General features: G+C 40.9%; 1 protein-coding gene across 2 annotated transcripts; it reads left to right on the top strand.

Annotated features, from left to right (window-relative positions):
* Positions 1-16,495: 16,495 nt before the first annotated feature.
* On the top strand, positions 16,496-70,125 carry RAMP3 (receptor activity modifying protein 3). Of its 2 annotated transcripts, none has more exons than XM_082499690.1 (4): positions 16,496-16,629; positions 34,698-34,727; positions 37,404-37,536; positions 68,674-70,125. In XM_082499690.1, the coding sequence occupies exons 1-4, from the start codon at positions 16,578-16,580 to the stop codon at positions 68,927-68,929; spliced, it is 471 nt and encodes a 156-aa protein (XP_082355816.1). In that variant the 5' UTR covers positions 16,496-16,577; the 3' UTR covers positions 68,930-70,125. The 2 variants fall into 2 exon arrangements, with proteins under 2 accessions (XP_082355816.1, XP_082355817.1); XM_082499691.1 differs by lacking the exon at positions 16,496-16,629 and adding an exon at positions 24,913-24,990.
* Positions 70,126-72,089: the final 1,964 nt, after the last annotated feature.

Genomic DNA, 72,089 nt, shown 5'->3' with positions numbered 1-72,089 from the left:
GTACAGTAACACTTAGAAAAATACATTAGAACAGAACATCATATAAAAGAATATAATTTTCACCTGGAGCAGATTGGCACCGGTCCCCAGGGTTTTTTGCCTTGTTCTGTAGCACTGAGCACAGCCCCTTGTCAGTGCTCCTCTGGGCCCTTTCAGCTCGGTTCTTGCCGGCTGCTTTTGCACCTCCAAGGCACCACTCCTGCCCTGGCTCTCTTGGGCTCTCTTGCCCATTGCAAGTTTGGAGCGGGAGCGAGCTCTGGTCTTCCCGTGGCTCCATGTCCCCAGGGGTTCTTGCTCGTGCAAAACAGCCTGTGCTTGGAAGGGCTCCAGGCTTGCTGTACCATCCAGAGATGCCACTTTTCATGTCTCCCTGCATGCAATACGAGCGTGGGGCAGGCATGAGGGCGCTTATCATGCATCGCTGGCCAAGAAGCACAGCGGTGGAGCAAATTTTGGAAGGCAAAAAGTATGCTTTTTATTGGTTATGTGTCATACCTTTAAAAATACTCCACCTTCTTCTTTTGTGTGTGTTTGCTATGGATGCTCATTCTTCAAGTTCTCACTCTTCTGCAAACAGGGACTGCTTGGCCTGTGTTCCTGCTGCTACTTTCTGTGGCTCTGTGGCTTCCCTTTGCCAGACTGCAAAGGGATGTTTTTTCAAGCTAAACTGAAGAATGCATCAGCCTGCTTCTGGCTACACATGCGCGTTGTGTTCATACATGTGAACATTGCCTCTTAAATGGATTCAGAAAAATAACATAAAAGAACATTAAAGAACATAAAAGAAGATCCTGTTTCCACTTATAACCTTTTTTGATTTGTGTCCCTGAAAGTGTTTTAGAGCTGAAAGCCCCCTGGCATTTCAGGCAAATAACGGTCTCATTATTTGACTCCTCGTGAGTGCAGGGAATAGCATAGAATAGCATGGAATAGCATAGAATAGCATGGAATAGCATAGCATAGCATAGCATAGCATGGAATAGCATAGCATAGCATAGCATAGCATAGCATAGCATAGAATAGAATAGAATAGAATAGAATAGAATAGAATAGAATAGAATAGAATAGAATAGAATAGAATAGAATAGCTGAATTGGAAGGGATGTGCATTGATCACCTAGCCCAACTGACTGTCCATTTCAGGGTTGACCAAAAGTTACAGCATGGCATTAATAGTGTTGTTCAAATGCTTGTTAAAGACTGACAGGCATGGGGTATTATCCACCTCTCCAGGAAGTCTGTTCCAGCGTTTGACCACCCTCTCATTAAAGAAATGTTTCCTCATGTCAAGTCTGAACCTCCCCTGACGGACACAGCTTTGAGCCATTCCCACGCATCCTGGCATGGGATCCCAGGGAGAAGGGATCAGCACCTCTCTCTCCACTTCCCCTCCTCAGGAAGCTGTGGAGAGCAATGAGGTCTCCCCTCAGCCTCCTTCTCTCCCAACTAGACAAACCCTGTGTCCTCAGCCACTTTTCAGAGGACATGCCTTCCAGCCCCTTCACCAGCTTTTTCGCCCTTCTTGGGATGCATTCAAGTAGCTTAACATCCTTTTTAGATGGCAGGGCCCGAACCGCACACAATACTCAAGGTGAGGCTGCAGCAGTGCTAAATACAGCGGGATAATCACTTCTTTGGACTGGCTGGTTATGCTGTGTTTGATGCACCCCCAGATGCGGTTTGCCCTCTTGGCTGCCAGGGCACACTGCTGACTCCTGATGAGCCTCCTGTCAACCAGCGCCTCCAGGCCCCTTTCTGCAGGGCTGCCCTCCAGCCACTCCTCTCCAAAGCTAGACTGGTGCCCAGTGTTACTCTGTCCCAGGTGCACAATCCAGAATTTGACTTGTTCAATTTCATGCCATTGAGGATTGCCCAATGGTCCATCTATCAAGATCCCTCTGCAAGGCCTCTTGTCCCTCGAGACAGTCAGCAGCACCTCCCAGTTTAGTATCATTAGCAAACTTGCTAAGGGTGCATTCAACTCCTTCATCCAGATCATCGATAAAAAGATTGAACAGAACTGGCCTTAGAATTGAGCCCTGAGGAACAGCACTGCTGACCAGTCACCAGCCAGATGTAGCCCCATTCACTGCAACAGTTTGAGCCCTGCTGTTCAGCCAGTTCTTCACCCAGTGCACTGCATACCTGCTCATCTCACAGCTGGACAATGTGTCCAAAAGGATGCTGTGAGAGACAGTAGCAAAAGCCTTACTAAACCCCATAAAAACTACATCCACCACCATCCCTTCACACACTAGGCAGGTGACCTTATTGTAGAAGGATATCAGATTAGTTAGACAGGACTTACTCTTTGTGACCCCATGTTGGCTGTGCCTGAAGATTGCATTGTTCTTTAAATGTCTTTCCATAGCACCCAGCATGATCTTCTCCATCATTCTTCCAGGTCCTGAGGTTAAAGACAGTTTGCTGTCTAAGGTACAACTGCGTTGATGCTGCTTAATTTTATCTAAGGAGTTTTTACAAAATAATCCTGGAGATAGTTCTAACCTCAAGAAAAGACGCGGAGGCTTCATGCAACATAGTATCACAAGATTGTAAGTGGAGCACCATTGCCCATGCAGAGCAAAGACGACTTATGTCTCTTTGGTTGGAAGGTGAGTAAATTTCCATCTTTTTTCCAACTTGAAGGTATTTTAAATTCCAGAACTGAGAATATTTGTTCGCACATCTAAAGGCCCATGTGTGCTCTAGTAATTCATAATGAAAAGAAGATGGAGGTATTTTTTTCCCCCCTTCTCAATCATTTCTATCTTAAATGCTTTCCATCAGAAATGGTCCCTTTCTGCTAATGCCTCTGCTGTGTACTGTGGCAAATCATGCACTGAGCCACTCTTTTTTCTTTTTGCATCATGTTCTTCATTGGGCTGAAGGTTTCTCTTGGGCCTGAGATCCAAGACTCAGAACTGGTTTAAATGGTTAGAGCTCTTTCTTTGTAGGAGTTTTTACAGACTGAAAGACACCCTTGGTTATGCTTCTCATTATGTTTATTTTTTTTTGAGTATCAGACAACCTTCCCCTAATGAAGCAGAACTATAAGCTTCATTGATGCTTAGTAAAAGATGTATTCCTTTTTTTGTTTGTTTTCTGCAGTGATTGGATATTTTTTGATTGTAATATATAGAGGCAGCTGTTCACAGACACAACACGTGTGTTGTGTCACCACAAGATGTGGTGGGATGGTTCCTATGACTGGAGTGTTGAAATGGAAGGATACAGGCCCTTCAGGAAAGACATGCAGGGGAGGCGAGGAGGGGGTGTTGCCCTCTATGTCAATGAACAGCTGCAGTGCATGGAGTGCCGCCTGGGGATGGATGAAGAGATGACTGAGACCTTATGGGTCAGGATTAAAGGGAACCCAGGGGCAGGTGACATTACAGTGGGGGTCTGCTACAGGCTACCTACCAGGATGACTGAGTGGATGAGGTCCTCTGTAGACAGATAGGAGCAGCTTCACATTCACAGGCCCTGGTCCTGTGGGGATTTCAACCACCCTGATATCTGTTGGAGGGACAACACAGCGGAGCACAAGCAATCCAGGAAGTTCTTGGAGTGTGTCGATGACAACTTCCTTCCCTAAGTGGTAGAGGAGCCCATGATGAGAGGAGCTATGCTGGACCTTGACCTTACCAACAAGGAGGGGCTGGTGTGGAATGTGAAGCTCAAGGGCAGCCTTGGCTGCAGTGATCATGAAATGGTAGAGTTCAGGATCCTTAGGGCAGCAAGAAGGGTGCGCAGCAAGCTCACTACCCTGGGCTTCAGGAGAGCAGACTTGAGCCTCGTGAGAGATCTGCTTGGTAGGGTTCCATGGGATAAAGCACGGGAGAGGAGAGGGGCCCAAGGAAGCTGGCTAGTATTCAAGGATCACCTCCTCCAAGCTCAGGAGTGATGTATCCCAACAAAGAAGTAGTCAGGCAAAAAAAAGCCCGCGTGGATGAACAAGGAGCTCCTGGACAAACTCAAAAGCAAAAACAAGGCCTACAGAGGATGGAAGCAAGGACAGGTAGCCTGGGAAGAATACAGAGAAACTGTCCGAGTGGCCAGGGATCAGGTTAGGAAAGCTAAAACACAGATAGAATTAAATCTGGCCAGGCACAGCAGGGGCAACAAGAAAAACATGTATAAGTACGTCAATGATAAAAGGAAGACGAGGGAAGAGGTGGGCCCTTTCTGTAACGAAACAGGAGACTTGGTCGCCGAGGATATGGAGAAGCCTGAGGTACTCAGTGACTCTTTTGCCTCAGTCTTCACCTGAAAGGGCTCCAACCACATTGCCAAAGTCACAGAAGGCAAAGATAGTGGGTGTGAGAATGAAGAACCACCCACTGTAGGTGAAGATCAAGTACGAGACCACCAGAGGAACCTGAAGGTGCACAAGTCCATGGGACCTGATTAAAACCATCCACAGGTCCTGAGGGAACTGGCAGATGAAGTGACTTTCCATTATATTTGAAAAGTCGTGGCAGTCTGGTGAAGTTCCCACTGACAGGAAAAGGGGAAACATAATCCCAATTTTTAAAAAGGGTAAAAAAGAAGGCCTGGGAACTACAGGACAGTCAGTCTCACCTCTGTGCCTGCCAAGATCATGGAGCAGATCCTCCTGGAAGCTTTGCTAAGGCACATGGAAAACAAGGAGGTGATTGGTGACAGCCAGCATGGCTTCACCAAGGGCAAGTCATGCCTGACAAATTTGGTGGCCTTCTACAATGGGGTTACAGCACTGGTGGATAAGGGGAGAGCAACAGATGTCATCTACCTGGACTTACGCAGAGCATTTAAACTGTCCTGCATGACATCCTTGTCTCTAAACTGGAGAGTCATGGATTTGACCAATAGACTACTCAGTGGATAAGGATGTGGCTGCATGGCCTCACTCAAAGGGTTGTGGTCGATGGCTCCATGTCCAAGTGGAAACTAGTGACGAGTGGCATTCCTCACTCAGTACTGGGACCAGTGCTGTTTAACATCTTTGTCAGAGACATGGACAGTGGAATTGAGTGCACCCTCAACAAGTTTGCTGATGACACCAAGCTGTGTGGTGCGGTTGACATGCTGGAGGGAAGGGATGCCATCCAGAGGGACCTGGACAGGCTTGAGAGGTGGGCCTGTGCAAACCTCATGAGATTCAAACAGGCCAAGTGCAAGGTCCTGCAAGTGGGTCAGGGTGATCCCAAGCACACATACAGGCCAGGCAGAGAATGGATTGAGAGCAGCCCTGAGGAGAAGGACTTGGGGGTGTTGGCAGATGAGAAGCTCAACACGAGCCGGCAATGTGCGCTCACAGCCCAGAAGGCCAACCATATCCTGGGCTGCATCAAGAGAGACGTGGCCATCAGTTCAAGGGAGGTGATTCTGCCCCTCTGTTCCTCTCTCGTGAGACCCCAGCTGGAGTACTGAGTCCAGCTCTGGAGTCCTCAGCACAAGAAGGACATGGACCTGTTTGAGCAGGTCCAGAGGAGGGCCACGAAGATAATCAGAGGGCTGGAGCACCTCTCCTATGAGGACAGGCTGAAAGAGTTGGGGTTATTCAGCCTAGAGAAGAGAAGACTCCGGAAAGACATTATAGCAGCCTTCCGTATCTGAAGGGGGCCTACAAGAAGGCTGGAGAGGAACTTTTTGCAAGGGCATGTAGTGATAGGATGAGGGGTAATGGCTTTAAACTGGAAGAGAGCAGATTTAGATTAGATATCAGGATATCACTATGAGGGTGTTGAGGCACTGAAACAGGTTGCCCAGGGAAGTTGTAGATGCCCCATCCCTGGAGGTGTTCAAGGCCAGGCTGGATGGGGCTTTGAGCAACCTGGTCTAGTGAGAGGTGTCCCTGCCCATGGCAGGGGGTGTGGAACTAGATGATCTTTAAGCTCCCTTCCAACCTAAACCATTCTATGATTCTATGTATACTGAAGCAAATTGATGGGGCTCCATCACTTCATGACTGCGCGGTGACTGCATTAAGAAGTTCTTTAAGTACTGATGTTCAGTGCATCTGACTGAGGTTTTAAAGGGGTATGTAGAAGCTGTAGTGAGGCTTGGTCAATTCCTCTATTGGGATGTCATGCTCCAGGGTAATATAACATTAGGTGTATGACGCTTTATTCCTAGATACCAGTACAAATTAGCTCAAAAGCTAGCTGCTCAACACAAGGGAAAACAAGAAAATAACTTTTAGTATTTTTTTACTTTTTTTTGTCTAAATCTTTTCTTTCCCACATTGTTTTAAATGAAAAAATACTAAGCTTCTTTTTCTAAAAAATATATTTGCACAGTAGAGGGAGCTGAAATTTTAAAAATATATATTGCCTGTAAAGATGAGAAATGTGGTTGGAATAATGCATGAGGTTTTAGCATTGCAATTCTGGAAGGTGATGGACATTTATCCCAAGCTATTAAGTGAAATGAGTCAAGGAATGTTAAGTCAATGGTGTTAATGTTCTTGCCTGGGAGTGCTACCATAAAGAACGTAAGACAGCAGAGTAGAGGCAACATACTGCTCAACTGTATGCTTTGCAGCTGATTTTATTAAACTACAGCTCACCTTGATGCTGTTCATGTTCAGAAATACAAATTTAATGGGAAAATTTAAATGGGACATATATGTATAAGTTTTTCATTTACTTTTTTATGCCTTGAGATTTAAATAACCTTTGCAGATTCTTTAAGTGTTTGGTTTCTTTCTTCATCTGTGCATTTTAATTGCTGTCACACTGGTTTCAGTCAAGCCTGAGAATCAGTCTATATCAGAGATGTCAGTATAAAGACACGCGTACTTGCCCCTGAACCCTTTTCTGTGAAAACAATCCAGGTTAACTTCTCATTCTCCCACCTCCATAGGATTAAACTATTTATGCTAAGTGCATTTTGATAAAACAGGGCAAAGGAGAGGCTGTATGTTTAGCTCATCTGGTAGATCTGGAAGAAAATATAAACCAGTCTTATCTCTTGCCTTCCCAGAGCTACAGGCACCACGCACTCTCTAATGAAAAGTCCCTCGAACAGTGTTTATTTCCAGCACACATGGGACTGATAAGGAAACCCTCCAAAGGACAAAATGCCCCGTTTTCTTTACTGTCCTTTGTTTATGTTAGAAAAATGGCCCACCTGGCAGCAGCCCTACCCCATCCTGCCATTTCGGAGGCATCTCTGAACATGTGCAGAGCAGCACATGGCAGCTTCTCTGCTCTGCTGAGGGCAGAACTTCTTTTGAGCAATTTGGCTGGGGCCTAGCTGGTTTCCTAATTGCAGAGAGGGGCTAGCTTAACCTGCCACCTTTTGGGGCGCATCTGCCACATAGCTTCCCCTGAATGGGAGCAGCAGAGTAGAGCAGAGGGCAGAGGAGGTGAGGAGACCTCATAGAATCACAGAATGGTTTAGGTTGGAAGGGACCTTGAAGATCATCGAGTTCTAACCCCCCTGCCATAGGCAGGGACACCTCCCTCGAGACCAGGTTGCCCAAGGCCATGTCCAGCCTGGCCTTGAACACCTCCAGGGATGGGGCCTCAACAACCTCTCTGGGCAACCTGTTCCAGTGCCTTACGACCCTCAAAGTGAAAAATTTCTTCCTAATGTTTAATCTGAACCTGCCCTCTTCCAGTTTGAAGCCATTCCCCCTCGTCCTATCGCTACATGCCCTAGTAAGAAGTCCTTCCCCAGCTCTCCCGTAGGCCCCCTTTAGGTACTGGAAGGCCGCAATAAGATCTCCCCGGAGCCTTCTCTTCTCCAGGCTGAACAGCCCCAACTCTCTCAGCCTTTCCTCATGATGCAGCTTGAGTACATCATGTTACCACATCTGACTAAAGCCGTGGTGATCTCTGTGGATGTGAGTCCCTATGGCTCTTACAGTTGGGGGAGCCTCATTTTCCTTCATATCCTTTTTTTTTATTATAGAGGTCTAGGGGTAATGTAAGCATACAAAGGTATTGGCAAAAGGCAAAGGAGGAGAGGGCTTTGAAAGATCTTGTAAATGAAGACAAGAAGTTTGAAAAAAACAATTTAAGCCATAGGATTTTCTTAATATATTGAGCTGGTGGGAGTGCATGAATTGATGGCAAAAGTGTTTATTGTGAATTGAATTAATAGGGGATGGGATAGACAGAACGAGAGCTCTAGCTGCATGGACTGTCACACCTCAGGCAGGGGGAGAAGAAGGCACAAAAAAGATCAACACTGATTTGTGAGCTTAAAGGTGGGCTTAAATTTGTGAGAAGCATTTTGGAAATTGCCACTTTTACATCAGATCCACGCTCTTTTTACATGCATTATTAAAAGAGATGGCTTTGTAATCTATTATTTAATCATTGTAAATCATTCATTCTTCTGCTGTTTCTTTGCAGGAGACTGCAAGAGTGACATTTTAGGCTGTTACCACCGGGTGTCTCTCACTGGTAGAGTTTCGCATCCTATCTGCTATGACCCATATCATCTCTGGGCCGATAATTACTTTCTCTTATTTGGTCAAGATAATTCACTTCAAAGGATTTCTTTGATTAAGCAAATCCATTAATATGGTCTCTAGATAATATTAATGCTTCTTTGCTTGATTCTTCTCAGTTACTGTTTGGACAGCACATTTTTCTATAATCTGTTAAGGAAGATCAGCGTCTTTTGAAGTTTACTTTAATGGAAGCCCTTCTATCAAATAGTTAATATTTGCTAGCTTCCAGAATGAATTAATTGAGAAAAGTAAATCAATAAGATATTATTGCATGAAACATCTGTGCCCTTCTCTTACACAGACCAATGTAATGTAAATCCATGGGAGTGTTCACCTGAGGAACAGTCTCATTCTCGGGCTTTCTGAGCCCATCCCACAAACTGTCACAATGCTACCCAAAATGCTACTCAGCAAAACACACAAATGAAAGAAATGTTGTTCAGGAAATCATGATCTTTTTGATCTTTTAATTAATTTCTCCCAGGAAAGGAAGACATGTTACAAGAAATCTGTTAAAAGAAATGTATTCCTTTAAGAGATGGAATTGCTATCTCACCCCATGAAAACAGCTTTCCTCACAAGCTCAATTGTAGACATGTATTTTATTCGGCATTAGAATAGCAATATTCTGAAGAGTAGACAAAAAAAAAAACCCAGAGGTATTTCCAGTAAAGGAACAGTTGGGACACATGTGCAGAAAACAGTGCAAATTAAAAATATTTGGAGGTAATACTGTCTTTTAAAATTAGTTGCCTAATTTATGGTGTGCACAGGTATATGGTTTTGGTTAAATATTTATGCTTTTCTTTCACCCCAACATGTGCTTTAAGCACTTTTGGGGAAGTATGTTTTTGTTTAGGGTTATTCGGTTTTGGGTTGACTTTGAAACTCCCATTTATTTGAACTTCTGATGGATGATTGAGAGAAACGACACACTTGCAACACCAGTGAAAAAAACCTCCTTGTGTGTGTTCAACACTGCTTGACTTCACTATGAACTTTAAATCTTGGCTTGGCTTTTTGGCCAGGGGAGATTTCATATTATCTGGTACCTCTCGTTTTTCCTAATGCAGCACTGTACTTTTTACACTGGGGTTTGCTTCAGGTATTCCTGTTAACCTTGCCAACAGCAAGCAGTAAATTCCACCTGAAATCACTGTGCTGCAACTAATTAATCAACCAGCTGATAGAGTAGATGGAGACAGTGCGTGTGCATGCGTGCCAGTGGAACACCACCTGCTGTGCCTGTCATCCACTTACTCATATCCTTCCTCTGATTTAGAAATCTCAGGAGACAATGGTAAAGATAGCTCGCCTTTGGAATATTTTGCATCTGTACCTACCAACAAAATAGCGGCCTATCTCAGTGAATCTGAGTTATTTAAAGTATTTGTGCTCATCTATATTAGTTGTTCACTTCCTTTCCATGGAACAATTTAATGTCCGGTCAATTTAACTTGTTATGTGGACTATTGCGATCTCATTTTGTTGTTTCTGATCTTTTCTAAGTTGGAAAAAAAAAAAAAAAAAGCGATGGTAAGAAGAGATCCTGCATAAGATTTCACTGATACTTCCATGAGATGCATGGAATATTGTACTACTAAAGTTAAAAACAGTGAGAGATTTTTACAGCAAATCAATTAAATATGAAGGGCTAGATACTCTGCTAAAGGTAGTTATGAAGAATAAAACCTTCATAAACAGTGAACATTTAAAAAGAGAATCTTCTTTCTTCTGTATTTTATACTTTTATTTGAGGATAGATATTATTTCATGTTAACTAATCCATAAACACACTTTACTTTTCTTAATAATAGCTGGAATTTCCTTAAAATGTAGTTTAATTCTCAGTGAATAAGAGATTGAGCATAGCCATTGAAGCAGCATATGCTGCTGTTTGATGTAGAGTGAAGATAGCAAGTACTACCAAGATAAATCTTCAGCTCACTGTTCCCACCCATGTCCTGTTCTTATTTTTGTGCCGCTCCAGATGTTTGAGACACGTCATTTTCTCAAATGAGAGTTACGGTCACTTGGCACACTGAGCTACACTCTGTTGTTTGGGGTCAGCAGAACCCGAGCAGATGCTGTCTTTTCTGTTAGTGCAATAAACTCGATTAAACCTTTAATTGGTGCACTCGTAAATGCAAACAGTAGTTTCATTGCCATGTCAGGGAAATAATTGGTCTCCTTTATTGAAGTCATTTGGAGGGAATCCCAAAGCTTATGAAAGTATGTGCTCAAAGGGTGAAAAAAGCCTTGCGCATGGATACATTTGAGAACCCTGGCAAGATCTTTGACAGTGATGGAGGACACAAGCAATGATGTGCTTCTGACTTTCTGTCCTCCCTTCCCCTTTTTCAATGGCAGTGATGATCCGTGATGTGCTTTAGGCACATTCTCCCAATTTCCCATTAAGAAGCAAAAATACTTACCGTGCATTGCTTCTCAATCAGGGGAAAAGGACGCAGTACTTGTAAAGAGAATGTATGACACTGGGGAAGCTCTCTGGGTCTTGTCCTCGAGTAATGGAAGCTGAAGCTCTCTGCACCATTGCACTGCAAGGGAAACTGGACAAGTAGAACACCGTGAGGCAATCTTTGTGCCTGGGTTCACATTTTATACAAGTCGCAGCAAATGCTGTGAGATGTGTCTGTGGAAAGAGGTGTAAGTGATTTGTGCATGAACTGGGGTTGCCTTGGGGCTGTAAAGATGGCAAGGTTAAAGTAGGATGATTTATTATGTTAGAAATCTAACGGTGTGAATGTACTAGCTAGTTGAACTCAGCCTTAATGAAACCATATTATTTTTTTAATTTTCTATTTTACCTTAGAAGGAGAACTAGAGTAGGAATTAGGACTGGTGAAAATAAGAAATGTTATATATTGCACTCATTTTGTGCCTGCAAATAACCTTTTATTCACTATGGCAATATTTTCCATTTTATAGAGCACCGTATTTTCCCATGGAATGGAAATTTATGGAATTTCCCACCTAAGAAGCACTCTAGGACCTAGCATGCTCAGCCCTAAAGCCAGTCTTTCATACACCTCAGAAGGACAATTAGTCTGTTTTCAAGCTAAGGGGATGCTGGCTGGTTCATAATTGCACTGACCAAAGTTCACGTGTGAAGTCAGAAATCCTGGGCTCAGACTGAGCTCGAATAGGCTTTGCTGCTTTCTGTTGCAGGTAGGTTTATGGTAGTACCGTGTGCTGCTTCACCAGTCTCTGCAGAGTCAGCTATATAACAAGGGTTATAAAATCATCCTTGAATATTCCCTCAGGTGGCTGCAAGAGTATTAATGACTCAATCCTGTAAGATTTCATACTTCAGCTCTCTGAGATTTTATATCAAGAGAAATCATAAAAACATTACCATTTCTAAAAAGAAAAATATAGATGTGTGTTTTTCCATCTCTCTTCTTGTACCTTTCTGCCTGATTTTCCAAGCTGAGTTATTTCTCAGAGACACAACCATGTATGGAGACAGTCTACATATTCCCTTGCTGGCATTTCCCAAGCTGCTCAGACAGCCAGTCATGAAAAAATAAATGCATTTTCAGCGTAAAAATTCAGGGCCTCTAGAACATAACTGACAGTGAAGTGTTTAAAAACCCATAAATTAATTTTGGCTTTATTTAGTCTAGAAGGAATAGACCGTTGTGCACATTTTGCTAATGTTTACATTAAAAATGAAGGCATGATTTGTTTCCCATGCCTGTGCCAAATTACAAAGACTTTCTGTTACGCTAAAGCTTCTGCCTGATGTGCAAAAAGAAGAATAGCTGTGCGCAACAGGAAGAGATCACAACGTGTATGACTTGCAGTCACCAGCAGCCTTGGGATGCTCCTTTTGATAAGAGAAAAGCAGCTGGGAATCAGTGAGACATCCATGCTTCCATCCCTTGTTAAGTTTTCCATCCTGGAAACTGCTATGGAAACAAAGTAATTGAATGTTCTGGTTCCTTCAAAGAAAGCCCACGTGTCGTGCCGGTGGAAAGGCTGGCATGTCATAGCTGGGTATGCAAAATAAAATGGTCTTTGAGGTGCTGAACACTCACAGCTCAGCACCTCTGAAATCCAGTGCAGTTTGAAAGATGTACACGCTGCTTAGATGCTTTGCTGTGATCACGGGAACCCTGCTGAGATCACAGAGCGCATTCACATGGGGCTTAAAAAAATGCAGTTTTAGAAGGCTGGCAAGATAGTTGTGTGCTCCCCTAATCCACGTCTGCTCTTATGTAAAAAAATTATCTTTACCTACAAAGATGTCCTTTTTTTCTCCCCCTTTGGTTCAGGTAATACATGCATAAAGAGTTTCAGGTCATCAAATGTGACTGACTTACAATCAATTTGGCTTTTATGTGCAGTCAATATACCACAGTGCGGCCTTTGAGTCACAGGAAGAAGCCATTTTTATAATGATATATTTTTTAGCATGTTTGTACATTTCCTATATTGATGGTAAAAAGACAGGAGAAAAAATTTGTGTGGAATTACACAAGCAGAATATAAAGGAGAAAATTATTTTAATGACCTGCAGATGCCTTTTAGTTTTTTAAGTTTCTGGAGCAGGAAAAACATGCTCCTAGGAGCACTGAATGGGAAAGATGACCTACTTTAGTTTAAAACCACAGATGATGAGCTGAACCTACTTTTTCAAACCTCACTCCAGCAAGCAATCCCATTAAAATGTGGTCTTAAAGTCTTCATGTATCTTTTATACACAATTGCTGTGCTAGGAAGAGGAGAAGAAAACTTTCTGTCCAACACTGGGCAAGGTCTCTCCATGCAGGCAAGCGGCTGCTCTATCCTGGCCGATACTTGAGGCGACAAGGAAAGGCAATGTTGCTTTCCATAGTGTAATGTCTTCAGCTTTTTAATTTTTTTTTTTAATTATTTTTTTAGTTTCTGTTGGATCAGTTTAACCTCAGGAGCAGGAGAGTTTATTACCTTATCTCACACCGCCCTGAATGCTCTAGCACTCATGATAATACCCGTCCTGGATGGCTTGACTCCTTCCATCTCTTCTCATCTCAGATTCCTTGGGAACTTTCCATCCTGAAACAACTACCTACCTGTCTATTTTCCAGTCAGTGGCTTATTAGCAGATTTAAGTATTCTAAAACAATGCCTGGAGTAATGTGATTGCAGCACTGTCTGCAGGGTCCCTGGAAAGGGCTTAGTGTGATCTCTGGAGGTTGTATGTTTGGAAATTACAACAGACTATCGTTTTGAGCTTATTGTCACAGCATCATGTCGGTGATGGGATTCAGAGCTTTGCAGAGCAAAGGGCATTTACAGCATTTTTTATTTGAAGGTGAATCAGATTTCTACTTCTGGTGTAGGGACATGATGCTACTAAGGCAGATCTGCAGAATAAAAAGGTTCACAGCATTTCTGAAGTAAATTTATTGGCATTACTGCAATGGAGAGTGAGAGGCAGTCATAATGAAAACCTCCAAACAGCCAAAGTTTGAACCATCCTGCTGATGGTTCTAACGCTGTGGCAGTTTTGTTCAGATACATCTGTGAATCAGACTTACTCATTTGAAATCATGTCCTGAAGATATCACCTAGCATACTTGGCTTGTGATTCAATACAACACTCTAAATTAGTGCATTTACCTATAAATTGTAGCTATTGTTCTACCTCAGAGATACTATTAGGACCTTCATACTACCTGCTGCAAGCATAAAATGGGAAGTGCTTGCTGAATCTTGATAGTTGGAAGCGGTAACATCCACTTGTAAGATTTGTCAGCTTGTCCTCTGAAACAGGGGAAGAAAGCAAATTTAAAAGATGCAAAGGAAAACTGTCAGCATTATTTCCATATCCTATGTGACAAAAATGTTGCCTGTATACTGTGTATTGTATAATGCTCTGTATATTGTTTAATGTATAATATTGCATTTAAAGCACAATTCATCCTAACCTTCATGTAGATCAGTTCAAATTCTTGAAAATACTAACTTCAGATATGCCAGTAAGAGATTTTATGAGGGAAATCAAGTTCTTACTGTTAGGAAGGATGCTGTAGCAAGTCTGCAGTGTACGCGCCTTCACGCTTGTCACTTCACTGTAGTTCCTTCTGGCAGGGGCAGCTTGCAAACACTCCTTACAAAGCAGAAGTGGCAGCTCCTCCGTGGAAGGATGATCTCCCTGAGCTATGGTTTATTTATGGTTTATGGTATTTTACAAGATGTGCTTTCATCTAGGAGGAAAAAGTGACACAAAAATGATAGCAGGTTCATTACAACTGACACACTGAAATGCCTGCAAAGCTATTTCAACACTGTGGCTTCCCAACCTTCTCTGGGTTTCCCAAGTTTTCCATTTCCTTCAGCCTAGATAACAGCATAAATCAGTCAGAGTTTGTGTATTGAGTAGTTTGCCATAGGAAGCATGTGCAATGTGTAATTCTGCTCCTGTGTTGGGGTCCCACTCTCCAAAAGTGTTTGAAAGCACCATGCTTATGCAAGTGTACAAAGTCAATGGGAACAACCTGACTGATACCCTTTGTTCTTGAGTATGGCATGAAAATCTTTTTGAATTTTAAAGTTTTACAGTACTTTTGACCTTTAACGATGGTGGTGATTTAATGTTCTACTGAGGTGGAGTGTCCGTGTACCTAGAAACACACTCTGGATCTTTATTACTGAGCAGTAAAATTATTTTTAGCTAAGAAAAGTCTTCTTTAGCAGCTTCTCAGTCTGGTGTTTCTTGCTGGAGATGCTAATTTCCTAGAGAGAGAGCTCCAGGAACACAGCCTTTAAATATTGATGAAAATGAGGAGCTGTATCATTCTCTGAACAAAGCCACGCAGAGATGAAATGGCAACATAAAAACACATTAAGCATTTTCTTAGAGCTCCTGGCTGCTCTGCTCTGGTTCTGTGTGGGATTAGGCTAGCTTGCTGCCCAAATTCAGCTCTAAATATTAAGCGTGCTAACACATCGGTGCTGTGCAAGCCAAACTGAAAGGGCTGCAGGTGGCCTAACACAGGTGACCCTCCAGCCCCTAATGCCTTCTCCCCTACTGCCGAGGCATTGTGGCAGGAGGAGAGAGGCCACTCTGGCTCCAAGGGCAGGGGATGAGGGGTCCCTGAACCCTTCAGACGCATGGGACCAGAAGCTTCCCTGTAGGTCCTTCACAGAATGGTAGGGGTTGGAAGGGACTTTCAGAGATCATCTAGCCCAACCCTCTGCCAGAGCAGGTTCACCTGGAGCAGGCTGCACAGGATGGCGTCCAAGCAGGTTTTGAATATCTCCAGAGAAGGAGACTCCACAGCCTCTCTGGGCAGCCTGTGCCAGTGCTCTGCCACCCTCAAAGTAAAGAAGTTTTTCCTCATGTTGAGATGGAACTTTCTGTGTTCCGGTTTCTGTCCATCGCCCCTTGTCCTGTTACCGGACTGAGGAGTCTGGCCCCATCCTCTTGACACCCGCCCTCTAGATATTTATACGCATTGGGGAGATCCCCTCTCGGTCTTCTCTTTCTCCAGGCTACACAGACCCAGGTCTCTCAGCCTTTCCTCCTCAGAGGGGTGCTCCATGCCCTTCATCATCCTCCATCCTCTTCAAACACACACCCTGCCGGCCCCGCGGGCTGGGGGAGACCTCCTTCTCGCCCTGGCTTTTGGAGAGCCCGCAGGCACGGCTGCCGCCCTTTGCGTGCGCGCACACGTGCGCGCGCATGCACTCAAGGGGCACGAGCCGGCATGCACGCTCACCCGCCCATTCACACGAACGCACGTGCGCACACACACACACACACACACTCACTCAAGCGCGCACACACCTCCCGCGCATACACCGCCCCCCTCCCCCCCCCGCCCCGGTGCGGCCCCCCCGCAGCCCCCCTCTCCGCCCGGCCGCAGGGTCCGCCCCCCCCCCCGGCACTGGGAGCACCCCGGGGGCGGAGGAGCCGCTCCCCTCCGCGCCCGCCCCCGCCGCCGCCGCAGCCCGGGGCTGGACGCCGAGGTATGAAGAGGAGCCACCCCGGCGGGGGGGCTGAGGCGGGCCCGGGGCCCTGCGCGGCTGCGGACCGGCCGCCCCATGCGGGCTCCGTCCTCCGCGGCCCCTCGTCGCCGCCGCCGCCGCCGCCGCCGCTGCCGCCGTCCGCGCCGGGATGGAGGCGCCCGCCTGCCGCCGGCAGCAGCTCCCCGTCCTGCTGCTGTGGGGTAAATGGCGGGGGGCTGGCCGGGACGGGAGGGGGGTGGCTCTCCGGGGGGCGGCGGGGACCGGCCGAGCATCCTCGCAGCGTGTGCGTGGCCCCCACGGGCAGCGGTTTCTTGCTGGGGTGCGGGGGTGAAGTTCGGGAGAGGTGTGAGCTCCACTCCCCTCCCTTTGCGAGAGCATCCCTCGGGGAGGGGGATTTTCTTCGGGGGTCCCTTGCGGGGCCGGCCGGGGAGCAGGCAGGCGGGGCCTTGCGGGTGGGTCTAGCCGCGCCGCCGGGGGCTACGGGGGGCTGCGTTTCCTTCCCCCGGGGCTCTCCGTCCCGAGCAGAGCGGCGGCGCCGCGGCGGGGAGCGTTTTTGGGCGGCGCGGGCCGATCGCAGCATCCGCGCCGCACCTCCAGCCCGGCATCCCGCCGCCGGCCACCCGCCCGCCGGGGTTGTGGGGTGGGGAGGAAGCCCCGAAACACGGCACAGGGCGCGCCCCGGGAAAAAAAACATCTCGCCAACTTCTAGCGTTAGTCAGGCTTTCCGTCTGGGATCCCAAATCCGATTCTGGGGGAGGCAGGTTTGGCCGCTGGGGAAGGTTTTCTGCTGCAGGGGAGGGGTTGGTTCCTGTTAGAGCAGTTGAGTTACAAACAGGCAGTTGTAAAAGTGCTGATATCCTTCAGATCTTTCACTTAATATAAGAGTAACTCTACTGCTAGAAAAACTATTTATTTTTTTTTTTCCTTGCCAGGTAGCTTGTTTTAGGACTCCCAGATTTAATATGTTGCAGTCAGGTCAAAAGTTGCAGGGAGAAGTCAGTTCTGATCTTCCCTCAACACTAAGCCCGGAGATGTGGTTAGTTCCCCACGAGTCACAAGCAGGGGAGAAGAAATGGGGCCTCATATGTTTAGAAGGTTTATCTGAGGACTTCGTAACTTTGTTTGCCAACTTTATGCCCCTTCCTACAAAGCTGATAAACACAAGGCATCTTTCTATTAAAAGACCCACAAATAAATGTATAGCTGTATTGACAGGGTTCAGTAGCATTGTCTGGACCTGGTCTGTCAAAAGAATGACATGTCAAGTGTATAAATTTTCTGATTGTCTGTGGCTTGAGGACTGCTAAAATCTTACCGTAATTGTTCAGATTTTTTGCTATTTCTCAGCTGAAAAGGAATAAAAAATGGCCAACACCTGTCTTGACACGTGAAAGATTTATGCAGTCTTGAACTTAGGGAACGAGGCAGTAATCTTTTTGTATAGGGAGACATCCTGATGTTACTGTGACTTTTACAAAACAAAATTGCTCACTGGAGATTTATTTTCAGAGAATGAGTGGAGTGAGGGACAATGTCCCTGTAGCTCAGAAAGCTACAGAAAAACATTTTTCACCAGAGAGACACAGGTAAATCAATTGTGCTGGACGTTTTTGACTGTGCTAGTTGCTTTCTTAATGGAATAACATAAAAAAATGATTTTAAGGATATCTGTTTACTAATAATGCATTACTTTTGGTTGAAGTTGGAAAGGATAGATATAATCAAGAACTAATGAAATTAGACTAATTTCCTGGTAGAAAATCCCTGAAAGTTTTATGATGTGAAATCGAGGTTTTTAATAAGGAAAGCCTTAAGTGGCAGAAAACTAAAGTTCTTCTTCGAGTAATACAAACACACTTTTAATATCAGTTATTTCAGAAGGATTTTTACTTGGATTGAATGTGCTTTCCGCCCTTTTTCCTAATGGCTTCTTTTGATTAACCAGAGACCCGTGACCTCTCTCATTAAGGTAAAACTCTTGCCAGGATTCCTCAGCATTAGCTCTCACTGCATCCAGTGAGAAGCCTGCCGGGGTGGGGACAGGGACCATATTTCTGTAACCTCAGACCACTGCTTTCTGCATATCTTTCTGTCTAGGGCTCTCAAAACATTATCACTATGTAGAACCATCTGCTGTGCTGTCCGTCCTTAGTAAGGATGGCAAAAAAGGTGGTGTGTTCACTTGCTGAAAGCTCAGTGATTATAAGAGAAGTTGGATTTTCTATGTACATGGTATGTGTGTGTGTGTGTATTGGGGGGAAAGAATGTGCGAACTGAGATACCTGGTACACAGCCATGTGATCGGTACTGTTTCCACTATGAAGTGCTGATAACATCCAGAATGGGGTGAGATGCAGAGCTGGAAATGCCAGCTGTCAGGTGAAATCCTCTGTACTTTGCTTAGTAGAGCTGTAGATACTTAGACAATATCTACTTACTGCAAGATCTAATTGCCTCAGAAATAATGATGTGTTTGCCATAATACCAGATTCTTTTATTCCACTTCTATGTATGGAAGCTGAGTCAAGGAGAAACTTAAGGGCTTGACCAAGACTTTTAACAGACCAAGCAGATTTTTCACACAAGTAGTTGCTGTTTCGGCATCCCTGTCCAAACATTTGCTCCTTCATCCTTTACGTAAAGCCTGCATTTCAGCGGTGGTTTATGTATATGAGTTAAAAGATGCTACCAGAGTAAAGCTGGATATTTTTTTTAAATCCTCACGGAATCTTTCTCAGTATATGTATGTATAGCATAGAGAGAGAGAGATATGGTTTGATTTTTAGCTGGAGCAGTTTTCCTACGCAGATTTCAAAGACTGTCTATAGTTGTTTGCATTTCATAATCTTGTTTCACAGCCATTAGAGAAGCTTAGTATTTTGGTCAGAGGTGAACAACCAGACAGTTGGAAGGCTGGGAACAGAGCCTGACTCCAGGCTCCTGTTCTTCCTTTGTATTTTAAAGGCCATATCTCATCCTTCAAACAATCATGAAAAATTTACGCATTAAAGGCTGGATTCTGTAAGGTCCTGAGCTCCCTTTGGTGGAACACAGTGTTCGTAACTCCTGGGGAGTTTGGACTCTAATGAGGAAAAGAACCAAACGGGGAAACAATTTTAGTGGCTTAAAGTTTGAAAACCAAATCAAAGTTTTTTTTCCATTATTTTCTTATGAATATATCATGCTGTTCTGCAGATGCAAAGGGTGGAATGGAGAAAGGGAAAACCATTGTGGGAGTCCTGAATTTAATAGACCCAGGCGAATGTGCGTGTAAAACAAATAAACCTTTGCAAGGCAGAACATCTGATTTTGAGGCAGACCAGAGAGTTTTGACAAAACCATTTCTCTACCGAAACAATGCTTCGTTTTCTAAAGACATGATTTTCAACACCAGGCAAACAAGACGACAGTCAGCAGACCCCCATCAATGCCCACCCTGAAAGCAAAGCGCCCAGTGTAAATGCAACCTCTGTTCCAACTTGCTGTTGGATCCAGACATCCTTCCCACCGTCCTTCACCCTTTCTGTGTCTCCTGATCCCTTTCTCGGGAAGGTGTTGCCCTTTCCTTGAGGTCTATACGGGCGACAGGAGACGGGTTCCTACTACGTGCACTTGACAGGGCGAACCGCAGCATTTTCCGTCCGAGTTCAGTTGTCTGTGGTGACTGCAAGTGGACTGCAGGTGGTAGCACAGAGCATCAAATGCCGTCTCCAGCTGGCTTGGTCCCAGCGGCCCGGAGGGAATAGCGCTCGGTGTTTGAAGGTAACTCCAGCTTGAAGGTGGGAAGGAAGAAAACGGGCTTTCTGAACCTGATTTACACCAATGAGACCCAATCCTGGAAACCATTTAGCTAGTAAACTCTTGGTCTTAAATTAGTAAGATTTTTCCTACCTACATAGTAGTTAGGTTGTTTTCTTTTAACGCCTTTGAGGTCTGAGGCCTTAGCTTTTAGGTTTGTTTTAGCCAAACGTGAAACAAAGTGTCAGAGGCTGCAAACTGAAGCTAGAAATACATACTGAGATAGACAGGTACAGATATAGGTACAGGTACACGCAAACCACCAGATATTAAGGAAAGGGTCTTGTGCATGACTGGGTCGGCTCAAGGGGAGCTCTGGGAGGTTTTGCCTATTAAATTATATTTAAACATTTGCAGCACCAGCGTTTTTTTGTACAGTTTGTTGTTTCAGTTTCTCCCACCTCTCTACTGATAACAGAAATGATTCATGGCTTGGATTGGGGGCAAACGAATGAAATTCCAGTTTCTCCTACCAAGGAAAGAAATACAGTGAGGGGGTCCTTTCCAAAACAACATTCACTACCATCTGTGTCTTTGCTATTGAAATTATTGGTAGAAAGGTATGAAGAAACATAACCATGTTGTCATTTAGGGCTCATAAAGAGATTAATTTTCGCAAACATAACGAAGCCTGTTTTAATTCACACCTTTTTATTTTAGTGAAAGCTGTTGCATGAACCATCTTATTTCAAAATAGAAGTGTAGAAGTGTATTATTTTGTGTTTCATGAAAACAGCCTGTGCTTTTTTCTAAAATAAGAGTCTCTTCACAGCCAGGCTTGCATTGAGATGAACTGTAAAATAATGTCTTTCTTTTTCATTTATATTTTAATGTGATTGTATATGTAGAACAATTTAAAAAGCTGCCTGAAGAACTTTTGGGTTGTTTGGGAGGAAGATGTATGGGTACGACGAAAGAAAGGAGAAGGAAAGCAGAATAGGAGAAAGCTTTTCCACAAGTTTTTAGGCTTGATCTCAGTTCATATGCTGGCTTCCCTGAAACTAGTCTGAAAAGAGAAGGCAGCTTTGTTCCTCTCTAAAGGCTTTGAAAGAAAGTGTGTTGGTGCTGTTAGAAAAGGTCTGAAGGCTAGAGAGCAACCCAGCCTTAGTCTTGAGAGCAGCTTGACATGACCTACCATATTAGCTTGAACAAGGGGCATGTCTGCATTACAGCTGGTGGCCTTAATTTATCCCCTGGAATACAGAATTTTGTCTGTGTGAAGCCTGATTTATGACCTTCTGCAGATGGGATGTCACTTGCTCCACCTATGCTCCGAGCCAGGGAGACTCTGATCTGAAGAGGACAATGTGATAGGCGCTGCTGGGGCCCTAGCACAGCACTGGGCTGAAGAAAACACATCTTGTTCGCATCTAACCAGATTAAACTGAGTAAGGAAAGGACTATGTAGAAGTACCACACCCTGCAATAAAGCATCTGTCTTATTACTTTCACACCCTAATAAATGTGACTAATTTGCCTATATTTTGGAGAGCATGATCTGGGGAAAAATTCTGCAGGCGGTGTGAGAGGAAATACTGTTATTCACATTGGCCAGTAATGACTGTCACTTCTTATGGGAATGCAGAGTTTTGTTTCTGAATGTTGGAAGCGGCGGATTTCTTTTGCTTCCCTTTGTGTGCAGAGATTTTGATGCTAAAGACTTTAATCTTTGGAAAATATTATTGCATTTTTGTTGTCTCAAAATACATAGTTCAGGATTTGGCGGGGTGTGCTGTTCTTGCTCTGTGTGGCCCTCCGTCCTTCAGTCGAAAGGAAAAGAGAGTTCACAGCCATAGGGTATTTGCGAAAAGACTGGGATATAGTGGGACAGAAATAGCATCTTGTAGAAGTCATTCAAGTGCTCATCGATAGTACACAAAGTCCAGGTTTCTTCAAAGACCTAAGTTCTTGGACTTTAGCTTTGGTCTGTAGTCCTCTCTCTTGCTTACCTTCTGCGCACTGAAGAATATCTTCAAGGTTTGAGGAAGATGTCCTCCTGATGTGGTGGTGCAAAGGCCACATGAGTACTTACAGTTAGTCTCATTGTCTGAAGAGGTTCGGCTGTCTCTGGGGTACCTGGACACATTCTGCAGCTTTGGAGTGGAGAGGGCCCTTTGCTAGATGGGTATCTCAGCCTTGGCATCAGAACTTTGCTGCCTGGTAATCACATGGGGCTGTGGAAAAGATTTTTCTCTTTGTGTTTGTTCTTCACAAGTTGCTCCAAGTGTTATGCTGTCCTTCAACTGCCTGTGAATTCACAAGTTATTCCAGCTTGACTCCTCAAGGATCTCCCATGTATCGAGAACATAACTTAGAATCAGAACGGTTTAGGTTGGAAGGGACCTTGAAGATCATCAAGTTCCAGCCCCCCTTACCATGGGCAGGGACACCTCCCATTAGACCAGGTTGCTCAAAGCCCCATCCAGCCTGGCCTTGAACACCTCCAGGGATGGGGCCTCCACAACTTCTCTGGGCAACCTGGGCCAGTGCCTCACCACCCTCAAAGTGAAAAACTTCTTCCTAATATCTAATCTAAATCTACCTTCTTCCAGTTTGAAGCCATTCCCCCTCATCCTATCACTACAGGTCCTTGTAAAAAAGTCCTTCCCCAGCTCTCCTGTAGGCCCCCTTTAGATACTGGAAGGCCGCAATGAGGTCTCCCCGGAGCCTTCTCTTCTCCAGGCTGAACAACCCCAACTCTCTCAGCCTGTCCTCATAGGAGAGGTGCTCCTCTGATCATCTTTGTGGCCCTCCTCTGGACCCACAACATGTGATGTACACTTACTGTGATACAGCGTTAAGCTTACATGTTCAAGTGAAATAGGAAAAGTAAATTTGTTTTGACTTTCAATTTGGGGACACTCAAATCTAGTATTTCCATAGAAACATTGATAGTCATACAGTATGTGTGAAATCTCCTCTATTCCTATTTTATTTTTAGAAAAGCAGATCGATATATAGTTTTATTATAAGCTAAATGCCTACTTCAAAATAACGCAAGGTTAGAACTTAATGCATCATAATAAAAAAATCATGGAAATCTCCTTCCTTATTTTTGATCAGTGGACCTATGCTGGATTTACATTCAGGCAAGACAACCTTTGCCATTAGTTAATGTTGCTGCAGAACATATTTCCAGGGGTACGTTTAGGGTGGGAAGTGTTCTGCCTTAAAATACTTTGTGATGCACAATGAAAATTAAGCTCCTCAAAATATTTGTGTTTTCATGTCTCTCTGCATTTTAAGATTTTGGAAAGAAATGTTAATTTTTTTTTCCTGCATTTAATTAAATATTTTTAATAAGGGGCGAGATGAGGGAGGGGAATCTCCCTCTGTGTAGTAACACAACATTTTAACCCTTGTATTTTCAGTGAGTTTTAATTAAAGTAGGTTCCAGCTCCTTATTTTCTTACCTTTTTGGTGGGGCAGTACAGAACAGGTAGAACATGCATTAGAACACCATAAGGATGTTTGATCTTATACTGGTCTGCTGAAGATTGTGGCTGTTGCATGCTCAGTATGCCTTAGACATATTTGTGTTTTCTTTTCCTCCCAGCTACTTCATACTTTATCATGCAATGAATTATAGAAAACCTTATCAAAGAAATAAAAAGTGTTTGCAAAAAGTAATCCAAAATAAACCTCCTGTAGGAAGTGGGGGATTCTCCATCACTTGCAATCTCGAAATCTACACTGGAAACGTTTATGAAGAATATCCTGTCATTTGAGTAGACGTTATTGGTTTGGTGCAGAGATTATTGGAATACTTTCTTTACCTTGTGTTACAAAAGGAGTACATCTGGATGATCCAAGGGATTCCTTCTGGCCTTGGAGCATATCGCTCCACAGCCTTCTAAAATAAAGATGTTTAAGTTTGTAAGGAAAAGAGTTGTTGACGTGCAAAATGAGAGGGAGGGGAAGTCCTCATTCTTCCCTACTCCCCTTTCTACTGATTTCTTGCATGACTCAAAAATCCTGAGGAGGACTTTCCTCAGACTTCAGAGTGAAAAAATGTTCACCCCAGTATGGGAGGAAAACCATGGAAAATTTCAGCTCAAGAAGAACGTCTCCGAGAGTGTGAAAGCAGTCAGGTTTAGATAAACTGTTTTGCAGCTTCACTGCTGGTGTTTGTGTTAAACCTTTATGTTCTATAGATCAATAGAGAATAACCAGTATTGGTCAGATTGTGTCTAGAATTGCATTTTAGTTCCTGTTTTTTTGGGCTGAAAGATCTGAATATGCAATGAAGTGGCTGGAAGTGTATGGAGTGCTCTTTTCTTTAAGCTAGGATGAGTTAAAGCAAGTCACTTACTCCTCAGGGCATCAGTAAGAGTTATAAAAAGGCTCCCATAGCAATGCAGGGAGGTTGGTTTTATGCAAAAGTAAGCAGCCAGCTCTAATGCCACTAATTAAAAGTCCTGGTTACAAAAAAGAAGTGTTAGCTGAGGAGACAGTCACACAGTAATACAGTCAGCTATGATGCTTTTTTTGAATAGCCAGACATAAATTTTTTTGCAGCTGGCTTTGTGCAGTTGTTTATTTGTGTAACCCCCAAAAGGAGCTTTCGTTTTTTTCTCAAGTTATTGAAGGCATTTTTATTATTTATAGGGTGAAAGCTTGAGGAAAAAGCCTCTGCGAAGAAGGTTTGGATAGTGACCACAATAGGGTGGCTGTGCAGCAGGGGACTCGAGGCTACGCATCAACCATCCCAGAGCTCAAAAATATGCAGTTCTGAAGACCTTCGTAGGAGCCTGCTCTTCAGGGTTGGTCATGTTCACTGTTTCAACCTGGCTCCACAAATAGCGATGACTGATTTCTTCTACACTCCCTAGCAATTCTCTTAGCTCAAGAAGAATTAAGGTTTAACATTTTTCCGTACAGTGTTTACCTTTTTTTTTGGTTTTCCATACTTGTTAACTGGCATATTCCTAGCACGGTCTTTGTCTTCCCGTTAAACGTAAGCAGTGCTGATCTGCTGTTGCTGAAATGTCTTTTTGGTCTTGGGCTGGTTGAGCTCAGACATACTACCCTCCTTTTACGTTTTCTTAATAAAATACTGTCGTGAAAGAAAAACAGGACAGAGATTACTAATGGCTGTAAAGAAAACTTTAATTCAAAGGTTTTACTGTTGTTACTTTATGTATGCCTTTGTTACTGTAAGTTTTTTTTTTTATGCAACACTTACTAATAAATGTTTTGTTTCTAGTATTTAAAAGATGTGTAGATGTGGTGCTTAGGGACATGGTTTAGTGGTGGACTTGGCAGTGCTAGGTTAACGGTTGGATCTTAAAGGTATTTTCCAACCCAAATGATTCTATGATTCTGTTATTCAGGAGCCGTAATTATAATCAACTTTCAGTACAGTGTTAATGTATGAAGATTATTGATGGTGGAAGGAAGAAAGAGAAGTTTAAACCTTTCACTGTCATATCTTCTTGCTCCTTCAGCGGCATACGCTATTTGAAAAACAAAGCGAAAGAACTGTGCTAAGGAATGTGAAATGAAAGAAAATACAGAAAGTGCAAACTGAGAAGCTCTGGGTTCTGTACAGGCAGCCAGACGTGCCGTGCCTTGCCAGCTAGGCAGCATGCCTTGAGAGGGGATACCTGGCAATTTGTGCTCCTCTGGGGTTCAGTTCTGCTCCTCAGATCCACTGAGAGTGATGGTTTACTCCAGCATTGGCCTAAGTAATTTTCTATGCCAGTCTGCTGCTGTGCAAAGTTTCCTATGTGGATATCCATCCAGGGGAAATTACGGTGTGCAGGGATCATGCTGCCATGGCGGGCTGGCAAGGATGTCTTTTCAGTGTTTGTTCCTTGGAGCAAGGATGCTATTGTGAAAAGCCATGCACACCTGCTATGTGCAGGTATCTATATAGTAGTATAAGTAGACGTGAAGCTCTGAGATTTTGTTAGTGTTTTATTGCTCTTGCGAGTTCTTCCTGGCAATATGTTATTTAAAATATTCTGTGATGGTGTTAGTTGAGTATCCAGAGCTCTGGAGCACTGGTGGGTGAGCTGGGCAAATGAAGAAAAACAACCCACGTTTGAACAGTCAGGCCAACTTATTATTTCATGGTAGACGTAGAGTTCACTGAAAGCATGACTCCACTGAAATTATATCGATGCAATGACTTGACATGATATGTAACAGCATTAGGAATCTGCAAGAGGAGTACACGTAGCATCAAGAGAAAATGGATGTGCAGAGTGGGGATTTTTTGTTGACTGGTCAGAAAAGGAAAAAAAAAAAAAAACCAAAACATTTTCCCAGGCCTTCTGTGATGACAGTATCTTGATTTAAATGTTCTACCTGTCAAGGGAAGAAGCAACTTTTAAAGTCTTCAAGTATCCCATGGTTTTAAACACTTCCTCAGGAGGGAGTGTGCCGTGACCCTTATCTGTGAAAACTTCACAGGTCATTTCCCCTTCCCAAGGTTATTTAAAAAAAAAAAAAAAAAAAAAAAGCTGCTTGCCTTCTCTTTCAGGCTACTCCAGAGGAGCAGATTAGAGTCCATATTTGCCTCAAGGGAATGGTTTTTTACACTTATTCACAGGTGGATAGGTATAGAGTAAAGTCAGTATTGTGCTGACCTTGTTTCCTTATTATAGGGAAACTTTATGTCACATCACATTTGCTTTTGTGTTTTCCTGCGTTTTTGACTGATGACAGGCAGCCGGGTTACAATAATGAGCACCCGTTAGGTCAAATATGTGCTTCCAGGTGATCAGGTGGAACAGTGTCAGACTGAGGTCCTGGGTGTGGATGACCAACTTCAGTGGCTATCACAATTTGGATGTGGACTGGGGGCTGTGTCTCTCCACAGTAATTGCAAGCTGTCTGGCCTTTTGAAGGGAATAAATCTGAACTATGTCGCCTCATTTGTTGATGACTTTCCTGTGACTTACACAACAGACACATTTCACAATCATCTTTTAGGGAGAGAGAGATTATCATATTCTTCAGTTGCTTTGGTAACATTTTCTGAGAGAAGGTGGTAGTGGTGAGACAGAGGTCCAGAGGTCAGGACCGCTACTGAGGTCACACTACTCAGTGTAATGCTGGTTCCTGCTTGTGATCTTAACCAAATTTCTTACTGCTTCTGTGATTATTTCTGTAGTTGATGTAAAATGGAGACTGCAGTAGCGGTACATGACTAGACTATAATGAACATGAAGAAGTGCAGATGTTTAGGGGGTGAAAAAAAAATGTTCACCTCCTCTTGCTAGCAGTGTATTTATCTGTAATCATAAACTATTAGGAGCTATAATCTGTTTGGTTTATAAATTATACATGTATATGATACCCACTGTATCCCAAGACCCAGAAGACCAGGTCTCACAGATGGAAGTTAAATGACAACGAGGAGCATGAAGCCTGTGGAAGGCCTGTAGATACATCCCGAGTAACAGTCTTTTCCTAGTGTCCTGGGGAACATGCACAGAAGTGAATTCAGACAGAGGTGGTTTGGTTTGGTTAGGAAAGCTGTTCTGCTTGTCTCTGCTGGCTGTAGGCTGTAGCAGCTCCTGAGCAGCATAGTCCTCTGGAACTCTCTTCCAGCCACATTAAATCGCATCATGGTCCCTGCTTTGTTGTTGAGTGTCATCTTTAAACAGTTGCTAATCCCACAAATTTCTTTCTACTCTAGAAACTAAGGGACTCCTGTTATTTTTCTTTAGTTTTACTCTCTGGAAGGATCTCGAGTTGGCATTTCCGTCAAGGTGCGCGTTTGTCTATACCGCTCTTCTAAAAGGATGTGAAGAGAGTTTACTTCAAGCAATTGATTCTGCTGTTGGGATACTTAGTTCATCCACTGTCTGAAAGTCAGTGGCTGTGAAAAATACAACTTTATATTTCAGTTACACAGTGCTTCATCAAAAACACAACGGGACAGAAAAGAGGTGAAGAAAACGTGACATTTCAGGTTGGGTCATGCAGCTTCTATTGGAATACAGATCTTAGCGTTTGGTCAATTGCTAAGTAATCCCCTCCCTAAGTATGTTGTTGAACTGGTACGGTTAATTTAAATATTTATTTAATAAATAACTAGTTAACATATAATAAATATTTAAATGGAACTTACTGGTTATATTTATTTAAATAAAACATACTGGTTTCAAACAAAGTAGTAGAAAACCCATCCAACACCTCTGGAAGTAGACACAGGCTGTTCAGAAATTGTGAAGTATTATTTATATGCTGCCAGGAGTGATTTAAGAACTTCCTAAAGGAATGTAAAGGACAATTATTTGTATTCCCTCTCTGAAATATTCCCAATTGAAGTATGAGTTCAGAATAATCGGCACATTTCTTTGCAGTCACTGGAAAGCTGGGGAACTCTGAACCAACATGAGACTGAACAGTTGACGCCCTCAATAATGTTCCCTGTTGATTTGCACTGATGAAATGAAAAAGCTTAAATTGCTTCCTTTCATGCTTTTCTTGCTCTGCAGGAAGAAGACTAATGTCCAAAATTGTTAACTGTCTGAAATTACCTTACCAATTCAAAAGCAATAATGTAATGCCTCAAACTGTGACAAAGTACAGCACTGAACTGCTTTTTTAGTTTTGAATATTACATTTCCACGGCTAATATGCATCTTCCATATAGTTGACACAAGAAAAGAAAAAAATATTAAAAAAGGATTAAAAAAATATTAAAAAGGATTCAGCATCAAAGCAGCAGATAATGCAAAGCTGACTTTTGTGTTACAGTAGCTTCTTGGACATAGGGACAGATCAGTCCACCCTGCCAACAGGTTTACCTTGCTCCCGCCACTCCATGTGCTGACGCATCTTTTTTCTGGGCCAATTTTGAATGCGAGTAGTATATTTATTGGCAGTTTCTGTTTATTCCCGGCATCCTTCCTTTGTGTTTGGTTCCTGTCATTGCCTGGCTCCGTGAACTTCAGTTGCCTCATTTCCTTGGCTGCTTTCACACCATGTGATGACGTTCTTGCGTCCTGTCCCCCCCCTACCCCCCCCCCCATCCTGCTCCTCTTTTAAAGAAAAGTGTCAAAGGGACAGTTAGTAGCTGAGAACAAAAGATGACCTTCTGAGCCATATATATTGTAGCGAGGGTTATTTAAAGATGGGCAGGTGGGGCTTTAGTTTTTGTACCAATAGCATTATTTTTCCTTTCTGTACTTTTGCAACAGCCTCTAGACTTGAAACAATATGGTTATTCATGTTTGCTTTCTCTCTGAGGGTGGGCCACCTGAGAAGGTATGTTTCTTTTTCCCTACAAATACATGCATGCATTTCACGGTGTAGCAGGGAGCTGGACCAGTTTTTGAATCATGTTCATTAACCCTGGGCAGAAGGCTGTGCTTTGCTCGCTGCTTGCTGATGTGCTGTCAGGACTCTCGGTGCATTAACAGTGCCCTGGACTGGGTCCCCCTTCGCTCCCATGTATGGGCCTGGGTGCACCATCGTGCCCTGTGCTATGCCGTAAGTGGTCCTGGCTTACTGGCTGTTTTCCTGTACGTGCTCTGGACCTATGTACTGGGTCACCTTGTCTCCCATCCTGTCTCTGGCCCTATCTGCTGCTGCCTGCACTCCCTGGTTCATCCCCTGCCACATCAGAGCCATTGATGGAGCCTGTTTCCTACTTGTGGCTCTGCCCATCCTGGGGGACAGTGCTGAGGTCACCCCAGCTCATCACCAGTCATCTCCAATTTTTTTTTTCCCCCAAGAGTGTTTCAGACTTTTTCATAGCAGAAGTTTAGGCTTTGCTCATCTATATAGCAATTTTGTGCTAAATTATCAGTTTGTTATCTCTGTTGAGGGTTTAATGTCCTGGTGTGGTTAGCTGGAATAAGAATTGGGCTCACAGAAGCAATTTACAATTTAAAAAATAACCCGGAGCTACAGTTTGTGGGGGTATGAAGTAGGGCTATAAGGACAGTAAGAATAAAAGCTTAGATCCTTAAGCACAGGCTGCAGCAGAGGGAGGACCAGCCAGCTCCCTATGGCACTTGAACAAGGTTTCTTGTGTGGCTGTTGAGAAATACATTGCTTCAAGCTTCCACAGCCCTGTAGGTAGCTGTCTGTGTCAAGACTCTTCTCTCTGAGTGGCAGGCAGTGGCACTGTGGGTGTTAAGCCAAATCATAGAATCATAGTATGGTTTAGGTGGAAGGGACCTAGAAGATCATTGAGTTCTAACCCCCCTGCCATGGGCAGGGACACCTCCCACTAGACCAGGATGCTCAAAGCCCCATCCAGCCTGGCCTTAAATACCTCCAGGGATGGAGCTTCCACAACTTCTCTGTTCCAGTGCCTTACCACCCGTAGAGTAAAAAATTTCTTCCTAATATCTAATCTGAATTTACTCTCTTCCAGTTTAAAGGCATAACCCCTCATCCTGTCACTACGTGCCTGAGTAAAAAGTCCCTCCCCGGCTCTCCTGTAGGCCCCCTTTAGATACTGGAAGGCCGCAATGAGGTCTCCCCGGAGCCTTCTCTTCTCCAGGCTGAACAACCCCAACTCTTTCAGCCTGTCCTCATAGGAGAGGTGCTCCTCTGATCATCTTTGTGGCCCTCCTCTGGACCCGCTCCAACAGGTGCATGTCTTTCCTATGTTGAGGGCCCCAGAGCTGGACACAGTATTCATACAAACCAAAGTGATATGAGGCTCTTGAGCTTGTAAATGCCCAGGAAGACAGGTAATAAAGAAACCCTTCCCCAGCTGTAACCGGTGTTTTTCTGATGCAGTAGGGTGCCTCTTGACGTTGTGTCAGAGCATAGGTGAAGTTATTTCCATAGGAGCTTCATATGCATTAGATAATCTGAAATGTCTGTGCGTTCCTGCCAGAAAACCTGCAATGGTATAACTTGGGGTCTACATAAAAGATCAGTGAATGTGACATGATCTTTAATAGCACCTATGCAACAGGTAACTTTATGTAACATTTATATATAACCTGGATTAGTACACTTCTGTAAGATTGATTTGTTCCATATTTAAAATAAGATTTATAAAAGAAATGTGGGTAATGAGATTTGATCAGTATGACAAAATGATATTAATAGAGTATTAATCTCTCTCCCGTGTTTCCAGCAAATCATAGGTACCTGACTGCAGACCAGCAGTTGCCATTTCAAACTGCGGTTTTAACTGCTTTCATGAACTGTATGTCAGAGCAGTTCTTGCACAGTAACCTGCTGCTATCAATAAAACTTAAGATTCTGCAGAGAGGCAGGTGTTTTAGTGTGCAACTTCCAACATAGATCTGATGTCCTAACACGTAGTTAAAGATTAGATGATGGTAATTGGCAGTATTGTCTTTAAAAAGAGGCATAAAAGTAGGGTCTTGACATGAGGTTTAACTTGAGGTCATTATATGTTCTTTTTTTCTTATGAAAATTACGTTTGATAAAAATACGGTTTGGAGTCAGACATCACAAATTTCAAAGAATATCCATAGGATTACAGTGCTGTAATTGCTGGTGAAAAGCTGCATACAGTGGTCGGGTAAAACAAGAAATATTTGGTACTGAGAAGGTATTGGAGCTGCTCAAAAAGCTTACTATCCTGTCAGTAATGGCAGCATCCTGAAGAAATGTTCACGCAAGGGCAAATAATGTTCTAACCTTTCCCTCATATACTTATACAAGGTTTTCAAAAAGTATTCTTACAAAATGTTTGGAGGAATGTGCAGTGGGAAGAGCACACAGCAATTCATATGCTGCTTCTGATTTATGAAGTATTTGCAGTACAAAGACTTTGGGTGCTACTTTTAAGCCCCTGGGAAAAAATACCAGTGAATAATAACAGTGTAAATAGAACAGAAAAATAAACATTGAGAAATATTTATCCATTTCACAGAAAAGCAGAAGTTTATATACTTGAAAATTATAGGCCAGTTACACTTTAATGTATTCCAACAGTGAATTTACATATTGCTGTGAATCCCATTCTGAATTCCCTTTTTAATGTCAGAAGAATGCTTACAAAAGGAGAGTAGAGAGTAGATAATAAGAGGCTGCAGTGAAGGTCTAGGATCAGATTTACTTTTTTTTCATATGCAAGATTTTGAAGTAGGTTGTTAATACAAACATGTTTTTTTCTTGGTTTTCTTATTTTCTATTACCTTACCCTATTTTGCTTATCTTTTCTTTTTCTTTCTCTTTCCAAAGGCTCTTCAAACCTATTTTTCCCCATCTTTTACTCAATGGTGCTTTCCTTCACCTCTTGCTCCGGCTCCAAGCTGGTTGGTCCCTTTCCATCTGATTGCACAAACGTGAGGGGCACACTGCTACAGTGTATGGAGAAGATAAAAGTTAAAGTCCGTTGCGGTGGTCCATTATTAACATGATTTAACCAGGCAACTGGTACAGTTAAACTGAACGTCCTTTTCCCTCCTTAAATGTTGGTTCAGGTAGGAGTGTATGGCAACTCTTTATTTTGGGGTCATGGCAACACCTTCCAACACTGTGACCCACTTTGCTTCCTCTGTGTATCTTCTAATGAGATGTGATGGCATCAGCCTTTCAAGAATTAGGCTGAACTTGCCCCTTCTTAAAAGAGCTGCTGGAAAGGTCCTACTTTTTGTGTAAACTGTCACGGCCAACAAGCTGTGGTCTCCTGATTAAATCTTTATTATGAGTTGAATATCTGGGAATAAAGAAAACAGAGGGGTGGGCCTGATAGCTCAGGTGGTGGTCTGGATTGTTGTTTTAACCTTCTCTGAAAGTATCTGGACTCCTTTGTTTGAGGATGGGTGCAAAACATCCTGTGTTACTTTGTTATGAGCAGATCAGAAAATGCAAAAAAGCACATTTTCCTGTGAGCTGGGGGATTTGTGAGCACAAACCTGTGAGCCTTCATTTGGCACTTGGCTTATCATAGCTTCCCAGCCTGACACTGGGGTGGTTACTCAACCTCTTGTCTGTAAAACATGGATGCGTTGTTTTCTCTTACAAGTCCTCTCTCAATTTAAGTCCCGTTTTGTTTGCCTCACTATGGTCTTGTGAGGATTACTGCAGTAATAACTATGAAGGACCTAGAGATCAGGGATAGGAATTGGTAGAATAAGACTTGGAGGTGCAGTCTGTGGTCCTCAACGGGAGCATCTAGGGCACCTATGTGCATCTAGACTGTTTCCTCAGAATGGGTGGGTTTGGCTTTCTCCTAAAGTGTGTACTTTTAATTTGATCTTCAGTTTTCTGCAGTTGATAAGGCACATATTCAAGTGAGGATTAAAGAAGAAACCTTCCCAGAGACTCAAGTATATTTACTAGTGTAACAGCTAATAGCCTGGAAAGAAAAGCGCTCTATTTGCAAAAGAGATACAGCCATCAGAGTGTATAATGGAGTTTCAGCTCTGTGAGTTTGGATGCAACAGAGTTTTCTGATACATGGATTCCTGTTCTTCACAGTTTCAGTACATTCTGACTCATTAGTAACTAAGACAGAGGTTAATGCTTGTCTGGAAGAAAAAATATGTTCCTTAGAAGGATTTAAATTATTCTCAGATGTATGTCTACACAACAATTTGCAGTTAACTCAGTTGAGAGCTTGGCATATCTCAGTGAATGCACAGTCTAGATCAATATGATCGGGACTGATGTTCTGCTACGTATATCTTGATTCATATTACTGCAGTGACACATAGGGTATAAACAAGGAGGCACCCATCTGTGTGAAATCAGTCATTTCATTTCTGATGCAAGGTTAACACTATAAAGACTTGTCAGCGTTTTTTTTTCAGTGGTACATTAAAAATAATTGAAGCCACATCCCTCTTAGCTATATTTGCAAAATCCTAAGTGTGGCTGGAGCTGTGCGAACACAGTGAGCTTCTGTTAATTTAATCCATCTGGAAGTACTGCAAATTGCTGATCAGAAGACTCCTGTTGGTATAGATGGTGTTTCCATTTGGATGCTCTTCTGACATACCTGTGTTAGAACATCTGCATGAGAAGCTTCTGGGTTCTGAACGTAATGTTTTTCAAAATGTATGACTTCACTGTGCAAAAGGTGGAGACCATGAAACACAGCATTACATTTCTAAATGAATACGGTACACGCTTATTTATGATTCTGTGCTTGCTTAATTTTAATAGCAAAAGGATTATTTTTTTTTTGCCCTGCACTTTAGAATGTGCAGTTCACCTACATTTTAAGTGAATGCGTTATCTTCTCCAACTTTTTCATCCTCAAGAAGCTTAAAGTAAAAATTTCCCTGTCTCTAATCCTTAACATTGGAAACTGCAGGAAAGAGTGGTCTGCATGACTCAGCCATTTTAAGGGTAGATAAAAAGAAACTTAAAACCATAATGTTCTCTAAATGTTTATTTTTCCATTCAGACACACTCTTTAATAAAACTGAAACTAATGTTTGAATGAACATTTTGAGTATTCTGTTGAAAGCTATATTATGCTCAAGTTTGCTTGTATCTGCACTAATTCTTTTATATAATAGCATGGAGATATCTAACTCATCTCTATTTTTTTTTTTCCCCCTAGTTAATGGTCTAATGATGCTTGGATTCGCAGGTGAGCTCTACTTCTAAAATTCAAACTTAAGTTTCTGTTTTGTTAATGACAGCCATTTGAGAAGCGCTTTCATCCTATCCCATTTCAATTACCAACTGTCATCCATTTTTTACAACTGGTCTTGTCCATTGACTGTATGAACAGAGTGTGTTGTAGTGTTTTGTAAAGGTCAGTCTCAATAGTGACAGTAAAATTGTTGAATTATGCATAAGTTTGAACCCCTTTGGCCAGGGCTTTAGAGGGAAACTCTTGTGTCATTGTTTTGTCAAATGACTTTATCAGAGCTTTTTCTATAACTCTACAAAATATTGAAGCTCTAAAGAGAGCCAACCAAAAATACCAATGGAAAATCCATTTAAAGACCTCGCTGTTAAGGGGCTGGAGTAAATTGTCAGAGCACATGACGTAATGCAGGAGAAACTTGTATTCTGTTGGATTTATAGGGTTATAAATCAAGCGATTGCTGGCTATTCAGAATACCCTGCCAGGGAAGGCAGCTCTGCCTAACTTTTTTCAAAGCGTCAGTGTAGGATTTAAGTTGCCAGCTATGTAATTTTCATATCTGGTTTTGAATTCTGCCCAGCTTTAATGTTCATGTGCAGATCTAGCTGTGGAAAGTATAAGTTCTAACTGCTGCAGCTGCCAGATGAATTGGCGGGGACACTTAAATAGGCACGGTCCATGCTATCATGTTAAATTCCCAAGGACGAAATTATGCTGCCCTTGTTTGGTAACTTTCATCATTTCTAGCGCTGGTGATTAATTGTAGTCGTGATTTTTTTCTGACATGGATGAAGGCTTAGTGTCAGCTCTAAGAGCTCTGACAATCAGACGTGATGAAGGAAGTAGGTAGGGTCAGGTCCCACTGAGTCAGCCGTACGCCTGGAGAGGTTTGTGGTCGGTATGAAATAGTAGGCTTGGGGTCTCAGGTGCGGTGTAGGCTGTCCAGTTATGGGCCTACTGCTGTTGGAAAGTATGTGAAAGCAAAGTAATTTCTTTGGTTGTTGTGACAGCTATCTCTCGTTTGGCACGTGGCATCACTGAGTCATTGACTTCCCCAACTAAAAAGTCAGCTGTGACAGCTGGAGTTACATTGCAAGGTGTTCCTGGTCAGGCTCCAGAGAAACCGTTTCCTTTGTGGGTGAGACACTTAATGTGCACTTTGAGCCTGTTTTACAATCATACACCCCATTTCGAATGGAGATGCTCAAGTTTCTGATTGAAAATTGGGTCATGATGCAAAGCCTGAAACCAGTCATCTTACATTAAGTTTTTTGGACTAAATAGTGAGAAACAGGGCCCTGTTAAGAGTGAGGGCTGCGCTTGACTTCACTTTAAGCGAAGGCTTGCACGCCTCTGACCTCACTCACCTGGCAGCGTGTTTGGTTGTCACCATGTAAAATTAGAACTGCCATTTCTTTCAGCAGTGATGGGATCCTGCCCTCAAAGTAGCTAATAGAAGGAAAAGAAATACCTCCTCTCCCTGGTGTAAACAGGGTCTGAGTGAAAATGTAGGTTCAGAAGAAAAAGGTGCAAGACCTGATTCTGCTTAGACTTTTTTCTATGATTAAAAAAGGACAAAGTGGTCTGTTCTTCTTGGCTTTGTTCTTAAAAAAAGCTGTTCCTCCAGAGTTCTCAGGAGGGTTGCCTTGACACCTCCTGAGAGGTTTGTTAGGGTTGCAGTTTTGTTCAGAGAAATCCTTTTCTCAGATTTGTGCTTCTGTAAAGAGAAGAAATCACACTGGGGCTTTTCTGACTAATTTAATTTAGGCATTTGTATTAAATATGTTGACATGCATATACTTATGGATAATTTTTAATGTTCTACAAAATGTATGCATTTTGTATATAGAAGAGCGATCAAAATGGGGCAATTATAAAGGCAAAGCAAGACATGTTTAACTACTTAGTCAAAACAAAGTGTTTCAGCCTTATTAAAATCAAATGCTTTAGTCTGAATAGAATTTTCCAGAAATGTCAAAATACTATCTTTGTGTTCCAATGCAGGCGTGGGATGGATGAGACAAACCTTTGACTCTAAATATTGTGGAGTTGCCATTAGAGATTGCAAAAGATAGATGCTTGCTCAAGTCAAGGTTAACTTTTTGTTTGCAAGTAGCTGTATGCTTGTAACATCAACATCAGATAATGGTAGATAATTCCTTTAATACATAATAAAGCTACGCTAAAAAAAAAGCTTAATTGTGACTGTGGAATTTTGAGCCCTTTAGCTGGTAAGATATACAAATGTTTCTGACATCCAAGTTCGTTTACAGTCATATGGTTAGTTCAATGTGACACATCTGTATAGGCTTGAGAAGTGTTTTCCACACTGATGTATATGATCAGTAAATCCAGTTAGCTTTTTACTATAAATGCAAATGGGCAGTAATAAGTTAGTATGAGTAGAAGCTAAGTAAGATTAGGAGAGTGACTATGTAGGTTCTTCTATGCTAGGTCTAAAAGATATTACTAGGTATGGTAACCTATAGTATATGTTTTTAATAAATTTATGCAAAGGTATATTTTATCTACAAAATTCTCTAGAAAGCTGAATGTTAGGTTTGCAACGGTGTAGGTGACAAGCAGAATTATATGAAGGAGTTTTTGAGTGATGTGTTAGTGCTGCTTCTGTTTCAGTGTTTGAGATTTAAGGTGCTTTCTGATTTTACCTAGGTGCACGTCAACAGACTAATCGCTGCAATGAGTCTCTCATGTTAGAAAAGTTGCCTGACTGCGGAAAATCATTTGAAGAGATGATGAAGAAGGTGGACTCTAAAAAATGGTGCAACCTGACAGAATTTATCATGTAAGAGTTAGTCTTGGTTTTGATCATTCTCACCTTATAATGGTATTCTTTAAAAAAAGGATCACCTCAAATACCAAAACCACTGTAATACCTACATCTCTAATGTACCCCTAATGTATGTAAAACATTTGTGTTCCAGATAAATTGATATTGTCCTGTATTTGGTTGCCAGTTGCAGAGGGCTAACCTGTAGTTCTTAAGTCTATGGCCACATGCACACAGAGAGACCCAGCTCTTAACTCAAAGAGTGCACAATATAGAGCACTTTAATGAAACCTAACCAGTGAGCTAATCGATACCAGCTGCTATTGTTTTTACCTCAGACGGTTGTGTTTATATTTAATCAATATTTCTGTGCATTTTAGGCAAATATTACATAAATTGATTTCTTTTTTTCTGCGAAACCACTAAAGGGATGGGCTTTTAGAATCACACTATTCTGTTTTCTCTCTTGGTAGTAATGCAGTTCCCTCCTCTGATTTCCTTTTTTCAGTAAGACAACAGGAACATTTCCTCATACACTGTTTCAGAAATCCACCTCTTGTGTGGAATTTCCCTGTCGAAATGTAAAATGATTTGTCCTATTGAAACTGCTGCAGTTTGTTTCTTTGCCTGCCAGATAACATGGAGAGAGTGAGCACCACCCGTTTTGTTTGGATGTCTAAAATACCGCAAGACTGACAGTAGTGAGGGTGGCATTATTATTTTTTTTGTCTCTGTTCCTGTTCTGTAGTTGCTGGAGGTATTTAAACATCTCTCTGTAAAGCTGCACACTTCAAACTCTGCTCTGGAGGAAGCTCATAGGGCTTGTGTAATTGGTGGCAGTTTTGGCTTTGTGGAGCATCTGCTTCTTCAGAGTGTGTTTGCTCATGCATAATGCTTGGTTTTCGGAAGCGCTGAGTACCCTCTGCACCAACTGAAATCAGAGGAAGCCGCAGGTGTTCAGCACTTCACAAAAGGAGACTCAAGTCAATTAGCTGCACTGTGGTACGAGCCAGCCTGAAGTGGATTCCTGGATTTGCAACTGCGCTGGTGCTGTTTTGGGGGCTGCCCCCAAGGCAGGGTAGCCGTAAGCTAGCTGTCACCACACCTATAACAGTGTCATTCAGCCCCAGATGTGTTCTTGTCTCATACGATCATTGGTCTTGTCTCCTATTAAGTGTCACCTCATGCGATGCAAGATCTTGCAGTCACCTTATGCAAGATTTTAACTAGCTGATCAACAGTAAACACAATCGATAATAAAATGTTGGACTGCTTTGCTATGCCACAGCAGTTCCCCGTGTTTCTCTTACTGCTGACACCCGTGTTGAGATGTCCCATCTGCTGATACTGTTTCATAATCTGACAGCATATTAACAACTTAGATGCTATTCCTTCATAGCATTCTGTTTGCACGCCGTAGATGACTTTACAACCTTGCAACCTTTAAAAAGATAGTTTCTTAGAACTCACGGCACTGGAGTGAAAGATGTGCTCATGTAGCTCGCTCCAGCCGTGGGGAAGAGCAAGAGGAGGTAAGACCTTCTTATCCAGCTTGAAGAAATTACATTAGAATCTGACAAAGAAATGTGTGTATATAAAGGAAAAGAAAATCCTTGCAGTGCAGGTGCTGCTGAATTTATTTAACAAATATCTGTATGTTATGGGGCAATAATTTTAATTTTGAAACTCATCTAGGAATAGGTTGTTTTACTTATTTTGAAGGAAGCACTGCAATTTTGCTCCATTTGGTCTTCATTACAGTGGTATTACAATCACAAAACAGAGTTCTTTGTTCTATCTTGTTCATATTGGTAAGCATCCTCAACTAATGGGACTACTTGCAGCAGAGAAAGGTACCTACAGGAGTCAAAATATTAAACTCTGCCTTTTTTTAATGCAGGTGAAGAAGCAGGCAGCTTTTTGCAAGCCTTGCGCTAAAATGTCTTCAAGAGTTTAAATATTTTGGTGCAAGATTTTTCCAAGGTTTGGAGATGACTGGAGTCTCTGAGTTCTCCTGACTTTCCATTAGAGTTGAATCTGCCTTTCTTCTGTCCTTTCCAATTGCACTTCTCCTTTGGTGTCATTTTCATTCCCTGTACAAGAAAAGTCCTGCCTATCTAGGACATTGTTTTATCTGAAGAAATTGGTCATTCTGAGGCTTTGCTCATTTTTGCCCATATGCAGTACCAGAAGAATTATTCCAGCCTCTTCCAAAAGAAAAATCTTTTACATTTTTGCATAACATAGTTTCCTATAACTTCTTTCTCTCAGTTGTATTTCAAACTCTAGCGTAGGAGAGAGTAGAGGGAAGAATTTGTTTTGGAATTTATTTCCTGAATCAAGTATTAATCAAGCATTATCAATCTGATTACAAACTTATCTCAAGGGTTCATTGTACTGAAGAAACAGCACATTTACATCTACCTTTAAGAATTTTACTCTTTAGAGAACTGACTTTGTGATTTGATGCCATGCTTTATATAAGAAGCATATAGGCTAATTTCTTCCAGCTCATAGGAGGAACCCTGACAGATGGGACTGAAACACTTCTTTATTTGGTGTATTCTGACAAATCAATGAAAAAACAGTATTTCTAGCCATGGTCACTTAAAATTCAGATTTTTAAATCTGGTAAAATTAGTTTACCCTGATTTTACATCTAGCCTCCAGCAGCAAAAACTAGTCAACCTGGATCAGATAGTGGCTTTAAACTGTGCGTTTTGTATGAAGGAAACAGTTTCTTCATACAATAATTTCTGCATGGTGATTTTCAGTTACAAAGATCTTGCAAAACTGGGCTTTGTCTCTTATATCAAAATGTAATAGTTTATGGAAATCTGCTTCTTTTCTAAACTCTTTGTTTTATGGAGGGGTTTTAGGTCTTCAGGGTAAGTGGCGATCCTTGGTTATGGGATTGTAAATAGCAATTACCTGCATTGCTTCACTGTTTGGCCAAACAGTCATGAGAGCGATTTCAGTGACTTCAATTTGCTGTAACTTAATTATAATGTAAGATTTTCTGACAGCTTCATTACTTGTTTCTTAACTTTATTCTTAACAAACTCGTTTTCTTTAAAAAGCAGCCTTTTGACTGCTTTTAAACAGACGAGGCTCTCGTGTGGTATCTGGCACTGGAAACCAATATAAGAGTTTTAGCCTCGACAGTCAATCTTGATCTGGCTGGAAATGTCTGACGATTTCATGTAAACCGTAACATTTCAGGTAAAGTTTTACAGAAGCACTATCAGGAGAAAATTTCCCTACTATTTGTCACATTTTTCTGTGAGGTTTCACAAAGAAATTAGGATACAAATTCTTGGGGTAATATTGTCCAAAGGTATTTGAAAGCTTAAATAAGATAAGGGATCAAAGTGGCATTTTAAAATATTTTAAGTCACTTAGACATGGTGGGTTTCAGTGGTTCTTGCTTGGACACCAGAATATGAAGGACAACCAGAAATACTTTACAAGAAAGGTAAAAACTTCAAAAAACAGCTGGAGACATTCATTGCCAAAAGAGGAGGGGTTCAGCTGTTCACAGTTTTGGTGATGCTTTTAGGCTATTCAGAGGAAGCCCTGGAGATGAAATGCAACTCGGTGGTTTAAATGACAGGAAATTATGATGTATGGCAAGTGAACAAGCAGAGACTGAAGTGTGGGTGAAAGCTATGGGGAGTTATCAAAAGCAAATATACTTTTCATTTGTCAGAAGATGGGAAATTACATAAAGTTTTTTATTCTTAATGTGTAATGTTTCTGTTATTTTATATATATTTATAATAACATATATTATGTATTTTTGTATTATATAACATATATAATAACATATATATTATGTTTCTGTATTTTTTTTTAATATTTAGCGACTGCAGCTAAATATATAAAATCTGCTACTGTCCACAAACCTAAGCCCATTATTAATGGTCAGATTTTTTTCACCATGCTCTTTACGTTAAATCCTGGTCTGGTTACATCGGGACTGTGGTTGAGAGGCCAGGTATGACTAATTCCTGAAGCAAGTGGCCAGAGGAAGATGGGAGTACCCAGAGCTGTCTTGCGTGAACCTGAAAAACTGTTGGTTATTGTAGTTGTGTAGATTACTTTCGATTCTTAGCTAATGAAAGGATTTTCTAAATGCTTCTAACTAGACCCTGGAAACAATTTAGCTAGAACAAACAGTCTCTAAACAAATCCCCGTGTCTTTCCCAGCCCTAACCCCTATGGAAATGTGGGACCGAAATGTGCTCATGCCGGTTCTCAGTAGCTCGTTAAGCTTTTGGCATACTCCCAGGCACTGGTATCTCCTCTGTCTTCTGTGTCCCCATTTTCCAAACATCTCTGAGAGTAGTTACTAACATTTCAGTAATTTTGAGGCCAGAGAGATGTCTGTGGCCACCTTGTCTGCACTGTTGACTAACACAGGCCCCGCAATCTGCCCACAAGTCACTATTTTAAACCCTGTAAGTATCTTATGGGAAGGCATCAGCTCTTCATTTAAAAGATATCAAATTAATATTAATCCATTACATCTGTAGACAGATTGATTCAAAGGGTTCACTGTTCAGTCAGAGGAAAATGTGTCTTATTTCATATCAGTTTGCCTGACTCCAGTTTCCAGTGATTATACCTTCTTATGTATTTCCCTGATACAGTAAAATTCCTTCTGTTGTCATAAATCCTTTTTTCCCATTTAAATACCCATTTCCCATTTAAATTTTCTGTCACCTCTCAATCACTTTTTTTTTTTTGTTTGATAAATTAAGATCAAAGTTTTACAGCCTGTCATGATAAGGCGTGTATTTCAGACTTCTTGAACCCTTTGCAAGTTTTGGAACCTTTTCTTTTGGAGAGTGAATTCCAGTCTAGAATTGAATATTTCACCCAGAAGTAGTTTGCATAGTATTACGTACAGACTCCTTTTTTTTTTGTCTAGTCCTACTGAGCGTTCAGCATTTTTCTTCTGCCAAAATATTTGTCTATTGCATTAACCCTCCTAGCTACCTAGTAATTCCAGGAGGACAGGCTCTACAAGCTGAACATGGTTTTCAGTCCTTCTCAGAGAGACTTGTAAGTGTGCCGTACATTGTTTGTTTCTGGGTCTATTATCTTGCATTCACCAGTATTAAAATGCGTATGATTTAGGTAAGCCCACATTTGTAAATCATCCAAAACAATCTGTGTAGCTACACCAACATCTTATACTTCTTGACCATTTACTATGCTATTTGCATACTTAAGCAAAAATTGTTTGCCTCAACTGATTGATTAAGATATTGGGCCAAAACTTTTGCAATTGCCTTCCATGAATGGCAATTACTTTTTTGTAGTTAGTTTTCAAGTTCCATTTATTTTTAATTCAAGGGCTACCATGATTATTATTTTTTTTTTTTATCAAAATGTTTTAAACAAAGTTTGATAAAGCATTCAGTCTTTAAACATGAATGAACAAAATATAGCAATTATAAGGAAGCATATGGTATCTGCTCACACCAAAGTCCCAAAAGATTAATTTGAAAAATCCATAAGAATGTCTTTTGGACTCCATATATGTGTTTCTAGTTGATTGGCTGCTGTGGGAGCAAACACTATAGAAGTAAGAAATACAGATCTATATGGCATGCCAATTATTATTACCAACGTATACCAAAAAAGAGACATGTGTAAAGACCTTTGATTAATTAGAAAGTTTTACTTAGTATGTGATATCAAGTCTTGTTAGGTTAACTTCAATCTTTGCTATTGGTTAATCCTGTGTTGCATTCTTTATAGACAGTTATACTACTTTTTTTCACAGTGGCATCCAGTAATTCAATTCAAAGACAGCACTTAAAAAAACCCTGTCCAAATTGAACTGTTACTGTAGCACAAGCAAGTCAGCTTTCCTGATTTTATTACATCATTATATCTAGAAATAAAGTATTTTCATTGGTAGCAATAGCGTTAACAACATTACTTTCTGATATTCACGTACTCTTTTTGTTGACATACCACCAACCACCTCCTCTGTTCAGAAGTATGTGGACCTTCTTAATGTTGATTTGGGCTTGCAGTTTTTCTGCAATAAAAATTCTTAGGCTGTAAGAATACAGAGAAATAATCAAGGGGTTACTACTGGAAGGGTGAAGATGACCATAAATAGATATATAGTCATAGGCCACCTCCTTTCTTTGATTGAAATGTTAAGAGTTGGTGCTTAATTTACTCAGCTGTCAGAAGGAACCTGTTTTGGGCAGAAGATGTACATTGTGCGTCTGGGGCACTGGGTGGCAGATGTCACTAAAGAATGTGATGCTATTGCCATCGCTAAGGCAAGTGTATCAGGAAATCAAAATGAGGGCAGGATGCTGCATGATTCGGGACAGGGAAAGATGCAGTGAAGAGAGCATCCTTCTGTCTCTGAGTAGAGCTGATCAGTTTCTCTCTGATGTCATCAGGGACAGTGATGTCAAATGAGCCCAGAAAGTGATGTTCCTTCAAAGACTTTCCTTTCACAAAAGAGAAAAGGATGCCCACGTCTTTTGTACGTGCCTTTTGCTGCACACTTACTCATTTGTATCCTTACTTGTCACTCCAACAGTCCTCTCTTAAACTGAGTCCCCACATAGGCGTGCCACCTTGGAGTTGTCTAAGGAGCATGTCCCCAAACTAATTTCTTATGAAAGTAAACTATGGAGTACTTTTCTTTAACTGAATCAATAAATGAAATAACAATTGATAACTTAATATCCAAAAGATAGTGCTGATATGTAATTTCCAGTGTTTGAGTCCTCTAAACATTTCCTGAAGGGACAGACCAGCCTCAGTAACGTTTATTTGCTATTGAACTGAAATGTAGGATTTGATTGTTAGCTTTGATTTAGTCGAGTGTCATCTATTTCAGGGTAAGGCATTCTGTTATTTCAAGCCAATGCTACTGTTGCAGCAGTCATTTCACAAGTGTATAAGGTTGCATACCTGCTACCTTGGGAGCTCCCAGCCAATGATTCTGTGTTTGCCAGACAAGGAATAGCTTTGGAATGAGAGACCGAGAGTGAAATAGCAATTTGTGTTTTGGAAGAGAATTTTAGCAAAGTAGCACATGTAACACATCTGGCTTTTCTGTTTCAGAAAAAGAATTGATTGTAACAGACTTCTTCATGCAATCCCTACATTTCTTTTTACCTCATCAAGCCTGTCTTCATGGCCCAGACAGCCTCTAATTTGCTGCGAGGCAGTGGCTGTGTGGCACTGCTGTATGGCACCTGGAAGACGTTACAATTCTGATTTTTCCAAAGTTTTAAATTTGAGTCCTTAGCAGAATAGGAGAGGGCGAAATTTTTATTTAACTGTACATCTGAAGCTGATTCATTGCAAGTGTGTGTGTACCTAGTGGAATTCCCTGCTTTGCTGTGAGCGTGGTCCAAGGTCTTTCCCTGTGCTCAACAACTGTTTTATTTTCTGTACAGCCTCAGTGTAGTTTTCCCAGAACCCTTTACATCAAAAATGAGTTCTATAAACAGAAGCAATAGGCTTCAGTCTCATTGAAGATGACGAAGGAGTCCGCCCATGTTCTGTACAGATGTTGAAGATTTGAAAAAGGAATTAAGGAAAAAAGATGTGTGTGACTAGAGCCAAATTTGATCTAATCTTCTGGAAAAATAATCCTAAAGCTGTTGCTCAATTTTAAACTCAATGGGAGTTTTGCCTATTACAATTTGGCTCAACTAAACTAAACTAAACTAATCATAGAAATGCCTAGTTTTCAAAGAAACGTAGTAAAATATTAAGGAAAAGAAAGCCAGACAACAGTAAAATCAATGGGAAAACAAACTGTGGAAGAAACATGTGCAATCCAAGATGAAATTATATGCCCTCAGCTCTTAAAGCTTGGAGCTAATAACCTCTGCTGGCTGAGCATGTATGTAAGAGCTCTCCAAACTGAGTCATTTTCTTGGTCGGTTGTATAAGTTTTTTTTCATCTTCCCCATTGACTGCTGCAGGAAGTCTGATCTAGATGCTGACTGGTGATTGCATCCAGCTGCTAATGTCAAAACATCTGTAGAACAGGAATGTACTGTGAAAATCTCAGACAAACCACTGGGTTTGTTTTGCAGCTAAGGTGAGGCACTGATTCGTGTGAGCTAATTCATTCCCACAGTAACGTGTCTCACAATTAGAAAGCAGACACCTTTGGCTCATTCTTTTCAACATTATGAGAAAAGCCTCAATTCTGGATTTTTGCATGTGATTTTCTCACGTGAAAGACAAACTGGGGCTGCCTGGAGCTGGACCTTTGGGTGGCCAGTACACATGTGATTTTAGATCCAGAACAGTACTCATTAAAGGAAGTCCCGCTCTTCCTGAGTTGTGCCACGTAGCAGGGTGTGTGTCTGTATTTGCGTTAGGATTTACATCCCGGTAGACAGACTAGTACATTGGTTATGCTTTATCTTGGACAAAGTAATGGCAAAATGCTGCAAGTAACAAATGTGCTTGCACAACAAAAGCTCATTGTATTGTTGCCTGGTCTCCAGGTTATCTTCTGCAATGTTTTTGCGTAAGGTTCTGTATGTGTCTGAAGAGTAATTCCCTTTTTTCCCTGAAGACTTACTGGGGAAGGGAACCAAAATTCCTTATTTAGCCCGCTGTAACCCCTCCCAGATTTGTCAGTCCAGATTTTGTGGAAGAAAATATTGTCAGCTTCCTCTGTGAAGGAAGGTTGGAGAAACCTGCACTTTATATGGCCTCATGTCAGTGTAATTTATTTACCATTAAGTGTTTGGTGCAGTATAGAAAAACAAGGACTGCTGTGGTAGATGCTAACATTTTCTTCTTCTTTAATAGGATGGTCTTCCTTTGGGCTTGCCATACAGATACAGTTGCTTTTTTTTTTTTAAGCTCTCAGTGAAATGCAGATAATGCTGATACTTCACCTTTTCTACCTGTGTATTTCTTTCACCTCTTCACATATCAAAACTTACAATAATTTTGTACTAAAAAATCCTTCTAAGATCTCCTAGAGGTCATAGCAGCAGTCGTAAAACCAGGCTGGTAATGATTACTCCCATAACCTACTATTTTCCTTCTGTGACTCATGCCTTTCTTTTCAAAAGCAAAGCAAAGGAGCTTATAAATCAGTTCGGTGCAAGCGAGTACAACAATGGAAAAGAATGTCATATTTGAGCAGTTGTGTTGCCATCATGCTGGTAGCTGAAAATAGCAATTTTTCATTGCAGGAATAATAATGTTTGCCATCTATTATTTTAAAAAATGGAAATAAAAGAACCCTAAAGTTTATAAAGTCTCACCAGATTGCCAGATGCAGGGCTGTGCTGAAAATGAGTACATTCACCTGCTGTTTGGGATCAGCTGTTCTAGCCACAAAGTTGCTGTGAAGATAATGCAAAGGCAGAGCTTTTCCCCGAACGAAGCTATATTAGAAAATCTTTAAGAGGAACTGCATTTCAGGTGAATCTCCATTACGTTCATATGAAATATATTAGCTTTGTTTTATATTGTGTAAAGTATGTCCTGATGAATGTGAATAAAGGGGTTAGTTTGAATTCAGAGACCAGGATTCCACATGAGGCAAGAATACTCCATTACCACATAACTGCTTTCCTTGTGACAGATGCAGAGGGTGAAATATGGTTACTTAATGCAGTTATTTTTCTTCTCTACAGGAGAGGGAAGGACATTTTATACAATTCATGGCTGTGAAAATGAAATCTATATTTGATAATTCCAGATGAGGGACTGAATAGGCTTATGGTTGGACACTTGTTTCTAATATTTTTTCTATCTTTAGTGCAAAGTTATGGGAATGCTCTCCTAAATCTGTGTCTGCTGTGACCATCTTAGATGATGCAGAAATCTGGTGAAAAATATTCATGAACATCTAATTTTTAATGAATTATTCTAAGTATGACTTCTGAATTTTAATGATGTAGTAAGGACACTGCCATTTATAAGTTCTGTGAAGACCTGCAGACCATTTTGCTTATAAATGCAAAGCCATCACTGTTCTGCAGCATATTGTAGAAATAGCTATGCTACACACTAGCAAAGCCTTATCAGCTTTTTCATCTGATGACATTTCTTGGGTTTTGGTTTTAGACACATCTTGTTTTTTTTACAAAGAAAACCTTGCTTGGAAGAGCTTCCTGGAAACCAGTAAACTGTTTGAATGAACAGGATAAGGAGAAATTGGCCAGTCTTTTGAGAGGCTGTTGAATAAAATACATAAACTTCCAAGAGCTCAGATTTGGTGAAGTAAAACAATGTTAGTTGTTATTTATACCACAACACATGTTGCAACTGCAGTCTACAAAAGTCTCAACTCAGGGATACCATTGCCGAGGAATGGGGAGAAGATGATTGGAGTTTGTTCTTCATCAATGATAACTGTTTCTTTCTTGTTAAACTACTAGAGATTCTGGGTCTGCCATTGAGAAAATGATTATAACTGTATCATGCCAAAATAATGTGCTTTTGCAGCATCTCTTCAAGGTTTTTAAGAGCTCAGACATTCCTGTTCTTCAGTTTGCAGATAATTTTGCAAATCTTTATGAAAGTTCTTACCAGTGTAAGAAAAGAGAGGGATCTTCTGAGCCTGCTACTAAGTAGGAAAAAAATTGATCTTTTCATTACCAACAGCTGAAAACTTTTCAATTTTTAATATCAGATTTCAGTTTTTCAAGTCCTTTCTTCAACAAGTTTTGACATCTGTTACATTTATTTGTCATGAGTCATTGTTTTCAAAAGGAGAGTGAAATCTGGCATTTGCCAAAAGGTCACCAATGTAAATATTGATAATTGCTTCTTACAGTTCTGAGTTTTCAACACTGGTGAAGTTAAGGTCACCAGAAGACACCAGTTACAATATTCTAGCAAGGGTGCTGTGAGTCAAATTGATGTGTACCGCAGTAGATACATCAGTCTAATGGCTGGTAGCTTGTGCCCGCAAGATGGGATCGGTATGTCAGTGCTTACTTTACCAAGTCAAATAACAAATAGTTCAAGATATAAGAGTATAATAATCCTGATGAGTAAAAACACTTGCAAAAAATAATGTAAGCAATTTAGAGGTGATGTTAGAAACCACTCTGCTGTTAAATCTCATGACTGTCAGCTGATATGCCCTTTCAACACCTTTCATGCCCTCTGTGAATTTTACTGTGGCAAGATCAGTAATAGAAAACAATCTTCATGGAGCTTATTATGAAAGATTGTCTTTAAAAGTAAGCAATACATAAGATTTCTGTCAAAAGTTACTTCATGGTAAAATAACATGATATAACTGATAGACTGGTATCAATTATGCAATGCAAATATCACGGACAGTATATTTTTAGAGGCAGTGAAAATGCAAAAGATAAATGTGTTATGAAAATGAATACTTAATAAGAACTTTTGTGGTTCTTCTGTTTTGGTTTTCAAGACAGTTTCTACATTCTTGTTTTCTGAACAGATCAACCACAAATATATAATAACCCAGATGAACTTAACAGGCAAAAAAATAGATTTTCTTGCTTCAAGCTACACGTGGTATTAGTCATGTGGTTAACTGTTGACAGCATGATGAGGTAAGAATTAATACTACCCATTTGTTCTGTATTCAGGGTCTTGTTTCAATTACAGAAGTTTATTACATAACGATACTTTAAAAAAAGTATTTTACATGGTTAGTTGACAAAGCTCTGGCATTTCTGTTTACTCGTGCAAAACTATATAATTCAATGTTGGAAAGTATATAAAAAAAACCCAAATGCAGTGTTCTGTGCTCTTAAAGACATTAATCACCTTCTTCAGCCTATTGTGTAATTTGCAAAGGCAGACATATATGTTGCTGGTTGCATTGATAAACTTAATGGCAATGTATGAAATGACTATAGTACTTATGAAAAAATAATAGAAGTACAACAGCTTTGTAAAATTAAAGATTTTTTCTGTGATAAGAGCTGAATGTGTAAGGGGTGGAAAGAACAAAGGTTGCCAGGGCATAGTGCATAGATGAACAATTAAGAGCATCATTCATTTCAGCTTTCATGAAACTGTTGTTCTACATTTCTCTTGGGTATACAAATGTCTTTCACACATTGCAATGACTGCTAAAATGTACCATTTCGTATTAAGGTGAGTATCAGTTCATAACATAGATGGGATTTGAGAAGTGTTAAAATTGACGTTCTGGCATCTAGAACTGGGTTCTGTGTCTGCCTCTGTTACGGAGCCTGTGGGACTGGGAGTTATCACTGAGGCTCTCAGATTTCTGTCTGCAAGAAGGTAGCTTAAGAAGCAGAATGATCTTAAGATGGTCTATATTATGTATAATTTATCATGTTGCACTGTAATCTATCATGGCTTTTGGCAGCATATTACTGGGGAGTACATATACCTAGTACATATCTTGGTTGATGTAGTATACAGGTGTAAGTTGTGTTAGTGTTACTGCTCATGAAAAAATAGGTACAAAAGTGTACTGCACTATTGCTGTGCATGGAAAAAAAATAGTCTTTTTACTGTCAGTGTGAAAATAAGGTAGTGTTTTCATCATCCAAAGAGGAATTAGATGAAGGCTAAGAAACTAAAACCACTGTTCGGCCAGTCACAGCGCTTAAAAATTCACAGAACCCGTAATAGCTTTCTTATGGCAAGGGTTTGTAATCTTCCACAGTTGATGTGCCATTTTACACTGCTTTTTCTCAAATTAAGGTAGAGCTTAGCGGGACACATGAAGAACGTGCGTGAACTCAGCAGAGCCATGAGAACCAGCTGCCGCTCTCAGGTGACTCCCTCAAGATGCTGTGTCCTCCTGCTTCTGATATGCAGCCAGTCTTACTGAATGCCATCCAAAATCTCCTGCCATAGTATTTTTTGCACCTGCTTAGGAGGGTGCTGACTTGTCCTTAAGCAACTCCAGGGAGTGTTGGAACACTCAAGTCTTCCATAACCAGTTGTGGAGAAGGAGTAGGGCCCTTCAGGTCCACCATTTACTTCTGTTGTCTGTATGCGATATGAAAACAGACTTGAGAAGCCACAAAGCACAATAAGTTGCTTAAGGAGAGGACATATGTCCTTACCTCCACGAGTAAGTGGGGAAGATGTAAGAAAGGAAAAAGTCCACATTTAGTGATGCACAGGCTGTACCGTCAAAGTCATGTTAAAACATAATCATATACTTGAATATGATTAAAGCAGGACTTTTCTATACATGGCATTTCCCCTATCAGATCTTTATGCTATACCTTAAATTGTTTTCTGATATTGTTACTGTTCCTCTGATTCTGTGCTTAATTTTTCATCAATTTTGGTCTTGTTTGTGAACTGTCTGTGGACAGATTGCAATTTTAAAAAATATGCTTATTATTCAAAACTTCAAAAACCACTTGTTCGGTAACTAGAAGTTGATGTTTAAGATCTGTAATTAGTTGCCTGATTTTTGACTCCCATTATTTGTGTTCTGCTTGGAACAGAAAACAGCTGCCACTCTCTTCCCAAAGCAAGTGGATTTTGTAATTACGGGAATTTTATCAGTGTATATAAACCCCATTTTCCATAAATAACCAAAAAAAAAAATCTACATTCTTGATGTGCTCATAAAAATGAAGTAAGGAGGGGTATGGAAATGATGATGGAAAGTTAAACTTGCAAGCAGATTAATTTTTTTTTTTATTCTATTTATTTTTCACTCTGTGCACATGGTGCAGTGGGTGTTTCTGAAAGTGCAAGCCTGGTTGACCCGTGATTTCTATTTCACAGCTGGATATCATCAGATATATTTCTCCTCTGTTTCCACTTTAAGAAATGATACTGTGGTGTTATAAAAGGCTTGTGCTACTTTGGACTAAGTGGAATCTAATAACAGCTTCTACTCAGCAGATGACACTTTAATATCCTTTTAAAAAAGGAATCCTAAGCAGTTGTTTGTAGCTGTAAGCTGGAATGAATGAGGAGGGCTCTTCTGTTATTTTTTTCCCTGTGAGTTTTTGTCTGCTGGTCAGAAAAATGACTCTTCACAGGTGTCTGTTTTGAATAGCTGTCTGGAGGCCCAGCTGTGTGGTACTGATCTGCATTAGAGCCACATTTTCTCTGCTTGCGTGTCAGCTTGGTTCATCTAGATGGAAAGAAAAGCCTTGAGCTGCTGAGATGATACAGTGTGCTGTGAATGACTAGCTCAGAGCAGCTCTGGACTGGGGACTGGCTCTTGGTTCCCAGTAACAGGATGAGGGGTAACAGGCACAAATTAGTACACAGGAAGTTCCATTCAAACACAAGAAAAAACTTCTTTACGGTGAGGGTGACAGAGCACTGGCACAGGCTGCCCAGGGAGGTTGTGGAGTCCCCTTCCCTGGAGATTTTCAAGACCCGCCTGGATGCAGTCCTGAGTAATGTGCTCTAGACAATCCTGCTTTAGCAGGGGAGTTGGACTAGATGATCTCTAGAGGTCCCTTCCAACTCTGAAAATTCTGTGATTCTGTGATTCTTCCCTCCTGACTCTGGCTCCTCCCCAAGTGTGGGAGGATTGGGCTGAAGCTGGGTGAGCGTTTCATTTTGGAAGCAGTGGTGGAATAATGGTTTTAGCATGGAGTTGAAACATTTTGAGAAAAGTGAATAAGCTGTTATTCAGAGCAAACTTTACAAGATGAATAGATAAGGTGACTGATGTGCTTAGGAGAAAGCAGAATTGCCTCAACAGATAACTGATGCTCGTGAATAACCTGAATATCTGCATGTGCCAGGTGCATTTGCACTTGGGCTGACTGGAGGGAAGATTGCACAAACCAGCGGTGATGGTAATACTTTTGGGAAGGAGTTGAGCTTAGAGAGATCCAAGGATAGCATATTGGTTGCATGTTTCTCAGTCACTGACAGTGGCGTATTTGAGTTTAATTCTTGGCTAGCTTGCTTTTTTTGGTGATATTTTTTTGTGCTACACAGAACAGGTGTGGGATTAATCTGTCCTATATACTAGTTGTCCTGCTCTCTGTTCCTAGTCAGTGGAAATTTAAGGAAGGTGTTTTAAAAGAGGTCATCTACATCACGCCCTGCAGTTATTCTAGTGTCTCCACTCACTGTAAAGGCAGCCTAGTTTCTAAGCATGCAGAAGTTTGCTTTGAAATCTAACCTGACAAGAAATAGTGGAAATGCACCTCCAGATGGTGTTATTAGCTTCTCAGGGCTCTCATCTCCTTCGTGCTTGGCCTTTGAAGGAGGATGTGTGCTAGAAAATGCTAATGGTTTTCTTAATGAGACCGAAGGGAGAGGCAAAGCTGATGGGGAAAAAAATATACCAGATCTTAGTCTGATTTTGCCTTTACCTTGATATATTGTGAAATAATCTGAATTGGATAGAGAAATAGCTGATTGTAATAGAGAAAAAGCAGACGAGGCAGCAGAGATTGTGCATCTGTGATTTTCAGCACCGAGAAGTATTTACTAGAAATCAAAAGATGGTCTGATCATTTGGGTCTGAATCTTGGATTACTTCTTGCTTCCCTTTACATGTTCTAGTACAAGGATTAAAATTTTTGATGTAAAATTTTAAATACTGATGAGTATAGCAACACAAAACCACATGATGTGTTTGAATGTTTGCCCCAGAAACCTACTGTCTCTTATCATGTTAAGCCCAAGATGATGAAGGCTTTTCGCTAGTTTACCAACCTCAGAGATGTTTGAAACTTGATTCATAAGTCAGAAGTTTTAAAGTTTACATTTCACTTAGAGAAGCACAAGCCTGATTTTTTTGACTGTAAGGGGTAGGTATGTAATGATTCATGCTACTTGTAGTCAACTTACGTCACTTGACACGTATGTGTGTGGTCTGGTAGAAAGTACACATCTGTAAAGCCAGGGTGTTCCCTAATATGTTGTCTGGCCAGTTGTGTTCTTACCTAGGTGATAACTGAATTGTGCAGCTGGCAGGAATTGTCATACATTAACCTGTTAATTTCAGCATCTGTTAATTTCAGAACCATACCTCTTTTTTTTTTTTGATGATGTTTGCCTTGGTGGGTTTGTGGCAGTGTGATATAATCAGTCTGCAAGACCTCCTCTTACTGATATTGCAGCCACTGTCCTTTAGACCAGAGAGGCTTTATTCATGTGGCTTGCTTGATTATGGTGCATGTTTCACATTCATGAAAAACCTGTGCAATGGCTTCAGTGGTTAGGTCCACCCCTTGATCTTGAGCCCAAATGTACGTTGCATCTCTCCCGGGATGTCCTGATGTTACATGGGCCCACTGAGCTATAAATAGTTAACTCTTACATTCCCAGCATTGGAGCAACCAGGTAGAAATTCACTTACCTGGCTGATGGATGAAATCTTTTTGCCTCAGAGGTTGGTCATGGATAGGCACTATGGATAGTTTTTGCCTCTTTTATGATTTATATCTCTTTTCTCTCCTGTCCTGCTGCAGAATAGGCTGCCTCTTCTGATTCTTCCTCTCTTCCCCTCTCAGAAGGAGTTTCTCCTCTTACTAATTGAGTTGACCTCTGCTTCCACTGTTTCTTCTTGACTACAGGAGCAGCTATTATCCTTGAGGATTAAGTCTGGTTTAATCTCAGTACCCATTTCTGTGGCCTCAGAGCAGGAGACCTTCTCGCCCCTTTGAGGACACTGGACTGCGGCTTGATAGACATGGGCCAGGCCCCAAAACAGCTCTAGAAGTTGCTGTGTTACACCAAAAGTGTTGCCAGGCTTGCACCGGACAACAGGAACGTGAGACGCTAAAGAGTAGTGGACAAGGTGTTTGATGAGGTCTGGAAGCACAGGCCTTAATTCTTGACAGGCTTGTTTGCAAGCTCTATCAAAAGTGCAGATGTTAAAGCTCAGGATTAAGGGAACAGACACACAGATGTAGCCACTCAGCATTTCAAGGGTCTTGGAAAGCAAACTAGAAAGGGAAAGATAAGCAACCATATAAAAGCATCTTTGGAAGTAAAACTTACGTAGTTCTGTAAAGATTCTGATATTTAATTTTATATTATTTGCGTGTCAGCATTGCAGGTGTGCATGTGAGAGTCTGAAATACAGCGTTGTCTTGAGGATCTATTCTACTTTAGAAGAAAAACTCAGCCTTTGAGGACATGTGAATACTTAGGAGACTGCTACTACTCCAGTAGCTTGAGTGCCTTTCTAAAGCAACCCTTGATTTACTCTGTTTTCTCAGAAGAGAGAATTGCATCCCTCACTTTTTTCTTAACAAAGAGTGTTGCCCCTGCTGCCGTCTCTGTAGCTGCTCTGATTGTACTTCCAAAGGCTTGCAAGGCCTTTGGAAGCAGACTGGGAAATGTTCATGTTAGAGGTCAAGGTTGGTGGCAGCCTGATTTGCAGTGATCACGCCCTGGTGGAATTCACGGTCTTGAGGGATATGGGCCAGATGAAGTGTAGTCAAGACCCTGAATTTTAGGAGAGCAGCCTTTCAGCTGTTTAAGGAATTAGTGGATAGGACCCCCTGGGAAACTGCCCTCAGGGATAAAGGAGCAGAACAGATCTGGCACCTCTTTAAGGACATTCTTCTTGGAATGCAAGAGCTCTGGATTCCTATGTGTAGAAAATCAGGCAAGGAAGGCAGGAGACCAGCATGGCTAAGTAAGGACATGCTGGTCAAAATAAAGTGTAAGAAGGAAATAGGCAGGCAGTGAACCAGGGATGTGTATTCTGGGAAGAATATAGGGATGCTGCCCAGATGTGTAGGGATGCAATCAGGAAAGCTAAGACATAGCTGGAGCTGAATTTGGCAAGGGATGTGAAGAATAATAAGGGCTACAGGTATGTTGGTGAGAAAAGAAAGATTAAAGAAAATGTACCTCCCCCGATAAATAAGACAGGAAAGCTGATTACAACTGACATGGAGCTATTTCGTCTTTTTAATTTTTAGGGGGACGTTAGTCAACACTGGAAGCAGTCTTTTATCCCCATGCAAACTAGAAGGTGGTCGTGTATATCAAGTGAACAAAAAAGCTGTTTTCCAGCAGCAGTCCCTTCAGCTCTCTGAAGGAGGTTTGGTTTGCTGGCAGAAGAGCTTTACTTTTAGGTCTTGCCAAGCAGAAGTGTGTTACCTGCTCCCCATGAAAAGTATTCAGTGGTTGGAGACTCTTAAATATTGAGCGAGAGAACAGGCATCTGTAGCAATTCTGTTCCCCGTTCTATGTATTGGCTGTTTCCCTTCATTAGAGATGTGTCTAACAAAATTGCAGCATGTGATGCCTCGAATAAAATAACAATTCTATGTAATGTCCTTGCTGCTAAACTGAAAATTTATTGCTTGTGTGCACTGAAGATATTTTCTACTGATAAAATTTTCCTATTCTAGAGACAGCAAAATACAGCTAGAACGTTATGTTTTTGAGAGAACTGTCCTTATGAAATATTTCTTTTCCGCAAAAAACATGTTATGTATCACACAGGTTTCAAAGTAGTTAGTGATTTTACAAAATTTAGTATTCAAACCGATTCTGCTTCAAAGTAATACTCTGATATGAATAAATTAAGCTGATTTTTGGTAGAAGTGTGAGTTTTATTTTGTTTTGTTTTTTTTTCTTAAACAAGAATCACTGCTGAATCACATTGAATTGTTCAATATAATGTGCTTGTATCAAGATAATTGTCCTCCCTAAGGCAATTAAATTCTCTGAGCCGCTGAGCTGTCTTGTGCTTTTGTACAATTTCTCCATTCAGCATGCTGTTAAGTTTTGGTTTTTTTCTCTACTAACTTTTTGCAAGCAAATACCTGTTTGTGCATGGAAAGTTCACAGCCACATTTATGGCATTTCAAATGAGAGGTGAAGAGCAACACTGAGCGGGAAATAAGTGACAAATGTAAGAGTTCATTTGTGATTGGGGTGGTGGTATTTGAGGATGCAGTGTCACCAGCCAATTTGTAAACTTGACTCAACTGAGGTTTTCTACACACAGATAGTGCTGTGTGCAGTTGGAATACTCCATGAAGGAGAACAATTATTTTGTAACAATAAGAACTCAAAATTTAGCCTTCACAGACGCTGTTCAGGGTCCTTTAATTTTGTTATCTCTGACTCAGCTTACTTGAAGATATCAAGGAACACATCAAGCCCCCTTTCCCTTGCTTGTTAGATTCATTTACATTCAGCTCTGTTTTTCTTGGAAGAAGCTGGAGGTTCTGTAGAAATCTTGGAACAAAGAAGCTCAGTAATCTTGTACAAATGTTGCTATGGCATTCCTTAGACTTCCAGTGATATTGCCTTGAATATAAATGGGATAGGACTTGATCATCAAGGGTACTTACCATTTGTCTAGATGATGTGGGTCTTGCTATTCTTTGTTTCCAAGAAGTGCTGAAAACATCACTCACTTTGCAGAAGCATAAAAATATGTTTACTACTAAGTTGTGATGTTCACTGTTGGCTACAGTTCTGCAAATGAATTCCCCATTCTTCAAATGAGAGCAAACAAGCTTTCTTCTCATTCATATGAATTATTGCTTTTGGAGTTGAGCAGGGACCTGCGCTTTGAGTTTCAGAAGAAATGGAGTATTGCGGTGGACACATCCACACAAAATCTCCAGCGCTAGCTGCAGTATAATGTCAGCTCAACTGCCTTCCTTTAAAACCCGGTAGATTTGGGAACAGTATCAGTCCACTCCACAGGAGAATGGAGCTGAGCAAAGATGTCTGCAAAAATGAGATACATGAGCTTGTTCTGAGGTTCATGTAGGTAAGGCTAAACTGTTTCTAGTATTCAGGCTGGCTAATTGAAAGTTACCATGGTATAATTGCATTGCACCGCGTTGGTTTTGTGGCTTACTGATCTACAGATTGAATAATCATCTTTTTATTTGTGATTCATTTACCATAGGAGTAAAGGTTATGGAGTAATGTATAATTATAATTATAGGGAAAGTTGCTGTGTTAGAGTTACCTAAGTTCTTTCCAGGGAATAATTAGTAAAAAATTATTATCTTGCTGCTTGGCCAGATTAATATAGTTCAGTCCCTTGCCACTTCATAGTATTCAAAGTAGGAGTTTTTTGACAACATTATGTAGGCTGTACATGGAGGCTTTTTTATTGCTGTTCCCACTAGAATACCACCTGCTTTATCTGGGTCTGGAAGTGATGATTTAAATAGCAATAAAACATTACTGTTGAGGAATTCCGTTCTAGGTCGTGGTTTAGCTGTAATTTTATTTTTCCTGTTGTTGAATTTGAGGGTTAGGATTTTTCACTGTGTTCAGTGATTTGGCTGGACAAGGAACTCTGTTCCTACGGGAACACTGCGTTTCATTAGACGGAAGTTTAGCAGAACATTGCTGCAGTTTAGCCGTGACCACTCCCACATTGGTTTGTCAGTAAAACAGTCAATATCCATGCTCATCTAGATTTTCATCTACATTTTGAAATAGATTAATAATAGTAGGATTAATATGTTTGATTTACTAGTAGGATTAATTCTTAAAGATTAAGGGCTACCTCATTGCTGCAGAGTTTGATGGAAAGGAGCAGATCTGGGTTTTTTTGCAAATTGGCAGGAGTTTTGCTGGGGACTGCAGTGTTAGGGAAGGCATCTTTGTGGTTTTGTATGCGTTTGTTTTGCTGTTGAGACTTAGTTATTCAAGACAGTTGACTCTAACCAGAGCCCCAGACAAACTGCAAACTCTGCTGCTGCTGCTCATGCAGGTTTCTGTCCTTTAATCTGCTTTCATGCATCATTTTGCTTACTTTAAAGCTAGCAGCACAGCTTTTCCAAAAGCAAAGCTTGCTTCTGCATTGTGGGGAAAAAAACCCCGAACCAACCCCCCAAAAAACCCATAGCACTCGGGAGGGTATAAAACAGTATCAGTTGGTAACACACACCACAACAGTACTTCATATAATCTTAGGACAAAAAGGGTTGAAAAACAGATCTTGTGAGAAGTTTGACATATTGTGAAAGTACAGAAGAACTCAGCTACCCGTGAGCCAGTACAAAACCTGCTTTTTGTCTGTCAAGGCCCGTGTTCCCTTTTTGCAGTACCTGGAGAGGTGATGAGTTGATGGTGATGAGATGCCATAGGTGACAGCAAACCTGGTGCACAAGTATTGCCAGGAGCAAAAAATTGCCTCTCACTGGGGAGTAAACTATTATCAGGTGTAAACTATTATTTCTTATTTAGGACTGGAATTGGTGCCCTGAGTCTATTCTGAAGACCATCTTCTTTAGGGCGTATAAATATTATTGGTCTCTTAAGAACATTCTCAGTTCCATGTATGTAAAGAACACTGAGATTTCTTTTTGTGTGGCTGAGCTGAACTCAAGATGCCTGGTCTATTGTTAAATGGAACTATTTATTTCCTGACTTATTCTTTTCTGCTATGACATTTACATTTTCCCAGACATCAAAGATCTTTGACAATGTCATTGTTTTAATGAGAAACTGTGAAAGGGAAAAACAGTAGGTGTGAAAATCAAGTTACAAAAGTATTGGGAATTCTTAAATCTGTTTTACCTCCTCACCTTTATGGACTTATTTTCAGCATGTCTCAAAAGTATGATTTCAAGTCAGATTATGCAAGTCTATGTAACATAGATTTCTCTTAGTGAGCTTTGCGGGATCTGTGCAGAACTTAAAATTGCCAAGCCATTTGTTGAATGTAGACAGGGGTTTGATCTTTGGGTGAAAAATTCAAACTTGATGCCTTTGCAGGGGAATGAAGCAAGATGAAAGCGAGATGCAGTGAGTCCCACTGTCTTTTTGTGTCTGATTTCTGGTGTTGTGGTGTGGCTCACTTGCTGTGCAATGCTCCAAAAGCGTTCTCTTCTGATAGCCTGTTATTTAGGGCTCTGTTGAAGCACGTTGGGGTTCTCATCTGGCCTGTGTGCTGAAGTTTGCTTTCTGTTGAAACAAAGGGAGAGAGGAGGTGGATAACTACGCAGAATTAGGTTGTAGCTGAGCTCCCCTTAACCTGGGAACTGTGTTGCGTTCTTCGATAACATAAGTGAAACTGGAATTTATATCAAAGCTTGCATGAAGTCTCTGGGAGCAGAGCCTCTCGCATATGCTCAGAACTGAGGTACAGGCTGTCTTTTATACTTTGAATTAAAGACAGTGGTTCATATATTCCTTATTTGTAAATGAGCAGCTCAGGTCTCGGTCACTTGTGGATCTCCTTCAGGCTGTTGCAATTTTGTGTATATTCTGAGATCATTGCTCAGGTGTAACTTGGTGCTTTGTTTTCTGTCCCCGAGTTCAGTGTGGACCGCATTTTCCTTTCCTGTGTACTTCAGTCAGGTGCAGAGGAAAGAGCAGAAAGAAGTTCAGGGGAATCTTCCATTCCCCTCTGTCGGGTTCTGGCAGACCCGGTGCTCTGTTGTCCAAGTAATCCCCGAAGACTGAGCTTTTCTGGAGCTCCACTTTCTCTGACAAGCAGGACGCTTTCTGGCCCACTTTCCTAAGGAATTAAGTCATACATAGGCATGTTGAGTGCGTGTAGCTCAAACTGGAGATTTCACAAGGAGAGGGTTGTTTTCAGTACCCCAGTTGCAGGATAAGAATCAGAGTCCTCGTAAGCAGTGTGGGTTTTATCTACAGCAAGGTCCTGAGCCCAAGAGACGCATGCAATATTCCAGTTCTGCCAGGAACTACTCTGCTGTGGCCAAATTGTGATTCCATATTATGGTTGAGTTTTCTCATCTAGAAAACAGAGAGGATGTTTGCTTCCTTTGAAAATTAATGAATGAAAGGTATTAGACGGCACATAGGCATTATTAGCAATATTTTTTTTTTTTTGCCTGCATCCATTAGTAAAAAATACAAACCACTAAAATGTTTGCATATAGAAGTCAGTGTCTGAAATAGTAGTCTTGCACTTTTTTTGGTGTTACCATCCCTTATTTAGAAATCAGTTGTTTTATTTTAGCTAGAATTTCATAACTGCTCTCTGACTTTGAAACCAAAACTATGCAGTCATCTGTCCTGGTTTTATTTGTTTATTCATTTTTCAGTAGTCTCTCACTGTCACTGCAAGGATACTTACATGTGTGAGTTTTTGAGTACAGATGTTGTGAAGCGATATGGAAAATATGCCACATTTTTCTGGCTCTTTTATAGCAGAAATTGTAAAGGGAAGGCTTTCTTTGCTTTGCTTAACCCGCTACCTACAGTTTGCGCAGCACAGCAAACAGGATTGAGAATGAGAAACAGATACAGCTGCTGTGGGCTTAATTTTAACACTTACAAGGCAATCAATCAAATAATACAGGGATTGTTGTTATGTACTTGGGAAGTTATCGGACATCTAACCTGGTTGCCAACTTTTTGTATGTGACACATATGGTCCCTATTATGGTAGTTATTAGAGACCAGATTTTTATTACATGGTATTTTTGTGAGGCTGGACAATGCTACTTTAGCCTCATTTTACAGAGGGACAAATAAGGAACAGAGATGTCTAACTGATGAGCACATGCAGATTGGGTTGGCAACACCTCTTCTTCATGAGCGTCTGCAGGGCAAACTGCCACAGTTCCTTGCGGTCCTCCAGCGTCGTGCTGTACCGCGTGATGATTCAGAAGCCAATTCATGAAGACTGCATATCGTGGTGCTGGAGGAGGAGAAATACAGCAGAGTGTAGAAACCTTGTCATTTGTGCCAAGTTAAACCACCCTTGCTTTTTGGTTATATGACCTGAATTCCCAAATAGTTTTGGAATGATTGTAGCTTAAATTCAGCTACAGGGACTTTACTAGTCACCAAAAGAAGAGGAAAGAATAAGGATTTACATATACCTCCCGGGGAATTAATGTGTGTCCAGTCATCTGTTTTCTACTGGCTGCAAAATAACATGTATGATTTCATGGGCTTTTAGGGACCCTCTTTAGGGATTTCACTAGTTTTAAAAATATGTCTCTAAACAATTGCTGTAGATCTCATAATGGCTTGTGTCGCTCCAGACCCATACTACACACTTAAGCTCTGCTCATAAAATAAAACTAAGCACAAAGCAATCCTTCACACAAGACAGAAAAAACAGAAGAGTGAGAAAATACATTGGAATTAGTTACCTTCATTAACTGTAATATAGTTTTCTAAAATGAATGGTACAATATAGTAAAAGGCACATTTTTTATTAATCCTCTTTCTCCTCCACATACAGTCTCATTCTATTTCCAAATACCATTTTTCGGTTAAGCTTTCTTCTCGAAGTTTGGGAATTAGAGGTGTCTTTTTTTAGCTCACAGCACTACAGTCTGTTTTAAAAATTTCTCTGCTTTCTTTCAACTTTCAGTGAATAACAAATAGCCATTCTTTCCTCCTTGCCATTCTCTCTGTTTTCCATCAAATGTCAGTGTTACTGCAATAGCTGCTGGTGTTGGACCAGGGCAGAGAGCAGGCATCAGACGTCCTAAAATAGTACCGAATCCTCAGTCCTGTTGGCAATGTTAAATGTTAAGCTCAGTCTGAATTGAGATAGCGCAGTTGCTGCTACAAACCTGGGGACATCTGTTTACCGAGGGACTTACTAACAAGCAACTTTGCTATGTCTCAGGAGCTTATGCAGAAATGAGCTGCGGTTGTAACTGTGGTCTCTGTCAGCAGCTCTGTCATCAGAGTTGTAATTCAAGTCAACTTTAGAAACTGAGCAGTGATGATTTAAAAGCCATGAGTCACAGGTGACCCTATTCTTATGATAAAGGACATAACAGTTTTAAGCCAGAAATGCAAAGCATCCGATGTGTGTGTTAATTAATACAGCAGCTTAATATCTGTTGTGTCAAACTGGTGAAGGGATTTGCCTCAACTTGGCAACTTCCAGGACAATTCATGTTCAATTCATGTGCTAAAATAGCACATATTTCTTCATTGCTACTCTGAAAGCTAGCTCAAGAAGCATTTCTTTGGAGAAGTTCAACCTTCATGTTAGTCTTTGTCCCTGATGAGTTCATGATGGAGTAATGTATTCTGACATAATTGATTGTTCATGCGATAACACAGTAAATAACGGTTTAGACAAACTATATTAAATCCACAGCTCTTGAGCCAGGTCACTGCATCGAGCAGAGTAACACTGCAATGTTGTAATCATCTCTAAGGAGCGAAACAAACTCTTATCTGGAAGATACAGTACATGAATGAGCCTTTGCAAGCCAGATGTTCACAGAGCATTTCAGTGTTTGGATTGCAGGATGCCAGTTCCATGTGCTGCTCTTGCATCCTGCATTTTCCTGTGCCCTCTGCAGTGTATTTGCTGTGTCTCTGTTTCTCTCTCTGCCACAGAGGTGGGAATTCATGAGGTGGCTGACCCAGTGCAGGCTCTTCAGTATATTAAGTATGTTTTCTTCCACACACCATCACCTATGGCAATGGCTACTTAGGAGGTGGCGCATATAAAGAGTTGGATACATATGCTTAATTTTTGTGGGATTAGGATTTGCCTTTGCTTACTCTTCTGATTTTTGTCTAACTGGAGGGAGTTATGGAACTGGCTCCTGCAGACATGGCATAGTGATGGCTTCAGAGAATACTTCCCCTCTGAACTGGTGTTCCAAAAAAATGCACTGAGTTTACAACTAAGTAATCATTAAAATATAGCTCAAGAGTGGTGGAAGGCAAAGCCCACTTGCTAGTAGAAGCTTCTATCTTGGTAAAATTCCAGTGCTGCTAAATTTTTGATCTTTGTAACAGAGTACCTGGTATCAGGCTACATTTCCCTCTTTGTTCTGCATTTGCTTAATGTAGTAGTTCCTATTGCTCATTGGAGATGTATATTAGGTATATAAACTAGTGCTTAGATCTACAGTTGCTCTTTATATTTACGTTTTTTTTGCTGTATCTTTAGGAAATTAACAACAATTTAGTAATAGTTGTGCTTTTTAAGGTTCTCAGTTAGGCTTATTGAACTATTTTTCATTTTCCAGACAGCTGTTGATGTGAAGCCAAGGGTGGAGATTTGTAATTATTTCAAAGGACACCAGAATATATTTATTATTTTCAACCCAAGTGAGTAAATCTGTCACAATGCCCATTATTTAGTGGCATGAGAGTAAACTATAGTTTATAATATTGTCATTAAACCAGCAAGGGTTTTTTTGCCTTTTTTTCCCCCACACATTCATTTCCTTCCTTACATGTTGTATTATATTATTTTCTTCTGGCTGTATTCTATATTGGAGATGCACAACAGCAGTTCTGATCTGATTAGGGAGGTAAAAGTGTGTCTGTGACAATACTCCTCTTGGCAGAAGATACGTGATTAAAGGAATGGTGAGATACAGCCACAAATCTGTTTGAAGAGATGTTGAGTGAAAAAAGCTCAGAAATATTCTACCATATTTGTAGGCTTATAGCTGATTATAAAACTAAAGCCTTCCTCTTAATGTGATGGTGAAATCTCATGAGATAATCATCTTAAGGATTGGATCCTTATTTGAAGTTCATCCAGACTGTTACACCCTTAAATTCTATTAAATCTGGCTGGATATCACACAAGAATAGACTTTTTTTTTAGTGAGGATGTTTGGTACTTCCTGCCTCCACTTCATCTGGAAATGCTGTAAGAGCCTTTCTCATCATGTGATATTTATAATTATTATTATTCCAGCATTTCTTATTCCAGACTGGGTGGAGGTTACAAGGATGATAATTCACTTTGAACTCTAGTTTAATATATGACTATGTATAAGGAAATTTCTTGGTTGAACCATCTGGGGAAAAAAAAGAGATTTAAAACATCTTTATTTGTTAAAATACGCTACATAACTTGTAGTATCCTGGAACAGTGCCTCTAGATTCGTGTCCAGGATTGTAGAGTAGCAGGAGGAGTGAGTGTCCCTGGAGTATCTATTACACAATATACATCAAGACTCCTTTATGCTAGAGGGAATTTTCCCTGTATTTTCTGAATACTTAGTGGACTCAAAATAACAAAAATTAATTCATAATGTATGTACCCTACTGTACCTTTCCATAATTATATCACTAATCGTGAAGCTGACTTATGTAAAATGGCATAGTGAAAGTCTGATGATTGTTTTGGTTTGTTAATTCCTGAATCATCTCATTAAGCAACAGCAAAACATCCTTGACTGCATGTGTGCAGCGTGTCTCTGGGGTGGTCTGTCCATGAGTGCTGGAGAGGTGGCAAAATTCTCTTAGTGAGTCTAAGTCTAAGTGAGCCAGTGAGTCTACTGGCTGCAGCCAGTGAACGCCTTCAAAAGTTTGTCTTCAGTAACATGGATATATGGTACTCGGCTTTCTGAGAGTTGTTTGGGATTTTTTGAAAGAACAATTTTTCTTTGGAAACTACTCATTTGTTGAGACTCAATAAAACAATCTATTTGTTTTCTTAGTCTTATTGTAAATGAAAATTTGGAAGAGGGAATTGTATTTTTGTGTGTGTGTATTTGCAAACCAATCATCTCTGCAGTTTTTCTGTGCAGGGGTGTTGAAGAAGAAAGAACAAGAATTTACCGTGTTCCTCCCTGGGTATGTGGGAAACTATGGATGAGATTCAAGCCCCTGCTTGGACTGAGCCGTGTCCTGAGTGGTAGGCAGCTGGGAACCCTGAGGTGGATGAGATGTAATACATCCAGCTGTCTATTTAAATAGTTTGAGTGGGCGCTCCATGAAACACTGTCCCATTAAGGCACGTGTGTGCAGTAGCATCCCTGATAATAACAGCCCATTGTCCAGGTTCTTGGTTGAATGTGAATATATATAAACACATTTTCTCATGGGTAAAATAATTGTTATTATCTGTTTTAGTGGAAACATAAAGTACAGGAGAAAAAGTGTTTGTGCTCTGAAAATGGAGTATTGTTCTGGAATATTGAAAATTGTGTTTCAAGACAAATGTGTTACAGCTCAGAGATTGCTCCAAAGAGGAATTAAGTACTTTTAATGTTCTCTGAAAGTGAGTATTTTCAATAATATACCATATGACCAAGTAGCTGGTTCCTCAATAAAACTTAAAATGATTCTCCTGAGCATATCAGGGGAAAGCATATCTTTATATGAATTTTGGTGGTCAGGCTATGCTTAGTTTTTGGTTTTTTGGTACTGGCCTACTGAACTGAGTTGAAACTCACAGCTACATTAATTTTTCAGCCCACTGATCACAATGCTTGTGACCTGGCTCTCAGTGAATATATCTTTTCTGAGTATTAGCTAACTAGGGTCCTTGTAGCCAGCCTGCAAGACATGAAAATGTGACTCAGCACAGAGAATAATAACCTTCCCACACCTCCTTATAATATGAGAGGTGAAGGGGCTTGTGGTACTGTACTGCTCTCCAATTACTTGTTCTGGGAATAAGTAGAAAGTGTCATTTCCCATTCTTTCCTTTCACAAAGTGTGTAATTTTTATGCATTTGTGTTGAAGTACCTTCAGTCAGAGGCCAGGGCGTCTTTGTGATAGGCATTTTATTATACAGAATGTAAAGGTTTCCTACTCTAGCCTTTACAATTTGAATAAAGAGAATTACATAAGGCATAAGAGAATTAAGCATAGGAAAATTGAACTGGAATTAAATATCTATTAGCCCATACCTCGGTCTTAAAAAGCCCAACAACTTGCAAACTAATTGATCAACTACAAAACACCCATGCCGCAGTAATGAGGATTCAGTTGCTTCCACAAGGTGGCTGTTACACAGTACCATGCAGAGGATGTTTTTTTTTTAATGTGAACTTTCTGTTGCAGTGCATAAACTCTAAATTACTAAATTACATAAATATTTAAGTGAATTGAGCTTTACTGGCAGACACGTAATTCTCAAATAGTTGAGATTTTTTCTTATCTACATTCTCACAATTGCGTGAAAAAACAGTTTTAGTGCAGGTAGCTTTGTGTGAGAGAGGGTATTAAGGGAAAATTGTAAGGAATTCAAACTATTAAGATAATATTTTTATTCTATTTTGGCTCTTAAGGATTCAGTCTTTCAAATGCAATGTAACTCCCTAATTATTTTTATCTGGCCTTCTGGCAACATTTGATCAGATTTTTCTAGCTATGTTGTATATGAAATGCAAAATCAGTGGGAAAAGTTTTTGTCTACAACATCTAACATTTATGAAAAAATTCTACAGAATTCTTGGAAGAACAGTGAACTTTTATAGAGGATCTTATAACCACCAAGAAAAAAATAAAAAGGTTTTACATCATTAAATCTTTCAGTTTAAGGTATTTTTATGAAGTCTGCTTAGGTCACCAGGACTTTATGTTGTTTTTGTTGTTCTGCATGAACTGATGGGCAAATTGAGGTGGCTGTAGCAGCGGGGAGCTGAAGCAACCATTGATGGGACAAGCTTGCTCACCAGAGCATGGCACAGAGCAGGGCTGGAACAGACCCCAAGGCTCTCTGGAACCCTGCCTGGTGTCTGTGCTAGACACAGCACTGACCTTTCTGAGCAACTGGATGCTAGTTCTGCCGTCCCTGCATTGTAGTCTGTCGAACCTTGTAGGCACGTCTTTAGATGTATTATTCTTCAGGTCCTCTGGGACTGTCTCTCCCATATTCAGCTAGACATCTTCAGCTTCTAATTTAGTCCAAGGACATAAAGAATGGATGCTACCGGGTTGCATGGAAGAATGGCACAATTAAAATAACAAACAGCTAATATTTGTATTTTATTTTTAGCTTATTTCCTGTTGTTTCCCTGCGGCTGCTGATGTTGTCACAAAAGCTTCCTTTCTAGTTGCTTTGCTTAAAATATACATACATTGTGCATGTATGCATCTGCGTGCCAGAGCATCTGTGTGTGGACTTGTCAGATCATCCAGTGTATTTGCTTATCAATAAGGTGATATCAACTCAAACTCCCTGAGAATGAGAAGTGTGAGGAGGTTGCAGAAGGGCCTTTCCACAAGGCTTTTTCTTCTTCTGTGAACATGGCCCTCAGAACATAGATGGTCTGCAGCGTGTATTCCCAACTATGTGCTTGTAGCATGGGCAGGCGGACATTTCCCCTGACAGACAGGCCATAGACAGTGGACTTCAGTCTTGACCAAAACACTGAGTGTCTCTCCTCCAATACTTCACAGCAAAGGATTGAGTCAGCATTAGTCCTCTGTGGTTCTTAATGTCAGAATGAGTCACTCATCAAGACTTACCTTATTTATATGTCCTGAAAGGGAGGGTAAGGCCTTCAGATAATAGTGCAGGATGCTATCCCTTGAGGGGTCATGTGGTTTCTTGCTCTCTCCTTTCTATTTTTAATTTCCCTTTGAAGTGAGTTTATTGAGTCACGCAGAACTGAAAGAAATATTTAAAAATGCAACAGACAATAATTCAGCTTCCTTATTTCTTGCCCTATTCACGTACTGACCAGACACTCTTCATCTTCTTAATTTCCGATCTCCTCCCCCATATTCCATTTGCTTCCTGAATTTCTCTGGCTTATGATAACACCACAGACTTTATCCAATTACTCATTTAGGCTTATTGTTTCCTTTTTTTTTTTCCTGAGAGGTAGCCAATTCTCATAAATATAAGTTATCCCTGGCCAGGTATATTTCAGCACATGCTGTGTTGAAATGAAGTGTTAGGCATTACAAGGGGTTCCCAGTCTCTCATGAACATTGCAAACGTGTAATTAGGAATTTTTTTTTTCCTGCTGGGCATTTGCTGGGGCTGTGAACAAGATAAAGGTTGTCAAAAGCTATCTTTCTGCATTTTTATTTTCCCATTATCTTCTTACTGCCTGTGGGTACAACAGAACTGAAATTGTTACACAGTAATGCATGCTGTGGCTCAGTCCCAGTGTCATATCATCATTTTCACCACAACATCAAGTCCACTCATAGATGAGGCTTGAATTATCCATATTTTGCTTAAAATGTCCTTTTCTTGCCACATTTATGTGTATATTTTTTAAAGATACTGTAGATGTCCCTACTGAGGGCATTCTAATTGTACTTAAGTGGCATTAGGAGGTCCTGGCTGTAGTAACAGCACCCAAAACAGGATTTTGACCACTGTCCCACAACCGCACATGAAATCTCTCAGTTGTTATGACTATGTGTGAATCAGTTCTCCTTCTGGCTCACTGTGTAGTATTTGGTACCCACATATTCCATTAAAGGTCCTTCATCAGAATAGCTATGTGGTAGACGCACTCATAGATTCTATATGGCGTCCTATGTAGCTTTCTCCAAGTGTAACATGCATATGTGTTCTATTTAAACTTCTCTTCATTTTATTCTTCTTCTAGGTATTATGACAACTTTACCCAGTGCACAGAACGTGAAGCCAACAAAGCGAGGTGCTTTTGGCCAAACCCCCTCGCAGAGGGCTTTATCACTGGAATTCATAAACAATTCTTTTCAAACTGTACTTCAGAAAAGGTTCACTGGGAAGATCCACCAGATGAAATTCTCATAACTCTGATCTTGATCCCAGTCATGTTGACATGTGCCATGATAACACTGGTAGTATGGTGCAGCAAGAGGAGTGATATCCTGGTGTAAGTTGTTCCTCTGGGCTTTCTCTTTCTTTATTTCCTTCTTCCAAAAATGCTAAGAAAGGAGGACGGAGAAACTCGACAAAGATTCCAGATCTGCCGAAGTGGAACCTGTGAGATACTGAGACAGGGGCAATGCTCCTGTGAACAAAGAGCTGCCTGCTGCTGCTGCTGACAGTCAGTGCTTCTGAGCGTGGCCATCGCTGTTGCTGATGCAAAGCTCTGTGCTTCCTTTGGGCCTCATTGTCATGGAATTCATAGGCAGCTCCCAGAAACAGGATAGTCCCCAGGGAAATGGATCCCTTACCTGCAAAAGGGGTAAAGTTACTTTCCCATGGGTAAAGCTTGTCGGTAAACTAAGTTTTGCAAAACTATGTAAATGTACGTACGCATGATGTAACATTGACTGCAGGGGAGATGATATCTCTTGAGTTTTTGTGCAGGACACTTGAGGTTTTCATCTGTGAACCTTGTGACTTGGGTAGAAGATCACTGGCAAAGGGACTGAACGTGGATGTAACCAAGTGGCAGCTTTTCCTGGAAGCTAGTCAAAAACATCATTATCAAGATCTGGAAGTATTGTCCTGTCAAAGGAACAATTTATGTGTCCAGTGACTATCCGCATGGGGAAAATATCATGCCATGTTATAAAATACTTTCTAAAATGCCTTTAAGCATGGCTACTCGGAATTGTATGGCTTACAAACAAACTCTGGGAAGATATACAGGTCTTATTTTACAGAGCTGGAAAATATGAGATGAAATTGGTTGATTATAAATATACCAAGGAGCAATGAAGAAACTTTCATGTGCCAGACTCTTTATTTTTCCTCTTTTATAGTTATTATTCTTGACAACTTGTGTTCACTGTATACTCCCCGCTCTCACTTCAATTTGTGCAAGTGATATCCTTCAAATAAATATAAAGGTGTCATGTTGATTGAGGTGCCTTTCAGAGTATAATTTTGTACATAAACAATTCTTTGTCCTGTGAAGAGTGTGGGAACTGAGGGATGAACATCAAAGCTTGGAACAGACAGAGGAGGAAAGACAAAAAACTCTACTCAGAAATCTTATTCTATAAAGCTATTCCTATGTAACAACTTAAATAAAGATCATATGCCAAAAATAAAACAACTTGTATCTGTTGTAAACCTTTCTTTTCTGTAATTTCAGAAATGCCTTTTAGTCAAATGTTTTTCTATTATAAGTGAGCAATATCTGTTACAAGTGACTCTTAGTTTTTCCATACCTTATGCACGCAAATAAAATGCAAGCTGAATGGCCAAGTAATGATGTTTTATATGTCTGCTAGTTAGATTTTCACCTTTAAGATTCTGGTCCAGCATTTGAGATTTAAATCTGTGTGTATGAGAAGCATTTCCAGCCTTGAATCAAATTGGAAGTGCCCCCTTTACTAGAATTGTTTATATGTAGATAGATAAAGAACACCTGTAGCTGTACTGGTTTGTTTTCACATCCTTTCACAAGAGTTGAAGGCACCAGCTTGTTTTTTCTTTACCCTACTGTCAGAATGATTCATTTTCTAAGGTGTTTCCTGTGTGTTTTTCCAAAGATACTTTTACGTTCTCTAGATGCTAGCAGAAAATTGCTCTTTGTAAAAGAAGAATGACATATGTGCTAAGGATTTTGGTTTAGTTTTCTACTTAACTATTATTTTCTGCGTTAAAATGTGTTGGTCCACCACAACTAGTGGTGAAGTAAAAAAAAACCCAACCCATTCATTTGATCCAAAAGATTGTTTGGTTAAGCATTTTTTTTGTGGCCAAAACAAAATAATTTTATTTTCTGCATGGAGTTTCCTTTTAATCCTCAGTTTAGTTTAAATTTCAACAAACTTCAAAGCAAGTTTCAAAACTTTAGTTTGGAACCCACATAGCAAACATTTTGACTTTTTCAAAAAGATGTTCATTTCAATATCTTTGCTGTATATGATGCGAATTCTTGGCCAGTTCTGGCTCATTTGAAACTGTTCATCTAATCAAAAGGTCATCTGAGAAGTGTCAGCCAGCCTAATTCATTATAAAATAGATTGGCCTGTGTACTAAATGGAGAAGAAGCTGTCATCTTGATGACATCATATCACTAAATGTGTATTGTGTTCTTTAAACAAATGCCATGTTTAAACAGGTTATGTTTAATTTGAAAATAAAATCTAGTGTGAAGTTTTCAGAGTCTAAGAAATGTAAGATTCAAAGAATAAAAGGTAATGGATTTTCCTTCATGTGCTGTCGGGGAGGGGGAAGGATTGTGTTGCTGCTGTGTGCTTTGGATGTGAAAATATCATTGTTTTTGCATGTCTTCCCCATCCAAAGTGTGTTTTTCCACTATTTTTTTTATATACTCGATAGAAGGGCAGAGAAGTTGAAACAGTGCGTGGGAGATGACACTACTAATTTAATGCAGCCTTAGTGGTTAAATCTGGAGAAACATTTATAGTGTTTTAAAGAAAAAAGCAACCACGGTGTCTAGTTCTTAACAGCTGTGCACATTAATAGGGAACCAGAATGGTCACTGTTGGATCTTTTGACATAACTTGTACTATGTGTTAGTGAGACTTAGTGGTTATTTTCTACTGCATGGAGCTTGCTACCTTTCCCCCAAAGCCTGTTTCCATTGCCAAGAAAATCACATCTGAGACCAGGAATCTGGATCATTTTGTAATTGCAAATTAATTCTATGTTACAACAGAGTCTCAGAGGAAAATAGCAGAGATACAAATAGAAAGAACATAACTTGTTCAAAATCCTTCCTAGAATTGGAACAGTGGTTAATCCCAAGCAATGGTTAGGCCAGAACAGACATGACAGGCTTGCGAAGCAACTAGCCAACATTGCTTAATTGCTGTGAGTTGTGGGATTTTTTTCATTCAGGAATAACTGGGAAAGTGTGTATTTCCATGAGGTATTAAGAGATTCAGCAAAGACCTTGAAAGAAGAAAATGATTAGCAGGAGTAACACAAAGGCTGAGAGGGCTGCGATCTCTTTCAAGAAAGATATCAAGGGTGAAGGCCAAAGGAGGAAAAGAGCTCCTGAAGTGCAAGGAAAAAGATGGTCAAAACCACAAAACAGTTCATTCGGGACTTCTTTCCAAGAGGACAACCTCACCATAAGCAGGGTAGTAGCAAACGTCCCTTGGTGCGTAG

Source organism: Vanellus vanellus, assembly GCF_965231255.1.
Source record: "Vanellus vanellus genome assembly, chromosome: 2".
NCBI lineage: Eukaryota > Metazoa > Chordata > Aves > Charadriiformes > Charadriidae > Vanellus > Vanellus vanellus.
Note: the sequence above shows the minus strand (reverse complement) of the source record. Positions and strands in the feature narration are given on the sequence as shown.

What these genes read in the sequence shown, in the direction of transcription:
- RAMP3 (XM_082499690.1), top strand. Translation starts at nt 16,578, where the DNA reads ATGGAGGCGCCCGCCTGCCGCCGGCAGCAGCTCCCCGTCCTGCTGCTG. An exon ending in AATGATGCTTGGATTCGCAG is followed by an intron (nt 34,728 to 37,403) that starts GTGAGCTCTACT and finishes GATTTTACCTAG; the next exon opens with GTGCACGTCAACAGACTAAT. An exon ending in AACCTGACAGAATTTATCAT is followed by an intron (nt 37,537 to 68,673) that starts GTAAGAGTTAGT and finishes TTCTTCTTCTAG; the next exon opens with GTATTATGACAACTTTACCC.